Source organism: Vipera berus (genome assembly GCF_964194415.1).
Source record: "Vipera berus genome assembly, chromosome: 2".
In the NCBI taxonomy this organism is placed as follows: domain Eukaryota; kingdom Metazoa; phylum Chordata; class Lepidosauria; order Squamata; family Viperidae; genus Vipera; species Vipera berus.
The window spans coordinates 286,531,474-286,603,562 of record NC_138203.1 but is presented as its reverse complement, the minus strand read 5'-3'; the positions used below and the strand labels follow the sequence as shown (position 1 = coordinate 286,603,562).

The 72,089-nt window shown below is 43.4% G+C and overlaps 1 protein-coding gene across 1 annotated transcript; it reads right to left on the bottom strand.

The window, feature by feature from the left end:
- Nucleotides 1-23,427: 23,427 nt before the first annotated feature.
- Nucleotides 23,428-64,560, bottom strand: LOC308663061 (vomeronasal type-2 receptor 26-like; the record flags this gene model as incomplete). The annotated part of the gene is made up of 4 exons (XM_081319205.1): nucleotides 23,428-24,338; nucleotides 24,454-24,563; nucleotides 58,599-58,892; nucleotides 64,451-64,560. The coding sequence occupies 4 exons, from the start codon at nucleotides 64,558-64,560 to the stop codon at nucleotides 23,428-23,430; spliced, it is 1,425 nt and encodes a 474-aa protein (XP_081175331.1).
- Between the last annotated feature and the right edge of the window lie 7,529 nt (nucleotides 64,561-72,089).

The window sequence follows — 72,089 nt, the reverse complement described above, 5'->3', positions numbered from 1 at the left end:
CAATGTATGGCAGTGAAAGCTGGACCATAAGAAAGGCTGAGCGCTAAAGAATTGAAGCCTTTGAACTATGGTGCTGGAGAAGACTCCTGCGAGTTCCTTGGACTGCAAGGCGATCAAACCGGTCAGTCCTAGAGGAGATCAACCCTGACTGCTCTTTAGAAGGCCAGATCCTGAAGCTAAAACTCAAATACTTTGGCCACCTAATGAGAAGGAAGGACTCACTGGAGAAGAGCCTAATGCTGGGATTGAGGGCAATAGAAGAAGGGGACGACAGAGAATGAGGGGGCTGGATGGAGTCACTGAAGCAGTAGGTGTGAGCTTAAATGGACTCCAGAAGATAGTAGAGGACAGGAAGGCCTGGAGGAACATTGTCCATAGGGTCGCGATGGGTCGGACACGACTTCGCAACTAACAACAACAACCACAAGGAAAGGTAATTCAATAGAACTCTGTTTAAAAATCTGAGATTTGTTCATAATTGAGGATATCATTATTTTGGCTAAGATCATGTAAAACAAAGAGCTTTCTATCAGTGCTGCATCTTCCCATTGTACAGAAGACACTTTGATTGAACAGAGAGCCTCTCCTCACCTTCACAATTATGCCACTGAAGCCCTCAAAGCAATGAGGATGTGGTCATGAGAAGATATGCCTCTTTTGATCCTTGCTCCCCCCACTCACTGTATATCCCAATCCCTAGTCATGACATCTACAAATACTATGGTGAAAAGCAATTCTTGAATTCCATAGAGAAGAAATGGTTGGACCTATTGTTCACAAGCCAACATCCCACTTACTTTACCAACTAGAGAAATGCAAACACAAACCTGAGGGACTTTGTAGGGGCCTCCTAATGTTGACATCTGGATAGAGATGTCTTCAACAGCTCCATCAAGAAGAACCAAAAGATTGTCTTTCCTTCCACAGCCATAGTTGGGAACGTTGGCTTCTCCAGCAGAGAGCACGTCTAGCAAGGCATCTGAAGTGCCAAGTGTGTTTGAATAGTTGTCATGGATGTTGTAGCCAAGTGTGAGATTGTGCAGGAGCTGGGTTTTTTTGTTAACCGTTTCAATATTGAAAATTGTTCGTTCTATTTCATAAGGTAAAGTACTGTAAAACCATGCTCATGTTAATATCAGGATCATGAACAGCAAAAACTAAATACTTTTTCTCTATATAATCCTCTTTTTCTCCACAGGCTAACTAAGACTTAAGCCAATATTGATCCAAAACCAGAGGCAAATGATAGTCACCCATCACCTTTTAATATTTGTGAGTGTTGAGAAGGTGAAATGGAGATAGTCCCCCAAAAGGATTAAAAACCAGACATATACCATTATTTATAGAAATACCAATTTTCATCAGCCCAGTAAACAGGTCACAGAATAATACAGTCACTAAACTAGAACAATCATAACTGGAAGAAAATTTTTGATGAGTGACCCCAAAAACTCATTCTAAATACAAGCCATCCTCTTTTCCTATAAAAATCAGGCAAAGAACGTCAATGAGAGGTAATAAAAATATGGAAATGATTTAGTCAGGAGAAACTGCAACAATCACTATGTTCAACAACACTCAGTATTCAAGTCATGAATTTAGGATTGAACAGGGAAAGGAAAATAATGTGGACTTCTTTCAGGTTATAATTGCCTCGTGTTTGGATTGGAGCCTTTCCCAGAAAATAAGAAAAAAGAGAGAGTCCATGGAAATCAAAAGGATTCAAGAAATGAGTCAGGTCCTGCAATATAGGAGTAAGTAAAGTAATAAGAAAAAAAAGAAGAGTGTTGCAACTGAAAATAGAGGGAAAGAAACTCCATCATAGTGAATGACTTACAACTGAATTTGACTAGAAGGAGCTATGTTGAAAGGTAATGTTGCAGGTCTAATTGTTGATGGAGAGATCATGATACCAATGAGGAGATCCCCAGGCCTATAATAGTTCCATGGCTTTTCTTCACTCTGGTGGTCCAAATTCAATGGGCATTTCATTCTAAGCTTTCCAGAGACTGGTTGGGATACCAGCAGCATCAGAAGCAGAAGCAGAAGCGGAAGCAGGAGATCCATAATTCATGGGGCTGAATCAATCTCCTTCCCGTTTCTAAAAAAGAATTCGAAGCATTCTGACAGAGTGGAATATCCTGTGGCTTTCCTGATTCAAACAGATAAATCAAGATTCACGTGAAAGAGAAAATATATTCAAGAGCACAGTTCCTCCCTGTCCCATATCTTGTGCCTCAAAGAGTATAACCTGTACTTTTTATTCTTTTCTGATGAAATATCCCTTCCATGTTGCTTCAGTCTGATGTTTACATCAAAGGCAGTCACTGGAAAAATAGGAGAAGAGGTCTCAGAGACATGGATGGTGATAATTGCAGTGAGAAGGAACTTCTCCTCTTGGGACCCTGAACTTCTTCCATGTAAGGAGGGGTAGCTGTAGAAAACCATGTTAGTGAAAAATCACAGATACACCCCTTGTGGCACTGTTTTGTAGTTTCTTAGTCCTTTCTGTTAGGACATGTCTAGAAAGTGGTGCTGGAGCAAGATACTTCAACAGCCAGAAAAGTGAGTTCTGCTGTCCTTCAGTGGGGTCTCTTGCCTTCATAGATTGCTAGGGAAGGTCACCCAGAGCTATGGAGTTTTGGTGTCACTTTAGATTGGTGACACTTAACCATAGTGCTGCCTGTGTTTTAACTCCATGGAAGCACTCAGTATCCTTGAACCCAGCCTAATATTAAGAGTAAGACCTGTCTGGGATTTTCTTTTCAATGAGATCTCCATGCAGTAATCTTAATTTGGAGCTGATTTTATAATTTTTTTTTGTAACTGAAGTGAAATTTCATTTGCCATGTGTTCTAGAAATATCACGTTTTGCATGAGAGTTGACTTATGAGGTCCGCAAGATGCTGAAAGCACGGAATGTGGCTTTTAAATCCAGAGACATGCTGGCACTTAGAACAACCAGTGCTAATTTAAAAAGTGCCACGAAAGGTGCAAAGCAAGCCTATTGCCAGAAAATTTAGAACTTTTTTCAGGATCCAACAAACACCAATTGAACATGGGCAGGAATCCAGGCCATTACAGATTATAAGATGGCTCCATCAAGATGCAAGGATGACACAGACTTCCTAAACAAGCTGAATACACTTTTTTTTTGAAGATTTGAGGCATCAAATAGCACTCCTGCTAGGAAAGCTTTGCCCCATCCTGATGAGCAAGTGCTAAGCTTTGATGTCACCTCTGTCCAGAAGACATTGCAGAAAGTTAACATTCGGAAAGCAGCAGGCCCAGATAATACCCCTGGACCTGTCCTTAGGGAATGCGCAGATGAGTTGGCTTGTGTTCTGACAGATATTTTCAATCTCTCATTGCAGCAGGCAGTGGTCTATCATGTTATAAGATGGCCATCATTTTGTCAGTGCCAAAAAAGTCCACAATTACAGACCTCAATGAGTACCGGCTGGTTGCACTGACATCCATCGTTATGAAATGCTTTGAGAAGCTGATAAAGGACATTATTGTATCTAACCTCCCACCAGCATTTGACCCACTTCAGTTTTTTTACTGACCAAATCACTCTACATAGGATGCTATTTCTTCTGTCTCCATCTGAGCTTGAAACACTTAGAGGAAAGAAATACTCATGTGCATTTGTTGTTTGTCAACTTCAGTTTGGCATTTAACACAATCAATCCCCAGCATCTAGCAGACATACTGGGCCTTTCAGGCTTAAACACTCCTTTGTGCAACTGGATTCTTGATTTTCTTACTAACAGGCCCCAATATGTGCGAGCTGGAACAAATATTTCTAACACCATTTTCTTGAGCACAGGTTCTCCTCAGGGCTGTGTCTTAAGTCCACCCTGTTGACTCGTGACTGTAGTGCTAGGTTTACCACCAAACCATATTGTGAAATTCGTAGATACAACAGTAGTGGGCCTTATTCATGATGACAATGAAGGTGCTTACCGCAAGGAGGTGGAGGGTTTGGTGAACTGGTGTAAGGAAAAGAGCCTAGTTTTAAATACTGGAAAAACCAAAGAGATCATTTCAATTTCAGAAAAGGCAGGCACAACCACACTTCTCTGTGCATTAATGATTCACCTGTGGAGATAGTTACCAGCATCAAATTCCTGGGTGTGCAGTTAACAAATAGGCTGGCTTGGTCATTCAACAGTGAGACACTGATGAAGTGGGCACAGTAGCACCTACATTTTCTGCATCGCATGAGAAAAGCTCATCTTCCTTCCCCTATCCTTACCACTTTCTACAGAGGGACGATCAAGAACATCCTGTCATATAGCATTACATTCTGGTTTTGAAGCAGGCAGGAAGGCAGTGCAGAGAGTAGTGGGGATGGCTGAAAAGATCATTGGCAGTTCCCTCCCATCAATGACATAGCATATAAGCGTTGCTTGAGCAGGGTCGGCAAGATTGTCTGGGACAGTACACATCCTCTTCATGACCTGTTTTCCTTGTTACCTTCTGGGAGGAGGCTCCGTGGTATCCGAAGCAGAACATCCAGATTCAGTCACAGCTTTGTTCCATACAGTATTAACTTTATGAACTCTAAAGCTAAATGAGGGGATGAAGCTGGGAAAGATGGAAACTGAGTTATTTTGCTTTGGCTAGAATTGTCTTAGGGTTTTTAAAAAATTCTGTTCCCTTTTTAATTCTGTTCCCTTTGTGAAACCTTTTTTTTTCAACACCTTTAGTAAAGTTGATATTCATTTCACATCTGGGAGTTGACCCATACCCTTCTTGTACCTGCCTCAGCTTGGTTGAGCTACTGACTCACCAAACCATATCAGTATGAATTTAATCTTCAATCTTCTTCAGTCCGACTGACTTGAATATTGATATGGCAAACCTGTCAGGAAGTTACAGGCTATTGTATAAATGTATAAATGTCTGCTATTGGAAACTCCTCACCAGAAGTCAGAAAGTCTGTTCAGAAGCTGGAACTGGAGGCCAAGAACTAGGAAGAATATGAGACTTGATCTGGAGCTTAAATGAAGGGAGATTGTTGAGAAAGAGCACCTCAGGAGAAAGAGAAGGAGCACCAATACCAGTGAGAGATTTTGAAGTTTCAACACCATGTCATCTTCACTAACTCTCTTCTCCCCAGTAGAACCCAGATTTAATTTAATTTAATTTAATTTATTAATATTTCTATACCGCCCTTCTCCCGAAGGACTCAGGGCGGTGTACAGGGCAAGAATAAAACACAGAGATTTACAAAAGATAAAAGATAATTAAATACATGCCCAATTAAAAATACAGTAATACATAGTAAAAGAAACCCCCAATAAAAATAGTAAAAAACCCCACCAATCCCCCCTCAGGCCAGGCCGGCTTGCTCGAACAAGTATGTTTTCAGATCGCGGCGAAAGGAGCGAAGATCGGGCGCCGTCCGGAGCTCAACCGGTAACTGGTTCCATAGCTCCGGGGCGCCCACAGAGAAGGATCTCCCCCTGGGGGCCACCAGTCGACATTCTCTGACCGGTGGCACCCTGAGGAGGCCCTCTCTGTGGGAACGCACAGGGCGGAGGGAAGTAGACGCCGGCAGCAGGTGTTCCCTAAGGTACTCCGGACCCCTGCCATGTAGGGCTTTAAACACCATTACTAGCACCATTACTAGATCATGGGGGAATGGAAATAGCAGTTCATAAAGAACCATGGTAGAGATGAGATTGAGACTAATTAACTTTGAAGATACCTGTCAAGCTTACACCACTATAAAGCCCAGGAAATTACTCACAGATCTCTTCACTTGAACAGTTGCATAAGCCAAATATTGGTTGACGTGTGTGCTGAGGGAAAGGAGGAGAACCAACAGTTTTAAAAAATATAATTTTTATTTATTTATTTATTTACTTACTTACTTACTTACTTACTTACTTACTTACTTACTTATAATATATTTGATTATTATCTTGTATTTTAATTTGACTTCACATATTTATTTCCTTCAGTTGTAATAAACATAAGTTGTCAAACAAATTAAAGGAAGCATATAAACTCAGTAATAATGGGTAAGGATGAGGGGTGACATGATAGCAGTGTTCCAATACCTCAGGGGGTGCCACAAAGAAGAGGGAGTCAAGCTATTCTCCAAAACACCTGAAGGCAGGACAAGAAGCAATGGATGGAAACTAACCAAAGAGACAAGCAACCTAGAAATAAGGAGAAATTTCCTGACAGTTAAAACAATTAATCAGTGGAACAACCTTCCTCCAGAAGCTGTGAATGTTCCAACACTGGAGGTTTTTAAGAAGAGACTGGACAACCATTGGTCTGAAATGGTATAGGGTTTTCTGCCTGACCCTAGGGTTGTACTAAATCAGACATGTCAAACTCATGATGTCACATGATGTCGCGCAATGTATCAGGACAGTTTTGCCATTGCTGGCAATGGGATGGGCACGACTTCCAGATGATGCATCCAGCCCGCAGGCCGGCAGTTTGACACCCCTGTACTAGATGATGTCCAAGGTCCCTTCCAACTTTATTGTTGTTGTTAGTTATGAGCCTAAGAAACAATTTCACAGTCATTCCCCTGCTTTTGTCATTAGATGTTCCTTAGTGTTTAAATCTGGCCTCAGGATTATAATGTAGCACTTGGGGAAGAATATGCAGACCAGCAGACCAGCACTGGAGGCCAAGATGGAGAACACCTGAACGGCAACCATGTATTTTCCTTTAGTGCTCAAGTAGGTTGGGAGGAAGGAAACCCAGACACTGCAGAAGACCAGCATGCTGAAGGTGATCAGCTTGGCTTCATTGAAGGAGCCAGGCAGGTTTCTGGCGAAGAAAGCCACCATGAAGCAAATGGCAGCAAGGAAACCCATGTAGCCAAGGACAACATAAAACATGGTGACAGAGCCTTCATTGCATTGAAGGATGATCTCTCCAGGCTGGGAGTGCAGATCAGAGTCAGGAAATGGGGGAGAAACTCCCAGCCACATGGCACAGATGAGAACTTGGACACCAGAACAAGAAAGGATGATGGAGTTGGCCAAGCTCTTCCCCAACCATCTTCTCACTTTATTCCCTGGTTTTGAGGCTAGGAATGCCAGCACTACTGTGATTGTTTTGGCCAACACAGAAGACACGGCTACTGAGAAGACAATGCTGAACACAGTTTGTCGGAGAAGACAGGTGGCTTTCCTTGGATGTCCAATGAAGAAAAAGGAGGACAAAAAACAAAGCAGGAGGGAGACCAGAAGGATATAGGAGAGGTCCCGGTTGTTAGCTTTGACAATGGGAGTTTCTAGGTATTTAAGGAATGTGATTAAAACAAAGCCTGTGGTTAGGAACAAGAGTAGAGCAAAGGAGATGAGGATGATGCCGAGATATTCTTCATAGGATAGGAAGGTTGTTCTTTTGGGGATACACTGGAATCGGTTCTTTGTTGGATACTGATCATCTGGGCACTTGGTGCATTTTTTGGTATCTGAGAAAAGAAATTTATATTTCAGGAAAACACCAGCAAACAGGAGCACAGTGAATGAATGGCTGCATGTGGAGCCAAGGCAGCCGGCAACCGAGAACAAAAGAGCCAGCTCAGGAGCACAGCTAAGCAGCCCAACAGAAACTAGCAAACCAGCATCTGAACAGCAGACAAGAAGGGAGACCATTGGAAGCAGCAAACTGGTGGGTCACAGCATTTATTCAACAATTGCCTAGGCCCACACGCTGTTCAAGGCAGGCCAACCCAGGCCCCAGTAAAGCAGAGCCAACCCGACTCCCATATTTATTTATTATTTGTTTATTATTTTGACTTCTATACCGCCCTATTCTTGTAGGACTCAGGGCGGTTTACAGGGCAATTAAAACCATACAATACAAAAGTTAAAATAAATTTAAAACAAGTAATTAAATTTAAACCCAAAAATTAAAATTTTAAAACCCAATTAAAAACCCCTCAGTCTAGGCCAGACAGCTCAAAGAAGTAAGTTTTAAGGTCCTGGCAGAGGTCAGGGGCAGTCCTAAGTTCCATAGGAAGTTGGTTCCAAAGGGCAGGTGCACCCACAGAGAAGGCCCTCTCTCTGGGAGTCACCCACCGGCAGTCCTTCGCCGGCGGTACCCTAAGAAGGGCAGTCTTGCAGCCCAGGATGGGACACGAGGCTGGCTCCATCCAGGAGGGGCACGGGTCCAATAAACACGTGGTGGAGCTCAGCTTCCCCATGATCCTGTCCACATCTTCAGGAGTCACAGGATCAAACTCCTCCCAGATAATATCGACAAGACTGCCCTCGTCCTCATCGTCAGACTCTGCCCAGTCAGAGTCCAAACCGGTCCGAATCCGAGCGATTTTGTCCGACAGATGTTGGCTAAACTCCTCGGCACGACCCTGCAAGGGCTCCTCTCTCACCTCCCGCTTAAGGAGGGAGCGGGTCACCCTAAACAGGGCGGCCGGGCGATTATCTGCGGACGCGATGAGGGTGGCAAAGTGATTAGACCTTGCTGTCCTCATCTCCATGAGATAAGATCTCGTAAAAGACCTTAGTCGCAACCGGTCGGATTCAGATCGGCTGGATCTCCAACAGCTCTCTAGGCCCCGTCTCCGACACTTCATCTCCCGGAGCTCCATGGAAAACCATGGAGCCCATTGGGATCTGCACCGGGTCAAGGGCCGCATGGGTACAACTCGGTCGAGTGCCTCCATGGCCGCCTTTTCCCAGGCTTCCACTAGGGCATCGGCCGAGCTGTGAGCAAAGGAGGCAGGTGGGGACCCAAGCGCCGCCTGGAACCGCTCAGGGTCCATTAAGCGCCTAGGGCGGAACCATCTCGTTGGTTCAACAACCCCACGACGGGGAGTGGCAAAACGGAAGACCAACCACAGGAGGTGATGATCGGTCCATGACAGGGGCATAACAATTGGGGAACCCCCACCCAGATCATCTAACCACCGTCCAGATAGAAAAACCAAATCAAGCGTGTGACCCCCCCCCATGAGTTGGACCCTGAATAACTTGCATCAGGTCCATGGCCGTCATGGAAGCCATGAACTCCCGAATTAACTCAGATGATCCCCCCAGGGATGGTAGATTAAAGTCACCCAAAACCATAAGTTTGGGAACTCAATCACCAACCCTGAGAGGATGTCGAGAAGCTCAGGCAGGGCTGCTGCTGCGCGACTAGGCGAAAGGTACACCAGCAGCAAGCCTAACTGAGCTCCAGGGCCACATCTCAGGAGGAGGGACTCACACCCGACTATTTGGACAACGGTGGCCTCCCGCAGACATAAGGTCTCCCTCACAACTACCACCAGGATGGAGGTTCACAACATTTAAAAGAGGTAGCAACTAAAACCATCCCCCAAAACAAAGAAATGCAAGAAAGCAAAATGGCTGTCTGAGGAAGCTTTACAAATATCTGAGGAAAGGAGGGAAGCAAAAGGCAAGGGAGAAAAAGAATGATACACCCAACAGAATGCAGAATTCCAGAGAATAGCTAAAAGGGATAAGAATGCCTTCTTAAATGAACAGTGGAAAGAAAACAATAGAATAGGGAGGACCAGAGATCTCTTCAAGAAAATTGGAGAGATGAAAGGAATATTTCATGCAAAAATGGGCATGATAAAGGACCAAAATGTCAAGGAGTTAACAGAGGCAGAAGAGATTAAGAAGAGGTGGAAAAATTACACAGAAAAACTATACAAGAACGAGCTTAACATCCCTGATAATCACGATGAAGTGGTCACTGACATCAAGCTAGACATCCTAGAATGTGAAGTGAAGTGGGCCTTAGGAAATCTGAGCAACAACAAAGCTAGTGGAGGTGACAGTATTCCAGCTGAGCTATTCAAAATCTTAAGATCAGTTTACATTCCAATTCCAAAGAAAGGCAGTGCCAAAGAATGTTCAAACTATCGCACCATTGCACTCATTTCACATGCTAGTAAAGCTATGCTTAAAATCCTACAAGCTAGACTCCAGCAGTATGTGGATCGAGAACTACCAGAAGCACAGGCAGGATTTCGAAGAGGCAGAGGAACTAGAGATCAAATTGCCAACATATGCTGGATCATGGAGAAAGCTAGGGAGTTCCACAAAAACATCTACTTCTGCTTCATTGACTATGCTAAAGCATTTGATTGTGTGGATCACAACAAACTATGGCAAGTTCTTAAAGAGATGGGAGTACCAGACCATCTTATTTCTCTCTCTGGCAAATCTATATAGCACACTAAAAAAAGAGACATCACCCTGCCAACAAAAGTGCGTATAGTCAAGGCTATGAACTTCCCAGTTGCAATGTATGGCTGTGAAATTTGGACCATAAGAAAGGCTGAGTGCCAAAGAATTGAGGCCTTTGAACTATGGTGCTGGAGAAGACTCCTGCGAGTTACAAAGAATTCAGATGGTCCTAAAAAGAGATAAATATGGAACGACACATCCAAACTGGAAAATAAAAAAGAGAATTCCTACACATTTCACAACATCCTTCTTCCTACCTCATCGTTCAAGATCTTTTTTCTTATCCCTCCCATTACGGAAGAAAGTGGACACCATGAATATTAGGAACAAAACAATCAAACTTACATATGTCTTTAACATGCATATTGATCAAAGTTTCCCTATGGTGACACCCACCTTCCTGAGTGGAGATGGTCCCCTCTGGACAAGGAACACAGTCATAGCAGCAAAATGGCTCTCCTTCTCGAGCCTTCTTGACAAATCCAGGAAGACATTTTTCCACACATTTGGACTGAGGCAGAGACTAAGCAGAAAAAGAAGAAATGCCAAAGAAAATATGTTAGGACTCAGCATACATGTAAGATGGTTGTAGACACAAATATTAGCTAAGTAGTCTCTGGGCTTGACGTAGGCAAATATGAAATTTCTGACTTGTTCCAAATGGTTGCAGGAGATACAATTGCAGGCAGATGCCTCATTTAGTTCCTCCCTTTTTCTTCTGACTTATTAGATTACAAAAAAGTACCTTTCTATTTAACAAAGTCTGGAGGGATGAAATTGAGTACAGTTTTAAGTATTAAGTCACAGCCAGTGCTTTCCTGCTCATAGTGAAATTAATGTGCATACTTCTGTTCTACATACATGCTTGATTTTAAAATATAATATCCACAAATATTAAATTCAACAAAAGGTATCCAACACAAATCCTTTCTGTTGGAAGAATAGTGACACAATCTGATAGGGAAACACAGAGTCATATTTATTATTAGTTTGATTTGCAGCCTCCCAGTATGTCCTAAGGTAGCTAACAATTGAGATAAACAGTTGCATTCAAGAGATTTTCAGATGAAGTGCAGTCTTACAAGCCAATGCTGAAATTGTCCCTCATTATTTCTGAGCACCTGTTACTTGTCCCAGCTTCTGCCAACCTAGCAGTTCGAAAGCACATAAAAATGCAAGTAGAAAAATTGGGACCAGTACGGTGGGAAGGTAACAGCGTTCCGTGCGCCTTTGGCATCTGGTCATGCCGGCCACATGACCACGGAGATGTCCTCGGACAAGCGCTGGCTCTTCAGGTTTGAAACGGAGATGAGCACTGGGCACTAGAGTCAGAAATGACGAGCACGCATGTGCGGGGGAACCTTTACCTTTTACCGTTTTATTTCTGATATCAGGATTTTTTTTTGCACCAAAGTCATGCTTCAGTACCTCTGTTTTCAGGCCATTATCATAGTGAAATGGGCAGCAAATAAATTTAATCAATCTATGAATAAATAACATTACATAAGACCTGTCATTATTATTTCATGTGAACTGGAAGCCTTGGACCTCTTTCCTAAATTCCATTATCCCAGTGGGGTTAAAGAGAGGCAGGTATAGCTATGACATCCCAGATTATGAACCTGCAATTTTAGGAAACCTCTGACTCCAACCAAGACAAGAGGAAGCTTATTTCCCAATTGGACCAACAGGACCTTCATCTAGTCTTGATTCCATTTCATTGGATTCAATCCAAATCTGAACTCAGGCACTGGTCAACATAATTGCCTTCATCTTTGATATTTGAAGACAAGGAACAAGTGAAACTTAAGCCATTAATACAAAACTCCTCAGCATATGAGGCCCTCTCTCACCAGTTTTATGGTGATACTAAACTACAGTAGGGACAGTAAATGGCAATGACGTGTCCTAAATAATAATCACCCCATAGCTCATTTTGGATATAGCTGAATCAGCTTACAACAGTATTCAGCATTATAGCATCAGAACGGATACCTTGGACAATAGAACTGAAGCCTCCTTATCCATCTAAGAAAATTACAGAGGTTTTACTCCACTCAGGTAACCCACCTTTTTGACTAGGTTAAGTCCACTGGAAATGGGTACTAAAGCTTTGGGAAAAAGAGAAGAGACATCAATATTTTCCCCACCTTGTTGAGCAACTTTAGCTGTGAGAAATCATCTTGGTTGATTATCACTCTCTGCCTTTCAAAATTCGCCAATAGCTTGTCGACCGCATCCTCCTCGGGGAGAATCACCTTACTAATGATATTCAGATCTGCTGCTAAGTCTCCATTTTGATCCAGGTAGACTTTCAGCAGGGAAAGATTGTAAAGTTCCTTCTTCTTTAGAAATGGATGGAACTAGAATGGAAACATACAGGAATTTTAAAAGCATAAATCTTGGTTTCTTATCTCACATAGTCTTCTAATATTTGAATCTTTCTTCTCTGATTGTTTAACTTGCAAATATTGTGAGTTGGGAGAACAAGTGTTGCCATTATCTTCAAAATTCAAGAACAAAGGTTCAGTAATAGTTCTCAATCACATAGTATATTGACAAAAAGTATATTGAGAAGATGTAATTGACAGAAATTGTCAGTAATAGGGAACATTTTAGGAAAGATAACATCAATTGAAGAAAAACCCCATATAACTAGAATATTCATAAACTGAAAACAACAAGGTGATTACCAGAAAGCAAGGATTTGTTAAGAAGAAAGTTGCATGGCTAATCTTCATTCAAATATTGCAGACAGGAAAAATGACCAGATGAACTAATTCTATTTTATTGTTAAGACTACATTAACAGAATCTTGCAAATATGAAAGTACAAATCTTTCATCACCTCTTTTGACGGTATAAAAAATTAGGGAGGACCTTCTCTGAATTTCTTTCTTTGTCTGTTATGCAGCTGCTGGTTGAGTCCCCCACATCTTATCTCACCCTTGCCTATGCAGAATTAACAAAATGCTTCATGATGTGATGAATGGGGATCTAGTTAATTTGAGTGCTGGATGGTATGAGATAATTAAGTGGATACAACTGTCTTTAAAATTGCACTCAAATAAATTTGAATCTTACTGATAAAATTGGGGAGTTTTGAAAAACAATTAGACCCTGGTCATTGATTCTTCTATATTTTCATTAATAAAGAAAGTAGATAAATCATGATTTTGTAATGCAAAGATTAGAACAATGCTTGGACAAAGTTATTTTGATCTCCTTTAAAAATATTCCCAGCTTCCAGAAATAAAAATATGATTTTGTGATAGACAGTAAGTGGATAAGTAAAATTCAACTGGAAACTAACTAATTTTTAGCATGTAGGACTTGATACGTGATTGTATGAATGCAATGAATGGCAGCCACAATCGGTATCTTTCTTTAAGATTTCATTTGTAGTTCTTCTCAAATTATTCTATACATAAAATGGTTACTGATTAGAATAAATTAGCAGTAATATTTTAATGATCTGATAATAAACATATTATTAATTTGACAATAATGTCATTAATGATCCAGTGGAATCATTCCAGATTCTCACAGAGGAACCATACTTGGAGAAGACATTGCACAAAAAAATTCATCAGCTTTAGGCAAGAACAAAGAAGGGGAAGAAGAGATCAAAGGAGCTGCTCTTAGCCTTGAGGAAAGACAACAAGGAGAAGAGCCATGTTGGTTTTCAGGAGCTTAAAATCAGAAGGAATCTGGGAACATTTTTCCCCCCGAATATACAGGATATCTTGGTTGTAGCAGTGGGGATGCAGTGCTCTTCCAATAAGAATGAGATGATATACAGGAGCTTAAGATCTTGAACAACCAAGCTCAGAGATTACCAAAGACCCTGAAAGGAATTTATAGTTTGATGGATCCTTGTTTGATGGATCTCCATACCTTCCACGGCTGCAACCTCGGAGCCCCTAATCTCTCTTCTCCCTTCTTCCTTCTCCTCTGGGATTTGAATGCAGCATTTAAGGCATGGGCCAGAATCTTAATGACACTGTAGGTATAGCTTGAATTTGGGATCCGCATATTTTTTTTCTCTTGGGTCTCCAGTGAGGCTTTCTGGGTGCATCTTCTCTGGTCTTTGACAGAAAAGGTGTGTTTTAAAACAGAACAGTGAAAATACTCAGCTTGAAATTCACGTTCCACAAAGAAATAATATTTATATGCATCATCTTTCTCCCAACTTTTTTTCCACTGAGGAGGAAAGCTCCAAATACTATGGATGTACTTGAGAAGCCTGTGCTTTTTCATTGGATATATTCCAAACATTGTCATGATCCAGACTTTCCCTTCAATGGGTCCTGGCAAATCTTCAAGTGTTGAATGAAAGGAAAGAATTCTGTCAAAAAGGAGAGCAAATTCTATGAAGTGAACAAAGACATTGACTTGTTTCCACTTAGAGAGGGCATTCTTGAGGGGTGCTGGGTGTCCAATCACTGAGAATTGTTGTGATATAACAACACAAATTCTATTCCTGACAAGCATAGGTGTAAAAGTTCTCATGAAATGCTCTCCCTTCTCTGTATCTGGAGCAAAGAGACCAATCAAGGTCCATGAAAAATGGAGCAGCAGTTGGACAATTGCTGGGTACTGGATCCCTTCTTTGGGGAACATCGGATGGAAAAAAGGGAACTGATTTTTATCAGTCAGAGCCTCTGAAGCAATTCTATCACTGGTCTGAAAAAAGCAGTGAAGAGTGCTGTGTTATATTTGGGGTCCTACCAAATCTAAATTTTTACCTTTTAATAAATCCAACTTTTTTATGCTTATATTAGGACAGCTTCTTGTTGATTAGTTATTAGGACTTATCAAAATACAGAATATAAAACACAGAACATTAACAAGACTGCATGTAAAAGAACTTTAAAAAGGTAAAACAGAATAAGCCTAAAGAATAAAAAATAGTGTTTCTTTGTCACTCCCAGAATTTACTGCAATAAGACTACAGTACATATGAAAATCTCAATTGAACTAATTTCCTCTAAAAGAGAGCCATATCATATATGAATTTTTGAATTTTGAGCACACAGGAAATACATTTTAAAAAATATTAGGATCCCAATAGATGATTTCTCTAATGTGCAGTCCAAGATATTGATCTGCCTCTTTCTTATAGAATTGGCATTCAAAATAATAGATACAGCATGCAACCCAAATGTCACATCAACTGCACCCTTGTCTTTCCTCTGCTAAGTATCTGTCCTACTTCTCATGGTTCCATTCAGCCCAAAACACTCTCTCAAAGAATGAACAAAGAATATGGAATAATTGGGATGGAAGGCTAATTGGAGGTCTTCTAGTCCAACCCCCTGCTCATTGCAGGAGATCCTATACAATTCCAGACAAAATAAATGTCCAGTCCTCCAGTAATGGAGAACCCACATCTTCATGAGGCAACCCCGTTCTATTGATTAATTGTTCTCACTGACAGTGCTTGTAGAAAGGGCTTTGAGCATGATTGTTTTAAGGGCAATCAGTTTCTTCCATAATATTTCTTTTTTTTTCTTTTTACTATGTCAAATGCCATAAAGGCAGTGCACCATTATTTCCTCTGACTATTATTTCCTCCGGGTGAGATTTAAGGTGCTGGTACTTACCTTTAAAGCCCTACATGGCTTAGGCCTGGGATACTTGCAGGACCATCTGCTGCCGGGAACAAATTCCCATCGCCCAGTACGCTCACACAGAGAAGGCCTCCTCAGGGTACCGTCAGCTAAGCAATGTCGGCTGGCGACCCCCAGGGGGAGGGCCTTCTCTGTGGGAGCGCCAGCCCTATGGAATCAGCTCCCCCCTGAGCTACGGATGACCCAAAATCTCCAATCCTTTCGCCGCGGCCTCAAAACAGTCCTATTCCACCAGGCTGACCTGGACTGACAGGCATTTTAATTAATTATATTTACAATCTTTAATTTATTCTTAGTTTTTAATTTTAATTTATTGCACAGATGATTTTAATTTTATTTTTATCTTAATTTCTGTACTTATTATATGTTTTGTTGTTAGCCGCCCTGAGTCCTTCGGGAGATAGGGCGGGATATAAATCCCATCAATCAATAAATAAATAAATAAAATGGTTCCAGGCATCATAATTGTCAATAGTGAATTGACTCTGCCTAAAGACTGCTGGTTCGTCTACATGGAATGGACTTTTCATCTACCACTCTCAACTCTATTCAAGGGGAAGCTGGCATATATTTTATTCACAGCGAAATTGGCATGGAATTGGCTAGGGTCCTTTTTATTCCCTTTTTTATATATATAGGAAATACAATTGCCATCTTGCAGAATTACATATAGGTAGTTCCTTTATAAAATGGTTAGTTCATGTTTGGGAATGTTGTTATTTTGCTAATATCACGAAAAGAAAGTGAGCTCTCCATCAGTGCTGCACCTTCCTATTGTGCAGGAGACCCTTTGAGTGAACACAGAGCCTCTTCTCACCTTCACAATTATGCAACAGAAGCCCTACTTGCCCCCTGCCCAGTGTTATCCCAATCCCTAGTCATGACATCTACAAATACTATGGTGAAAGGTGGCTCTTGAATTCCATAAAGAAGAAATGATTGGACCTATTGTTCACAAAACAACATCCCACTTAGTTTACCAACTAGAGAAATGCAAACACAAACCTGGGCAACTTTGTAGGGGCCTCCTAATGTTGACATCTGGATAGAGATGTCTTCAACAGCTCCATCAAGAAGAGCCAAAAGACTGTCCTTCCTTCCACAGCCATAGTTGGGAACGTTGGCTTCTCCAGTAGACAGCACATCTAGCAAGGCATCTGAAGTGCCAAAGTTGCTCATATAGTTGTCACGGATGCTGTAGCCAAGTGTGCGATTGTGCAGGAGTTGTTGATTTTTATTAACCACTTCAATATTGAAAATCATGTGCAGTATTCTTTTCTTGTCATAAGGTAAACTAGTGTAAAACCATGCTCATGTTAATATTAGGATGATGAATAGCAAAATCTAAATACTTTTTCTCTATTTAATCCTCTTTTTCTCCACAAGTTAACTGAGACTTGCCAATATAGATCCAAAACCAGAGATAAATGATACTCCTTTAATACTGTAAATGTTGAAAAGATAGGATGGAGATAGTCCTCCAAAAGGATTAAAAATCAGAAACACACCATTAGTTGTAGCATTACTAATTTACATCAGTCCAGTAAATAGGTTGCAGAATAATTCAGTCATTTATTTATTATTATTTATTTATTAATTTAATTTATATACCACCCTTCTCCCGGAGGACTCAGGGCGGTGAACAGGGCAATACATAAAAACTAGATACAAAAATTAAAAATTATTAAAACATGATTAAACAATGCCCATAATAAATTAATACAGATTAAAAATAGAAGTTCATTTATAAAAATTAAAGTAGAATAATCATAAAAGGAAGAAGATATTTGATAAGTGACCCAGAAAAGCTATTCTATAAACAAGTCATTCTCTATTACTATAAAAATCAGGCATAGAATATCAATCAGTAGTTATAAAAATATGGAAATGACCTGGGTGGGGGAAACTACAATAAGCACTACTTTCAACAAAACTCAGAATTCAAGTCATGAATTTAGGATCAAACAGGTTTTAATTGCCTCATGTTCAGATTGAAGCCTCTCCAAGAAAATAAGACAAAAGAGAGATGCTGTGGAAATCAAAAGGATTCAAGAAATTAGTCAGGTCCCGCAATATAGGAGAAAGTAAAAAAATAAGAAGAGTGTTAGAATTGTAAATGGCGGGAAAGAAACTCCATCACAGTGAATGACTTACAACCGAATGTGATTGGAAGGAGCCATGTTGAAAGGTAATGTTGCAGGTGCCATTGCTGATGCAGAGATGACTATGCTAATGAGAAGATCTCCTGGCCTATAATAGCTCCATGGCTTTTCTCCATCCTGGTGGTCCAGATTCAGTGGGCACTTCATTCTCAGCTTCCCAGAGACTGGATGGGACATCAGCAGCACCAGAAGCAGAAGCCGGTGGTCCATAATTGATGGGGGTGAATCAATCCCCTTCCTGTTTCTAGAGAAGTAGAAGAATTCAAAGGACTCTAACAGGCTTTCCAGAGATAAACCAAGATTCACCTGGAAGAGAGAGAAAGTACCTTCAAGATCACAGCTCCTGCCTGTCCTGTAACATGAACCACAAAAAGGCATATCCCGTGGTTTTTATCCTTTCCTGATGCAAGATCCCTTCCATTTTGCTTCAGTCTGTTGTTTACATCAAAGGCAGCCACTGGAGAAGAGGTCTCGGAGACAGGGATGGGGATAATTGCAATGAGAACAAATGTGGAAGAAGTTCAGTATCCCAAGAGGTGATGTTTATCACCTCTTCGGACACTGAACTTCTTCCACGTAAGGAGGGGTAGCTGGAGAAAAGCACCTTAGAGAAAAATCACTGACCCCTTGGGTCAGTGTTCTTTCTGGTAGGACATGTTCAGAAAGTCATGCTGGATGAAAATACTTCAACATCCAGAAAAGTGACTCTGCTGCCCTTCAATGGGATGTCTTGCCTCCAGAGACTACTAAGGAAGGTCAGCCAGAGTTATGGAGTTTGTGCCAGGTTGGTGACATTAAACTCTAGTGCTACCTGTGCTCTAATGGAACAGAACAGAACAGAACAGAATAGAGATGGAAGGGACCTTAGAGGTCTTCTAGTCCATCCCCCTGCTCAAGCAGGAGAACCTATGCCATCTCAGACAAGTGACTGTCCAGTCTCTTCTTAAAAACCTCCAGTGATGGAGCACCCACGATTTCTGGGTTATTTAATTAATTCCAGGTTGCTTCTCTCTTAGATCAGTTTCCATCCATTGTTTCCTGTCCTACCCTCTGGTGCTTTGCCTCTGTTTATACAACCCAGGATTGTATTAGCTTTTTTTACTGCTGCTGCACATTGCTGGCTCATAGTCAACTGATAGTCCAGTAGGACAACAAGGTCCCTCTTACAGTTACTGTTTTTAAGCCAAGTCTTGCCCAATCTGTACTTGTACCTTTAATTTTTCCTGCCTAAATGTAAAACTTTACTGTTCTCCACATCGAAGCTCATTTTGTTGGATATGACCCATTGTTCAAGTTTGTCAAGATCTTTTTCGACCCTGAGCTTGTCTTCTGGGGTGTTGATTATTCCTGCCAGTTTAGTGTCATCTGCAAATTTGTTGAGTTCCTGTTCTATTCCCTCATCTAAGTCATTAATGAAGATATTGAAGAATACTGGGCCTAAGATGGATGTCAATGCTGCAAACATTGACATGTTTTTGCACTGACAATATAAAAGACAGCCTGTTACTTTAATTGCTTCATTTTGGGGGGGGGGGAGGACATCTACCCAGATGTTGTGAGAAGATTGGAAAAGCCCGTGTACAGAATGGGAAGTGAAACCTCATATGTAAAACTAATTGGATGATGTGATTTATGATGTGTAGATAAGGGTGGGGATTGTGTGTGTGTTATGATGGGTTTGGAGGCATAGGATTTCAGATTCTGGCATCCCTCCATGAGTGCCAATGTTTCATTTCATTACAAAGACTTTAAGATAAATAATATGCCTGCAACTTGTTTGAATTTTCTCATTCATCGGAACCATGACATCATGCCAGAATCTCTTTTCCTTCAAAGTGGGGTCCTGAACCCTTGCCGCTGTCTCCAGTAAGAGAGATAAGCTGACAAAGATTCAGGGAAGAATCCTCAGGATGGAAAGGGAAAGCCTGGCTGCTGGAGGAACTTCTGAAGAGAAAATAATAGTTTTCTGTTGGAAGATAAATTTGGGCCAATCTCCAAACCTCAACAGATAATTGAGCTTATCTCGTCGTCAAGTTGGAACCACTCCAGTGCAGAATACGGAGGCCAGACTGTGCTGCAAGAGGCCCCAGAAGCAGAATGGTGGAGAGATTCCAGATCATCAGCCACTGAGAATCTGGGTGAGTGGAAAATCCTGCCTGCAGATCAGACTGCCTGCCAGACCCAGGAGTCCTCTGCCAAGCCCTCCAGACCCATAGAGGACCCCAGCCTGGGGCCTCTGCAGCAATGGGAGGTTGGGAAACCCCCACAAGTGAAAGGCCAACAACCTCTGAGCTTGCCCCAGCTAATAGAAGACTTGCAACAGCTGGGGGTGGTGCAGAAGCCTGGAGACCAGGAGCTGGTGGGAGGACAACAGCAAAGGTGGCAGCAGCAGGACCCAAACGTGCAACCCCTGAACATACAGCAGGACCAGTGGGGCCAGCAGCAGTGGGGCCCTGGTAGCCATTAAATCAGCAACCAATGGAGCTGCAGAATCCGCTAACAAAATGGTGAGCAATACCTCAGATGCTATGTTTCCTACCAGCAGACAAACTGGACTGACCTCCTCCCCTTCGCCGAGGTGGCCTACAATAATTCTGTTCACAGCAACACTGGCTATATGCCTTTCAGAGTAGCCACAGGAAAAGAGTTCAGCCCGATGCCTGACTATCCTCAGGTGCCCTCTGCTTCCCAGACACTTGATCAATGGGTAAGGGGGTGGGAAGAGGTTTGGAGAAACATGAAAACAGCGTTTAAAAAAGACTTCTGAGACTTATAAAAAAACAAGCTGATAAAAAGAGGGCTCCCCAAAGAACATTCCAAGTGGGGGGAAAGGTTTATCTGTCAACTAATTATTTACATCTCAAATTACCTAGCAAGAAATTGGGACCAAAATTCTTGGGGCCTTTCCCCATTGTGAAAATCATCAACCCAGTCACAGTAAAATTGAAACTCCCCAGACTTTTGGGGAAAAATTCACCTGGTGTTCCAATGTAGCTTAATGAAAACTTTTTGAGCCTCCACTTTAAGACTTCCCCCTAAAAGAGCACCTGGACCCCTCATAGTAGCGGGTCAGACCCATTATGAAGTGAAACGTATTCTTGACTCTAGAATCTTTAAGGAAAAATTGCAGAACCTAGTACAATGGAAGGGATACCCATTGTCTGAAGCCATTTGGGTGAAATCTAGCAATGTGACAGACTTATCAAAGGTTTTATGAGAAACACCCCAACCAACCAAAAGCCAGCTCCTAATTTGTGTTTGTTGACATTACAGGATCTGTACTTTTGTAAGGGGGGCCAGATGTCAATGCTGCAAACAACTTACATGTTTTTGCACTGACAATATAAGAGACAGCCTGTTACTTTAATTGCTTCATTTGGCGGGGGAGGACATCTACCCGGATCTTGTGAGAAGATCGGAAAAGTCTGTGTACAGAATGGGAAGTGAAACCTCATATGTAAAACTAATTGGATAACGTGATTTATGATGTGTAGATAAGGGTGGGGATTGTGTGTGTGTTATGATGGGTTTGAGGGGAGGAGATTTCAGATTTTGGCATCCCTCCATGAGGGCCGATGTTTCATTTCATTATTAAGACTTTTAAGATAAATAATATGCCTGCAATTTGTTTGAATTGTGTCATTTATCGGAACCATGACAACAGAACTTTGTGGTACCCCACTGCTTACTTCTCTCCATGTGGAAGGAGTGCCAATGAGGACTACTCATTGAGTATGGTTTGTCAATCACCAACAAATCCAACTTGTGGTGATGTCCATTCCACCTATTTGTAGTTTACCAAGCAGTAGATTTTGGTCTATTTTGTCAAATGTCTTACTGAAATCTAAGTATATTATGTCCAGAGCATTTTGCTGGTCTACTAATTTAGTCACTTTATCAAAGAATGAAATAAGATTGCCTTGGCATGATCTGTTTTTGACAAACCCCTGCTGGCTACCAGTTATAACTTTGTTTGCTTGTAGTTGTTCACTGATCTGTTTTTTGATTATCTTTTCCAGGATCTTCCCAGGTATTGATGTTAGACTGATTGGTCTGTAGTTTCCTGGGTCTCTTTTTTTTTCCTTTCTTGAAGCCTGTGCCCTGCTTCGTTTTGTACTCCAAGGCCAAACTTGCCTGTTATTCTGGTTATCTTTTGGCTTCCTACTTTAGCATTCCAATCCCCCATGATGATAAGGGCATCATTTTTGGGTGTTAGTTCTATAAGGTGCTGTAGGGCTTCATAAAACCGGTCAATTTCATCCTCTTCAGGACCGGTGGTTGGGACATAGACTTGGACTACTGTGATATTGGATGGTTTGCCTTGGATTCGAACTGAGATCATTCTGTCATTTTGAGGATTGTATCCCAGTATTGCTTTTCCTACTCTTTTATTGACTATGAAGGCTACTCCATTTCTTCTGAGGGATTCTTGCCCCCAGTAGTATACCTGATGGTCATCTGAATTAAATTCACCCATTCCTGTCCATTTTAGTTCGCTGATACCTAAGATGTCGATGTTCAGTCTTGTCATCTCTTGTTTGACCACGTCCAGCTTTCCTTGATTCGTGGATCTTACATTCCAGGTTCCTATGGAGAAAAAATCTTTACAGCATTGGACTTTCCTTTCACCACCAGACACATCCACAGCTGAGCGTCCTTTCGACTTTGGCCCAGTCGCTTCATTCTTTCTGGTGCTACTAGTACTAGCCCTCTGCTCTTCCCCAGTAGCATATCAGACGCCTTCCGACCTGAGGGGCTCATCTTCCAGCGTCATATCGTTATGCCTTTTGGTACTGTCCATAGGGTTTTCACAGCAAAGATACTGGAATGGGTTGCCATTTCCTTCTCCAGTGGATCACGTTTTGTCAGAACTCTCTGCTATGACCTTTCCGTCTTGGGTGGCCCTGCACGGCATAGCTCATAGCTTCATTGAATTACACAAGCCCCTTCGCCATGACAAGGCAGTAATCCATGAAGGGGTTCGTTAAACTACACATACCCAATTCCAGCAACCGTTCCCTATATGTTTTGGCCTCCAGCCCCCTAATCATCTTTGTTGCTCTTCTCTGTACCCTTTCTAGAGTCTCGACATCTTTTCTACATCGTGGTGACCAAAACTCGATGCAGTATTCCAGGTGTGGCCTTACCAAAGCATTGTAAAGTGGTATTAGTACTTCACTTGATCTTGATTCTATCCCTTTAAATGATTCTATCCCTTCTTTAAATGATTTTCAAAGAATTCTTTTTAGCAAGTTTTATTGTGATGAAAGGAAATAGAGTAAAAAGATTCCAGCCATTCAACCATTTCCAATTTAGAAACATAAAATTCTGATCTTTTTGACTCCAGCATACTATCTAAGTGGAAATAATTAATATTTGCATTCAAAAACAAGGAGCTTTTACAATTCTTTACAATATCATAATAGTGTTATGTTTTTGCGTTTATTCTGGCTGTAATCTGCTCCTTTGTGTTCAGATCTGGCCTCAGTATGATAATGTAGCACTTAGGGATGAATATGCAACCCAACAGACCAGCACTGGATGCCAAGATGGAGAAGACCTGCACAGCCACCATGTATTTCCCCTTGGTGCTCAAGTAGGTGGGCACAAAAGTCACCCAGACACTGCAGAAGACCAGCATGCTGAAGGTGATCAGCTTGGCTTCGTTAAAGGCCCCAGGGAGATTCCTGGCCAGGAAAGCCACTGTGAAACAGATGACAGCCAAAATGCCCATGTAACTGAGGGTGGTGTAGAACATGACAACAGACCCTTCATTGCATTGCAGGATGATGACTCCAGGTTGAGAGTGGAGGTCATATTCAGGGAATGGGAGAGAAAGTCCAAGCCAGATGGAGCAGATTATAATTTGGACAGCAGAACAAGAAAGGATGATGGAGTTGGCCAAGGTCTTCCCCAACCATCTCTTCATTCGGTTTCCTGGTTTTGCGGCCAGGAATGCCAGCACCACTGTGATTGTCTTAGCCAAGAGCGAAGAAATGGCAACTGAAAAGATGATGCTGAAAACTGTTTGTCGGAGAAGGCAGGTGGCTTTCCTTGGTTGACCAATGAAGAGAAAAGAAGACAAGAAGCAAAGCAGGAGGGAGACCACAAGGATGTAAGAGAGGTCCCGGTTGTTAGCTTTCACAATTGGAGTTTCTTTATATTTAATAAATATGATTAAAACAAAGCCTGTAGTTAGAAACAAGAATAGGGCAAAGGAAATCAGGATGATTCCCAGATGTTCTTCATAAGACAGGAAGGTTATAACTTTGGAGATACATTGGATTCTCTTCTCATTTGCATATTTATCATCTGGACACTTGATGCATTTTTCTGTATCTGAGAAAACCAAAAGGATTATTTTTTAAAACAATCTGTCCTTTCATATTTATAAATTAGCTTCTTGGGACAACAACTGATACCAGGAATCTGCCTTTCTTCTGGTGTCACCCACCTTCCTGAGTGGAGATGGTCCCCTCTGGACAAGGAACACAGTCATAGCAACAATCTGGCTCTCCTTCTCGCTTCTGCTTGACAAATCCAGGACGACAATTTTCCACACACCTAGACAGAGGCAGAGACTAAGCAGAAAAAGATTGGCAAAGAAAATGCATTAGGACATTTTCCTAACACATCATTATCTCTACCCAGTAAAAAGTATCCAAGGGCTTCACAGGGGTGACTATAACCTAACCAATTCCCTGCATTCTTAATATTTTTTGTAGTATTTTATTAATTTTCTAATTTTACATTTAAGTATTTAAAAAGCAATGTGGTGGCTGGGTTAATTGATAATTCAATAGCATACAAAAATCTTTAGTACAAATCTCAAGGTACCACATCAAATACTTCCTCTCTTTTTTCCCTTAATATCTACTGTCTCATATTTGAACTAATACAGTTCTTATTATATCAATTGAGTAAAAATAGCATTATTACATTTATCAATAAATTTTTAGCTTATACATATGAAACTCTTCAAAAGAACTTTGAGGCATTGTTTACCTTAAAAAATCTTTTATTCAAGAAGCATAATATTGGGACTACATAGTTGAAGCCAAAAACTGAATTCCCCTCCCCTTGGACCAAAGTAGAAAAGCACAATTCCCTCCTCCATCTAAAAGTCATAAATCACATTCCCCAATTGGCTTGAAATACGGGCTCTCTCTACAGCTCTCCAGCCTGCCAAATTGTTATCAACTCTAGGCTCAGTAACCTTGAATTCCCACGGCTTAGTTTTTTGTTGTTATGACTAACTGGACTCTCATCCACATCCCCCCTCCCAGCATCAATCAACTCTAAAACTGAAAGAGAAAAATGAATGCATTTCCATTAACTTTTAATATTTATACTTCCAAGTTTTAAGTGACCAAAGTTTTCTTTCTCTCAATTCACAACAAAATCTAGTATTTAAAATACACATCTTGTCTATTTGAGTATATTCTATTTTAATTGATAATATAAAATCCTCTCTAATAAATCAAAACCCCAATTTTCTTCAGCCTTATTCTAGCTTTCTTCCTTTGCCAGTTCGCCTTCCATCTCAGTGCTTTTAAGTCATTAAATAGATGTTGTTATATATATTTGAAATAAGAGAGACTATCCAGTTGCCATTTTTGAAGGGTTAAAAATAATCTCTCTATTATTCCAAATCCCCATAGTTGTCCTGATATGTTTGTCTTCCCTTCAATCTGTTCTTCTTGCTCCTCAAATTTCTTCTGATTTATATAGAAAGTCTTTTCCATTTTCAGTGTTGTCAGTCCCTTTTTTGCATTTTTCATTGACTGTATTTGTCGGTCAGTTGAATCTTCTATCATAGTATTTAATTGTTCCACTTCTGTTATCTTCTGCATAGTTGATTCTTTAATTGTGGTCAAAATTTGGGTTCGTATATCTAGGCTGATATATTGTTCTTTTCTGTAGCATCTTATTTCATCACAAGCTGAAAGAATGGTTTCATATATTGCTTTCAACATAAAAAGAATCTGTTCTTGGTCTTCACCCATATTCTCTTGATGGTATGTTAAGTTGAGGGCTTTAAAGTAAGAGAAGGAAAATAATTTTATAACTGGGTATAGGACACAGCTGAGCTTCTCACAGCTGGTATTTCTCAAGGTTGAAAAAGTCTTATCTATAGTCTGGGCTTCAAGCCAAGTCTCCTTTAGACAATAAAAGTTGTAATATCAAACTTGGCCACAAGATGTCACCAATGCCATTTAAGGTTTTTTAAGTCCAAAATTTTTATAATCCTTTTTCCAATTTTCTTTTTTGTAAATAAAAACCAAAGTCTTCTGTAACGATAAGAAATCTTTTGATTCCCAAATTTTAGAAGCATATAAATCCACTTAGATTAAGGTTATTCTTTCAATGTTTTAACTCCCCTGGATAGTCAGTTGCTGCTATTCTTACAGGGTGGGATAGAAGTTCCCTTCCCTCTCACGGGGGGGAAGATGCTTTGGGCAGCTTTTACAGGAAAATAAAATACTTGGGATTGAAGAGAGGTTCAGATCTCAGCCAGTCTCATCTACGCTGCTTTAGAAGTGCCTTGTGGTAAGTTTGACTTTGGCTGTCTGCAGCCTAGTGACGAGCCATATTTCTATGGCTGGTCTTTCGTCTGTCAGTTTGGAGGACTGCCCTGGATCAAGTGGAAAGGCTACCCCGCGATCAAGTGGGGGTCCCCTCCTTGCTTGTCGCCCCTACAGGGCGACTCTCAACCCTTTCCAGGGTCCCCCAGCAGAGAGAAACTGAACACGGAAGACGGAGCTTGCCTTCCAGCATCCGTGGCAACCACGATGGCAAACCGGAAGTCCCCTGCATTCTTAATATAGCCTTGAAGTCAAAGTATCTGTTGCTATTAAATGAAATTGAAATGTCTACATTTTAAATTTTTGTACTACAAGGATCTGTGATCAAGTTAGTATCTTCTGACTGAGACAATCTTCAAAAGTACATTGTAGATTACATAAAATGCCCTCTTCTTTTGAAATAATATAGAATAAAACTGGAAGGTACCTTGGAGGTCTTCTAGTCCAGCCCCCTGCTCAAGCAGGAGAACCTATACTATCACAGATAAGTGACTCTCTAGCCTCTTCTTAAAAGTCTCCAGTGATGGAGCACCCACAATTTCTGAAGGTGAGCTGTTCCACTGGTTCCTCCGATACCCTCCAGTTAAGATGCAAAAAAATTCCATACAAGTTCGGACTACAAAAGGAGATATTATTTTATTTTATTTTTCCAATTTATATGACTGCCACTTTAGTAAAATAATTAAGAGTAAACGTGACTGCATTCCGTTGTGCAGCAGGAACTGGGAGATGAATATGATCCCTAAAGTCAGAAAGGGATATTTCTACAGAAAAGGTCCTTTCTCTTCAATAATTACAATTAGGTGATGCCAACTGATATGAAAAGAGAATCCCACATCTATTACTAGTTAAATTTATAGCATCCTTTTGCCCAGAGAAGATTTAAGGAAGCTAACAGTATAGAGAAAATCTAAAACTATAATCAAATTAGGCCAATGGAATCCTTTGGAGGGATGCTTTCATTCAAGTGGGCTTCAAATGAAGTTTCTGTTAGAAACCAAAGATCAAGTCAAACTATTTTTCCTTTCAAATTGTTTGACATTATATGATCCTTGGTATACTCTGAGTTTGGTTGCTGTTGTTGTTTACAGATGTTTCATTATACAACTGGGTAATATCATCAATGCCAGAAAAGAATGGGGTTTGCTCACTCTTTCTGTACAAGTGGCTTGGCTGTTTATGTATAAGTGCCGTGTCTGACATTACTATAGATCAATCAATCCATCAGAATAGAGCTGGAAGGGACCTTGGAGATCTTCTAGTCCAGCCCCCTATTCAAGCAGGAGATCCTATATCATTTCAGACAAGTGACTGTCTAGTCTCTTCTTAAAAACCTCCAGTGATGGAGCGCCCACAACTTCTGAAGGCAACTTCTCTTCCACTGGTTAATTGTTCTCACTGTCAGGACGTTTCTCCTTAATTCCAGGTTGCTTCTCTCTTTGATCAGTTTCTAACCATTGTTTCTTGTCTTGCCTTCTGGTGCTTTGGAAAATAAGTTGACCCCCCCTTCTTTGTGGTGGTCCTTCAAATACTGGAATATTGCTATCATGTCACTCAAGTCCTTCTTTTCTTTAGACTAGCCATAACAAATTCCTGCCAGGAGTGATTTTCATTTGGGTCAAACTCATGAAACTTTGTGTGTTAAACTAATTGGTGAATGTGATTCATGACATGTAATTAAGGGAGGGAATTTCTGCAGGATTCTAGCACTCATCCATGAATGCCGATGCTTCATTCATTATTATAGACTTTTTTAGAATAAACAATCATGCAATGTTCTTTGATCTGTCTCATTAATTGGAACCATGACATCATGCCAGAATCTTCTTTCTTTCAAACATCCTAGGGGGTCCTGAGCCCCCGCCGCTATCTCTAGTAAGGGAGAGAAGCTGGCAAAGATTCAGGGAAGAATCTTCATCATGGGAAGAGGAACCTTGCTTGGAGACAATAACCTGGCTGCTGATGAAACCTCAGAGGAGGGAGTAATAGATGGCTTGCTGTAGAAAGATGAGTTTGGGCAAATCTCCAAACCAAGCAGTTAAGTGAGCCTATCTGGTTGTCAGGCTGGAACCACTCCAGCAGAGACTACAGATGCCTTGAGACTGCACTGCCAGAGTCTTAAAAAGCAGAATGGTGGAAAGCTACCAAACCATCTGCCACTGAGAATTTGGGTGAGTGGAAAATCCTGTCTGCAGACCAGACAGCCTGCCAGCCCCAGGAGTCCCCTGCCAGGCCCTCCAGACCCACAGAGACAGAAAACCCCAACCTAGGGCCTCTGCAGCAATGGGAGGTTGGGGAACCCCCTCGAGTGAAAGGCCAACAACCTCTGAGCTTGCCACAGCTAATAGAGACCTTGCAACAGCTGGGGGTGGTACAGAAGCCTGGAGATCAGAAGCTGGTGGAAGGACAACAACAGCAAGGGTGGCAGCAGCAGGGCCCGAATGTGCAACCCCTGAACATACAGCAAGACCAGTGGGGCCAGCAGCAGTGGGGGGGGCAGCAATCAATGATGGCCACACCCTTTAGAGCAACCTTTGATGGGGACCCAGAGAAACTGATTTTTTTTTCCTAAACCAAGTACCCTCTCATTTGAATCGCTGGGCCTATCTCTACCTGGACCCAGGTGCTATGGTCAATGGAACTGTGTCCAGCCTAGAGGGAGAAGCATCAGGATGGTTAAACAATTTATATAATGAGCAAACCCCTGAATTGGAGGACCCCCACCTCTTCCTCCTAGGGCTGAGAGAGAGATTTGAGGACCCATCCATTGCCTTCAAAGCAGAAGAACAAATCCACAAGATAAAAAAAAGCTGGCCGGCCTGCCCTGGAGTATGTGTGGCAGTTTTGCATACTAGCCAGTCAGATAGGGAGATGGCCTGAGCAATCCATAATTCATCATTTCAGGAAAGGGTTGGACGGCCACCTTTCTCAGGCCTGAATATACCGAGCTGTACCTGACCAGTTGCAAGAATGGTACTGGGCAGTGGTAAGATTAGATGTTCAGCTCGCCTGCTATAAGAAGCCTCTCCCACCTGAAGCTGAGCCAAAGTCAGAACAACCCGAATGGCAATCACCCCCACAAAATTTTCCAGCTACTGTGACCGCTGAAAGACCCAGGCCACCTGTAGGTCCAGCAATTAAGTGTTTCTGGTATGGACAGCAGGGACATCGAGCAGCAAAATGCCCAGTCCCCTACCCCCAACTGCAGAACAGACCAGAACCAGAAGTGAGAAAGAAACCTGCACAGCCACTAATGGGAGAGAAATCCAACCTGATGACGCAGGAACCTGTTGCCCAGATCACATCCCCCACATGGGAAGATGCCGGAACTCAGGCTGGATCCACCCCCGGTTTACCCTCTTTCAACAGCAACGACGAAGGAGAGAATGACCCGATGGTGAGCTGACATGTCCCACCTTTTTTATTACCTGCCAAGATCATAATCCCTAAGTCGGGTACGCAGGTAGATTTAAAGGTGCTAGTTGATTCTGGATGCTCCCGATGCATCATTAGCTTGCCATTTGCCATGAAACTGGGGATACGAGCAAAACTGGTCTCTAAACCTGTGATGTTCGAGCAAGCTGATGGCTCCTTAATGGGAGGGACTTTACTCACGCAATTAATGGAACCCCTACGTTTAGAAATAGGTGAGCACTGGGAATTTATTCACTTCCTGGTGGCCCCAAAAATGACTGGGACTGTGATCTTAGGATTAGCCTGGTTGGACAAATGGAAGCTATTTATTTGGTGAGAGAAAGGAATGAAAACTGGGAGACTACCTATAGGGCCCGATCCCCACACTGATTCAACAGATGTTACAGGGAATTTTAGCCCACCCAATGAGAGAACACACATGGCTGCCTCATGGCCACCAGGCAAGCCGCTCATCCCCAGCGAGTACCAGGACCTAGTGGAGGCATTTAGTGAGAAAGAATGCGATACCTTGCCTCCTCACTGCCCAATTATTGTTCCATTGAACTGTTGCTGGAGGCCAAACTTCCACAACTAAGAATGTACGCTATGTCCCCCCTTAAAATGGAGGAGATGCAGTGATATGTGGATACAAACCTAGCGAGGGGATTCATTGAATGGGCCAAGTCTACTGTGGGAGCCCCTGTGTTGTTCAAAGAAAAAAAAAGATGGGTCTCTTCGTCTCTGCGTAGACTATAAGGGCCTTAATGCTGTGAGTATGGAAAATAAATACCCTCTCCCCCTCCTGAAAGACTTACTAACTCACCTGGCAAAGGGGAGTGTCTTCACTAAGTTAAACCTGAGAGAAGCATATTACCAGGTGAGAATAAAGGAGGGGGATGAGTGGAAAATGGCCTTCAACTGCCCCTTGGGAAGCTACCAATTCAAAGTCATGCCATTTGGATTGCAGGGGGGCCCAGCCGTATTTATGTAGTTGATTAATGAGATCCTACAGGATCATTTATACAAAGGGGTTCTGGTGTATCTTGATGACATTCTGATATACAGTACGAATATGACTGACCACATAAGACTGGTCAGAGAAGTGTTAAAGAAACTACTGAATGCCAAACTTTATGTCAAATTTTTGAAATGTGAATTTCACCAACCTAATTAGATTATCTTGGCTATAGAATTTCCAATGAGGGCATCAAAATGGATGCAGCCAAAGTGAAAGCTATAATTGAATGGCAGCCCCCAAAGATTTGCAAACAGCTCTAGAGCTTCCTAGGGTTTGCCAACTTCTACCGTCAATTCATTCCCTCTTTTGCCGAGATTGCTCTACCCCTTACAGAACTACTCAAAACAGGCAAGGGAGGGGGAAAACCATGACCTGGCCAACTCATAGCATGGGCTATGAGTTGTCAGAAAGCTTTTGAGAATTTAAAAAGACTATTTTTGGCTGAACCGGTTCTAAAGCACCCCTGTCCAGGGCAGCCCTTCGTAATTCAAGTGGCTGGGGCTAAAATGAGATGTAGAAAACTATGTCAGGAGTTGTACTATATGTGCCACCATGAAAAGAACCATGGTATTTTTCTTTAGACTAGCCAAACTCAAGTCCTGCAGCCATTCTTCATATGTTTTAGTCTTCAGACCTTGGATTATTTTAGTTGCTCTTCTCTAAATTTTTTCCAAAGTCTCAACATCTTTTTTGTAGTATAATGATCTAGTCTAGTTTATTTTATTTTATTTTATTATATTATATTTATATACCGCCCTTTCCCGAAGGACTCAGGGCGGTTTACAGGGTGATTAAAACAAAAAATACAGAAGTTAAAAACAGTTTAAAAAATTATATCAGTCCCTGAACAAATAAAACCCCAGTTAAAATTAAAATTAAAATTAAAATTCTAGCCTGGGCCAGAGAGCTCGAAGAGCCAGGTCTTCAGGTCCCGGCAGAATGAACAGAGGTTGGGGGCAGTCCTAAGCTCCACTGGCAGCTGGTTCCAAAGGGCAGGCACACCCACTGAGAAGGCCCTATCCCTGGGTGTTGTCCGCCGGCAATCTCTTACCGGCGGTACCCTGAGAAGACCCTCCCTGTGGGAGCGCACTGGACGAAGGGAGCTTGATGCCAGCAGCAGGTGTTCCCTCAGATAACCCGGACGCAAGCCATTTAGGGCTTTATAGGTCATCACCAGCACCTTGAATCTCACCCGGAGGGCAACCGGGAGCCAATGCAGCTCGCGGAGTAGAGGTGTTACACGGGAGTATCGGGAAACCCCCATCACAACTCGCGCGGCCGCATTCTGCACCAGCTGAAGCCTCCGAGTGGTCCTCAAGGGCAGCCCCATGTAGAGAGCGTTGCAGTAGTCTAAACGGGAGGTCACGAGCGCATGAGTGACTGTGCGTAGGGCATCTCGGTCCAGATAGGGTCGCAACTGGCACACCAGGCGAACCTGGGCAAAAGCCCCCCTAGTCACGGCTCCTATATGGTCTTCAAAATTGAGTCGTGAATCCAGGAGGACGCCCAAGTTGCGAGCCCTATCAACGGGGGGTAACACCTCACCCCCCATCGTTAGAGGTGGAATAGCCTGGTTAGCCCGAGATGCCGATATGCACAGCCACTCAGTCTTGGCGGGATTGAGACGAAGCCTGTTTCTCCCCATCCAGACCTGGACCGCCTCCAGGCAATGGTCTTTAAGATTTTGCAAAACAAAGAATATACGCCATACCTTGTTCAGTAACTTCAGATGTGATACAATAGTTTTGTTGATAGTAAGTTTCTGCCTTTCAAAACTGCCCATTTGTTCTCTAACAAAGGACATATCGGGCATAACTACCAAAATTCTGATGTTTAGGTCAGCTGTTATATCTCCATTTGAGTCCCAGTACAGTTTGTTCCTTGTAATATTGAAAAACACATTCTTGTCCAGAAAGCGATGAAGCTAGAATGAAAAAAAAATCAGGAATCCCAAAGGAGTAAACTAGGTTTCTTACTTTTTTTTTAGTTTACAAAAAACTTTATTTTTTTTTTGACATATGACATTTCTACAGTTGCCTAACTTGCAAATACTCATAAGCGGGAGAGGAAATGTCACCCCTATCTTCAAAAGTGAAAAAGGAAAGAGTCAGAAAATTACAGACCTCTCAGACTGACATCAATTAATGTAAATATTCTAGAGCAAAACTTAGATCATTCATAAAAAGTGAATGGTGATGAAGTAATTTTCAAAAGCAAAAGCCAAAAGATTTGTCAAGATGAAAGATTACCAAGCTAATTTCCTATTTTTTATCATTTAATTTTCTTAATAGATTTTGGAATGCTGCTGATAGTATATACCTTGAATTTTGCAAAGCTGGGAGTCAGGTTATTGAGATGAAATTGAAGAGACGGCTGACAGCTGGGTTAATGCCACAATGAGCTTTACAAAGGACAAAGGACAAGGAGCACACTGTGAGATTGTCTGTCTATGCTCCGTGAGATAAGATTGACAAAATCTGAAGGGATCTTGTCAGCTGCTCCTGAGTAGATCACTGGGAGCTTTGGAGCACAACTAGCTCCAAACCTCAGATAAAGACTGTTTATGGACACTAAATCTACTTTGTAAAGCACATTTCTTTTGGGGGGGGAAATTACAGCAAATAGAGACCTTCAACACACATAGAAAAATTAGTACCAATCTGACGAACGAGCCCTCACCCAGGGAAAGAAATAAAACTAAGAGAGAAAAGAAAATAAGACTGAAATTAGAAGAAAAAAACCTGTATAAAAATTTCAACTAAGAAAAAAAAAATGGGATATCAGTTGAATTTGGATTTTTTTTTACTTCTACTTCTGTTTTTAAGTAGATAGATAAATAAGTAGATGAGAGAGACAAACAGACAGATAGCGAGAGAGATAATAAGATGATGATGAAGAGATAGATAGATAGATAGATAGATAGATAGATAGAAAATATCTTTATCGACCTCAGCAAAGGAAGCATTTTATGGAAAAGAAACAGCAAATAGTAAGAAATAGCTAACACAGCAAGAATTATTAATGCAGGAAGATGGAGAGCTTAAGACGAAATGAACAATGCGAGCAACTGCAATAGAATATAGTCTTCAGTGGTTTTCATATGCACAATTAAAAGGAAGGTTTGATGTAGATAAACCCTCTCTACATGGGGCTGCCCTTGAAGTCCACTCGGAGACTCCAACTGGTGCAGAATGCAGCCGCGCGAGTTGTGCTGGGAGCTTCCCGATACTCCCATGCTACACCTTTGCTCCGCGAGCTGCATTGGCTGCCGGTTGCTCTCCGGGTGAGGTTCAAGGTGTTAGTGATGACTTACAAAGCCCTACATGGCATGGGTCCGGATTACCTACGGCAACACCTGCGGCCGGCGTCAACTTCCCTCCGTCCAGTGCGCTCCCACAGAGAGGGCCTCCTCAGGGTGCCTTCGATCAAGGAATGTCGATTGGTGGCCCCCAGGGGGAGGGCGTTCTCTGTGGGCACGCCAGACCTTTGGAACCGCTTGCCGGTTGAGCTTATTATGTATTGCCCTGTTCACCGCCCTGAGTCCTTCGGGAGAAGGGCAGTATACAAATTAAATTATTATTATTATTATTATTATTATTATTATTATTATTATTATTATTATTATTATTATTATTATTATTATTATTATTATTATTATAACTGGAATTTTTTAAAAAAATTATGTTTTATGTTTAAAAAAAAACATAAAACAGAATCTGAAATTGAACTATGTACAAAAGATGAGCATGTAATACCGTGTTTCCCCCCAAATAAGCCCTAGCTTGATTTTTGGGGTGGCCCCCAAAATAAGCCCTACTTAAGACCCTGCCCACTCTTGTCCCACCATCTGTTTTTGGCAGGCAGGATTGCATACCTCTCCCTCCCACCTTCTGCCTCCGCCTCCTGCCGTTCCAACACTGTGATGTGCCTAATATACAAGATGTATCTTGTGCCAATTGAAAAACATGAAGGGACATTTTATCATGCATGGTGGAGAAGGAAGAAGGAGGAGGAGGAGGAGGAGGAGGAGGAGGAGGAGGAGGAGGAGGAGGAGGACAAATACACATGAAGATACAAAGAAGTTTGAAGATTAATATTGTAAAGAAACTACACTGGGACTTACAAACAATGAACTAGAAAAGAGCTATAGAAAATTGATTCATCTAGGATAACAAGGAAAAAGCAAATGAAATGATGATTTATTGATTTAATGATTTAAGAAGTGGTTTGAATAAGGGCTTGAAAGGGCCCAGGCTGAGGAGAAATTTTTAATTGGGGTTTTAAGTATACAGGGTCAATTTAATATTTTTTAATTTGGTTTTTTTTTAACTTTTGTATGGTGGATTTTTTTAATTTCCTGTAAACCGCCCTGAGTCCTCAGGGAATAGGGCGGTATATAAATGTAACTAAATAAATAAATAAAATAAATAAAATTTATGCAACAATTAAGAGATTTAACGTTAATTAATTAATTAAGATTTAACAATAATATTAAGAGATTTAACATTTAAGAAAGGCCATACTAAGGCTTTGTAAAGTGATATTAATAGTGCACATGATCTTGATTCTATCCGTCTATTAATAAATAAACTTAATTACAAGAAAGCTGATTCTGTGCTAAACAATAGGAAAAACATATCAGAAGGAAGAGCAGCGCGATGGTGAACCAGACCAGATCAACCATGCTTGGCGTCCAGTGGGAAGGCAGAGGCCCATCTCTCAGCACATGGATTGGCCATCAAGACAGATGCCTCTAGAATTTGTTGAGTTAACCCACATAGTTAGTTGTCCCATATGGCAGAGGCAGCTAGGGAGGCATGGCCAGGGAGGAGTGGCCAGAGAGGGACACCTGCGGAGGGGCAGCTGCTGTGGGTTGGAGGGGATGGGAGAGTGAGGTGAAGCAACCAGGGCAAGGTGGCTGCCAGCAATTGTCCTAGACCCTGCCTACTAGACACAAACAACCTGCAGTTGTAAAAAACAGTGGCACAATGTGAAAATAATCAGCAAAAACAAAAGAGATGTTTAACGTGCTACTTCCCATCCCTAGAACTGGGAGCAGAAGGTGGTGGAAGAACAAGAGGTTGAGGTGGTTCCCTCCTTCTTTCCATTCTTTCTTGGAAGGAATTAGTTTAATGGATCCTTGCAGGACCCCATACCTGCCATGGCTGCACCCTTAGAGCCCCCAACTTTTCTTTGCCCTCATTCTTTCTCCCCTTGGATCTGGAGGTATATGCAACATTCAATGCATGTATCACCATCTTAACAACACTGTAGAAACGGTGGTCATTTGAAATCAGGATTCCCTTCCTTTGCTGTAGCATATCCAATGGTGCTTTCTCGATGCATCTTCTCCGGCCTTTGAAAGAAAAGACATGCTTGGAATAAGAACAGTTAAAAGCCTTTTCTTTGAAATCTCTGTTAAAATGGTAAAAGTCTGCAAAGGAATCATATATTTGCTCCTTTTTGTCAATGATAAGAAAGGAGAAAATACTGTGGATGTATCGTAAATAACTCCAAGTAGGATGCAATAAATGATAATATACATATAAGGCTGTGGTGATCCAGACTTTTCCTTCAATGGGTTCCAACAAGTCTTCAAGTGTCTCGTATACAGAGAACATTCCGTGCGGGAGACAAACAAGTTCCATAAAGTAAACAAAGGCATTCACTTGTCTCCAGCTAATAAGAGCAGCAGTATTGAATGTTGTAAGTCTAATCATTGAAAATCTTTGTGAAACAACCACACAAATGCCATTCCTGATTAGCATGGGAGTCAAACTCTTGACAAAATTCTCTGCATTGTCTGTGTCTGATGCAACAATGCCAACCATGGTCCATCTGAAATGGAGGAGAAGTTTGACTATTGCTGGGCACAGGATTCCTTCTTTGGGGACCATTTGGTGGAGAAAAGGGAAATGAGTTTTGTCACTCAGAGTGTCTGAAACACTTTTATAAGCAATCTAAAAAAGAAAGAATTTTTTTGTTTTATCTGGAACTGGATCAACATCAACTTCTGGAGGCAAGTTGGTGCACTGATTAATTGTTCTAACTGTCAAGAAATTTCTTCTTAGTTCTAGGTTGCTTCTCTCCTCGATTGTCCTGTCCTCAGGTGCTTTGGGGAATAGCTTGACTCCCACCTCTTTGTGGCAGCCCCTGAGATATTGGAATACTGCTATCATGTCACCCTAGTCCTTCTCTTCATTAAACTAGACATACCCAATTCCAGCAACTGTTCTGTGTTTTAGCCTACAGTCCCCTAATCATCTCTGTTGCTCTTGTCTGCACATTTAGTCTGTCATAGTTGTGTCCCTCCTAATGCTTTTTATCTCTTGCATATTCACGAGGATGCAGCAGAAGCCCTAGAAATTATGGGGATGCTGTCATGGGGAGCTATGGCTACTTTGTTCCTTGCCCTTTCCCCACTGTGGATCTCCAGTCCCTAGCCATGACACCTCCAATGACCTCAATGAAATACAGTTCTGGTTTTCATGGCGAAGATGAATCTGGAGCTATCACCCACCCACAACCCATTACATGTATATACTGTCAGATGGGTACATTTACAATGGATACAGTCTCACACCAACCTGTGGGATTTTGTAGAACCCTGTCACAGTGGATATCTGCACAGAGATGTCATCATCACTTGCATCAATAAGAGCCAAGAGGTTGTCCTTTTTCCCACAGCTATAGTTGGGAACATTGGCTTCTCCAGTAGAGAGGATGTCCAGCAAGGCATCTGAAGTCATAATGGTGTTCATATAGTTGTCATGGATGTTGTAACCCAGTGTCAGGTTGTGCAGGAGATGGCTTTTCTTGTTGACCTCTTTAAAGGCCAAAATGAAGGATAGAACATCTGAATTCTGAGTTTCTGATTCACTGTAAACAAATGTGCACAACATCATCATCACCACTGACCCCCAATAATGTATGTTGAGTTTATTCCCATTTGATTTTATAAACCTTTTTAGCCTTAAACCAGGTTTGATCCAGATTCAAAGGCAAATTGCTAATTAATTTTGCAAGTCGAAAGACTTATTTTTTTAGAAATTGGATATGATTTAGCATTTAACATGAGGGGAAGCCCCAGGAAAGAGAAAACCTCCAATACTTGGTCGAATTCCAAGTGCCGCATAACAGAGTGAGCGCCTGTTACTCGTCCCAGCTTCTGCCAACCTAGCAGTTCGAAAGCACGTACAAAATGCAAGTAGAAAAATAGGGACCACTACGGTGGGAAGGTAACAGCGTTCCGTGCGCCTTTGGCGTCTAGTCATGCCGGCCACATGACCACGGAGACATCCTCGGACAAGCGCTGGCTCTTTGGCTTTGAAACGGAGATGAGCACCGGCCCCTAGAGTTGGAAACGACTAGCACGCATGTGTGGGGGAAACTTTACCTTTAACTTTACCTACAAATGTTAGCACTGAAGTCAGGCACTGCAGGGGTTTCGTCTCTGCCCAGACTGAGGTATCCTACAAACTAAACAGCTGAGCAGGTGACAAACTTCTCTTGAAGTTTATATCACTGTTTAATGCTTCTTTCCTTCTAGGTTAACCTTGCTACATTCAGCTTTTTCCAGCAGAATTTATTCACACAGACATGTGTTTCAGACACTCTGAGTGACAAAAACTCATTTCCCCTTTCTCCACCAAATGGTCCCCCAAAGAATTGAACTAGCGTAAAGAAAAGAAAAAAAACAGGGGCGACATGATAGCAGTATTCCACTATTTGAGAGGCTGTCACAAAGAAGAGGGGGGTCAAATTATTCTCCAATGCACTACAGGGCAGAATAAGAAACAATGGTTGGAAACTGATCAAAGAGAGAAGCAACCTGGAATTAAGGAGAAACTTCCTAACAGTGAGGACAATTAACCAGTGGAACAGCCTGCCTTCAGAAATCATGGGCATTAGATCGCTGGAGGTTTTTAAGAAGAGACTGGACAGTCACTTGTCTGAGATGGTATAGGCTCTCCTGCTTGAGCGAGGGGCTGGACTAGAAGACCTCCAAGGTCTCTTCCAGCTCTGTTCTATTCTAAGGAACATGTCACAGGCTGAATTACTCACACACTAGATTGAACAAAAGGCATCTCACTGAAATGGAATGGCTTGTACAGAGCATGTGTTGCAGTGAGAATCATACTAATCAGATGGTCTCCTTGATTGTAGTGATTCCATGGCTTCACCCCTCTCTGCTGCTCCAAAGTCAGGGAACATTTGGTTCTCGGCTTCTCGGTGTTTGCCTGGGGCAGCAGAAGCAGCAGGAGGAGCAGAAGCAGGAGATCCATTTCTCCCCAAGCTGAATCAGTCATCTCCCTGTCTCCAAAGGTCAAGAAGGCAGACAAATTCAAAGGATTCTCTCAACGTGGAAAAGCAGTGTTTTTCCTGATGCAGACAGAGCACAACAAACCTTCACCGTGAATTGGGGTGGGTGGGAAATAGGTTCAACAACATAGTCCCTGCTTGCCTTAAAACATATGCCAAACCTTCAGCCGGAACAAAGGCATTTTATCTTTTTCTGATGCCGGATCCCTTCCACATTGCTTCAATCTGTTTACATCAAAGGCAATCACTGGAGAAGCAGAAGAAGAGCCCTCAAAACAAAAATGATAATAATTACAGCGAGAAGCAACATGTCCTCTTGGAGGTCCTGAGCCTCTATGGGGATTCCATAATCAAAGATATATTTATGTTTGTTAAAATGCCAGAAACAACAGCCGTGGGGGCAGAGTTCTGCCCCAGTTGTGGTCTTCTCTCTTGGGTCATGTCCAGAAAGTGATTTGACTTCTGATGTCCTTCAGGAATGGTTAACTTGTCTCCTATACTTTTCAGCATCCACAGAGACATCTGGGGAGGGTTATCCAGGTCCATTTGAGTTTGATGCTCCTCAATGCTGATATGACCTATTTCTATTTCTCTCTACCTACTAAGTCCCATAAGCATCAGTACGGTTGAACTCTGCCTACTATTGAAATTGTGGCTTTTTAAATGTTTCATCATTTTCTTTTATTCATCCTACAATTTAGCTTATTTTAGCATTTCATGTAACTGAATTGAAATTAATATCTCCTTTTTTCATCTGTTCTACAAATACCAATTTCTCTGTAAGAGTTCACCAAGGGACAGGACTGTATCAGTTGGCAAGTAAGGGAAAGATATAGAATAGGTTGGAGTTGAGATTTTTTTTTCCCCTTTTTCATTTTGTGTATTTTACTTCAGTACTCATGTAAGCTACTCAGAACCCTTTCTTTCTTTCTTTCTTTCTTTCTTTCTTTCTTTCTTTCTTTCTTTTTCTTTTTTTCTTCTCTTTCTTTCTGCCTTCCTTCCTTTCTTTCTGCCTTCTGTCTCTCTCTCTTTCTACCTTCCTTCCTTCCTTTCATTTTCTTTCTTTTCTTCTTTCTTTGTCTTCCTTCTTCTTTCTTTCTCTCTCTCTCTCTTTCTGCCTTCCTTCCTTTTTTCTGCTTTCTTTCTTTCTTTTTTGTCTCTCTCTCTCTTTTTTTTCTTTCTCTTTTCTTAATATAAATGCTATTAGTTTTTATAGGGTTAGGAATAAGGTGGGGTCAGGGTTGGGGTTGGTATTTGGGTTAGGGTTAGGATTAGGGTTGGGGTTTTCCCAAATAACATTCTCAATATTTAGCAAACAGCGTAATGTCTGGGTTCATGTGTTTAACAAACAATAATAGATAATAGTTAATTATCATAAACAATATTTTAATTAAGACGCAGCATGGCCTTCTCCAATTCGCAGAGACACTTGTGTGGCAGGCTGAGGCAAAGAGGCAGTCCCGGAACCAAGGAAATCTGGGGGCTGGACAGGGGACAGATTGTATCTGCCCTCAGTGTGGAAGGGACTGCCACTCTCTAATTGGCCTCTTTAGCCACACCAGATGCCGCTTTAGGACCTCTCTCCAGAGCAAGATACCATAGTCTCTCAAGACTGAAGGATGGCAATGATGATTTAGCAAACAGCATAATGTCTGGGTTCATGTGTTTAACAAACAATAATAGATGATAGTTAATTAACAATACGTTAATTAATCACTCAATAGTTTTCTTCTTGCTAGTATGTATTCAAAGTTACTCATCACATTCCTTTCTCTCTGACTCATTTTTTCTAGCCATTGATAGAAATTATCCCATGTTCTAAAATATACTGAGTCTTCTTTCTCTTTTATCTTTAAAGTCAATCTATCCATTTCTGCACACTCTAAAGTCTGCTTAATTAGTACTTCTTCAGTTGGTAAATTTTCATTTTTCCAAAGTTAGGCAAATACAATTCTTGCTGCCATCAGTACACGTAGTATTAAATATATGCAATCTTTCTCATAGTTTCCTCCTATTATTCCTAACAAAAATAATTCTGGCTTAAAGTCTGTTTGTTTTTTAGTCATTTTCTCCAACCATAAATGCATGTTAACCCAAAATCTTGTTGCATTAGGGCATGTCCACCAGATATGATAATAAGTACCTGGTCTTTGTTTGCATTTCCAACAGTTGTTTGAAGTATTTTTTAAAAAAATTGCTAATCTCCCTGGTGTCATATGCCATCTGTAAAACATTTTATATACGTTTTCTTTATGTGCCACTGCTTTAATTTAATATTTCTTTCCCATAACTTTTGCCAGTCTTCTAATTCTATATTATAGCCAAAGTTCTTTGCCCATGTTATCACTGTTTTTTTTAACTTGTTCTTCCTCCATCTTTAAGTTTTACAGAAATCTATAGTTTCTTAATCAACTTTTCATCTGTTTTTAACAGTATCTGATCAAATTCTGTCTGTTCTTTATAAAATCCCATTGTTTTAACATCTTTTTCATATCTCGTTTGAATTTGCAGATATGGTCACCATGCTGGATCAATACCTTGTTCTTGTAAATCTTGTCTGTCTTTCAGCATTTCTCACCCAAGATGACATTTTATGGTGCTGCTTTTTTTCCTGGAGACTGATGTTTATGTTCAGAATTCTTTTCGGAGACCATCCCTAGAAATGTGACATGAGGGAGTCAGCAAATAGCTGGTTTTTCTTGATGTGAAGGATAAAGAACATCACTCTGAACTCTGTAAGACCCCATCTGGCTTTGGAAGTTCCAGACAGGGTTTCAAAGTTTAATTGAATGAGATAGGAGAGAGTGGCCAATCCAATAGGATCACAGAGTAGATTAATCAGAAGGAATCTTGCAGGGCATACACTCGGCCTGTTCAGGCCTCATTGGAAAACCTCCCCTTCCTAGTGATGGCAAACCTTTTAGAGACAGAGTGCCCAATATGCAACCCAAAACCCACTTATTTATCGCCCGGTGCCAGGTGGGACATGGCCCACTGGGTAGGCATGGCTGTGGTGGTCATGGCAGACTGGGTGGGTGTGGCCAAAGTGGGCATGGTCACCTCAATGTTGCTCCTGGGAAGGGATGCCTGTGGGGGCTGTCTTGACTGTGTGCTTAGAACTGTTGTCATGTTGGAAAGTGAACCTTCAACCCAGTCTGAGATGTTGAACACTGTGGAACAGGTTTTCACTGAGGATATCCCTGTATCTTGCTCCATTCAGCTTTCCTCAACCCTGACCAGTCTCCCAGTCCCTGCTGCTAAAAAACACCCCCACAGCATGATGCTGCCACCTCCATGCTTCACTTTTGGGATGATATTGGTGATGAACAGTGCCTGGTTTCCTCCAGACATAACATTTAGAATTGAGGCTAAATTGGTTTCATCAGACCAGAGAATCTTGTTCCTAACAGTCTGAGATGCCTTTAGGTGCTTTTTTGCAAACTCCAAGTGGACTTTCATGTGTTTTGCACTGAGGAGAGGCTTCCATTTAGCTACTCTGCCATAAAGCCCAGATCGGTGGAGGGCTGCAGTCATGGTTGTCCTTCTGGAACTCTGTCCCATCTTCACACTGGATCTCTGGAGCTCAGTCAGAGTGACCCTGAGATATTGGAACACTGCTATCATGTCACCCCTCACCCTTCTCTTCATTAAACTACACATACCCAATTCCAGCAACTGTTCCCTATATGTTTTAGCCTCCAGTCCCCCAGTCATCTTTGTTGCTCTTCTCTGTACTCTTTCTAGAGTCTCAACATCTTTTTTACATCGTGGTGACCAAAACTGGATGCAGTATTCCAGGTGTGGCCTTACCAAGGCATTGTAAAGCGGTACTAGTACTTCACGCGATCTTGATTCTATCCCTCTGTTAATGCAGCCTAGCACTGTGTTGGCTTTTTTTGGCAGCTGCAGCACACTGCTGGCTCATATTGAAGTCATTGTCTACTAAGACTCCGAGATCCCTCTCACAGTTACTACTATTGAGCAAGGTACCACCTATACTATACCTGTGCATTTGATTTTTCCTGCCTAAATGTAGAACCTTACATTTTTCACAACTGAATTTCATTTTGTTAGATAGTGCCCAGTGTTCGAGACTCTCCATATCCTCCTGTATCTTAAGCCTATCTTCTGGAGTATTGGCTATTCCTGCCAGCTTGGTGTCGTCTGCAAATTTGATGAGTTCCCCATCTATCCCCTCATCCAAATTGTTGATGAAAATGTTGAAGAGCACTGGGCCCAGAACAGAGCCCTGGGGCACCCCACTACACACTTCCTTCCATGTAGATGCAGTTCCATTGAGGACCACACGCTGAGTATGGCCTGTCAGCCAGCTACGAATCCATCTGGTGGTGATGCTATCTACCCCCATATTTTTCTATCTTATCAAGTAGTAGGTTGTGATCTACTTTATCAAATGCCTTACTGAAGTCCAAGTAAATTATATCTACAGCATTCCTCTGGTCCACTAGTTTTGTCACTTGGTCAAAGAATGCAATAAGATTTGTCTGGCATGATCTGTTTTTGACAAACCCATGTTGGCTTTTAGTGATAACTTTGTTCGCATCAAGGTGTTCGCTGATTTGTTGTTTGATTATCTTTTCCAGAATCTTCCCAGGTATTGAGGTCCGGCTGATAGGTTTATTGTTTCCTTTATCTATTTTTTTCCCTTTTTTGAAGATGGGAACTACATCAGCTCTCTTCCAGTCCTCTGGTAGTTCCCCAGTGCTCCAGGATCTTTGAAAAATATAGTTCAGTGGTTCTGAGATCACGTCTGCCAGTTCCTTGAGAACCTTGGGGTGTAATCCGTCTGGTCCTGGTGATTTGAACTCATCTAGGCTGGACAGGTGCTCACTTACCATTTTGTTGCCTATCTTAACTTGCGTTTCTATTCTGGCTGGCAGGGTTGAGGGAGATCCAGGAGGTCTCTGGCAGGTGGGGCAGTGGGCAGAAGACTCGTCCTGCAGAGTGAAGCGAGGCGAGCCAGGGTGGGGATGTCATTGCTGTGGGGCAAGGCGAGGCAGCGGCTGGGGCACCATTGGCCCCTGTACACAGAGGCCAGCAAGCGCATGGGAGCCAATGGTGTCCATCAGCAGCCACAGCCTGCTAGCTCCTCGACTGGCACACTCTGGGTCTCCACAGCCTGCTGCCAGCAGTTCAGAGAAGCCGCCTCTGAGCTGGACAGCTGGCTGACAGCTGAGGAGGCAATGCAGTGGGTCATGCCCGGAAAAAGGAGAACATGCGAGGCCAGGAGGGATGGGACAGGAGGGAGGAAACCAGCCATGCCGGGATGCATCCAGCCATGTGGGACCTTGGGCAGCTGGTTGAAGAGGGACGGTTGCCATCTCCAGGACATGGCACGCGTGCCCACAAAGAGGGCTCTGAGTGCCACAAAGAGGACTCTGAGTGCCGCCTCTGGCACATGTGCTGCCACCACTGTCCTAGGCAGAGACTTCCACAGTTAATAAATCTTTCAGTCAGGAAATACCTTCTAATATTCAGCATGAATCTCCTTGATTTTAATTTTACCCTCTTGCTCCTTGTTTTCCTCCAAGAGCCCCCAATGTTTCCCTCTTTTTTTAGTGTGAACATGAGAAAAAAATATTTGTATTGTTTGAGAGATTGTTCTACAACCCAGTTCTGTGGGTTGTAGCCCACAGCTATGAGGAGTGGCTCCATTTCCCATGAAAGGATCCTTATGGAAGAGAAAGCAGATCAACGTGTGGAGTGTGGGGAGAACTTCAGTAGAAGCCTTCCCTAAAAAGGTCCATCCAGAGAAGAACCATTGTTGGCTGATAAGAGAACTTTCCTTACTTCCTTTTAAAGGATCCATTCAGGAACAAATGTCTAATGATAATAACATTTACAATTACAATAATAAAACTAATAATAATTAATTTGCATCCGTGGCTTCTTGTCCTGCCTTAGGTGCTTTGGACAATGGTTAGACTTCCTATTCTTTGTGGCAACTCCTGAGATATTGGAACACTGCTATCATGTCACCCTTAGTCCTTCTTTTCATTAAACGAGACATACCCAAGTTACAGAGGGGTCTGCAAACAGATCAGTAGAAAACCTACCAATTGTAAATGTTATCTTATTTATTTTTTTACTTTTGATTCAGCTAATCAGGGGCAAATCTCATCCCCTTATATTTTCATCCAGTGTCTGACACAAGTGTGCCCCTTCTGGCTTTTCTAGCATGGTGCTCTGACAATAGTCAGATCCACAACTTCTGTGTCTCCCCATAAGAATGGAGGAAAACGATTTCAGTGAAGAGATACTTATGAGATAGCCCTGTGTTGCCTTAATATTGTCCAGCTTTAAGGCACAAGAGAAAGAGGGACAGAAAGAATTCTAAAGCATATCTAGTACATTTATTAAGGATTAATAAATTTGGTAGCTTCTGGATACCTGAAAACCTCTTAATACTTTAAATCAAAAGGTGACTTGCATAATTCATTCGTTCTGCCCATTTCTCCTTTGCTCTTTCAATCTTACTTATTAAATCACTGAAAGCCAAAATATGATTCCTCAATAAATTGTGATATGATTTAAAAAGTCAAATAGTGCAATAAAATACTTTCTCTGCAAACAAATTTGTACAGACATTGAAACTCTAGAAAGAGTGCAGAGAAGAGCAACAAAGATGATTAGAGGTCTGGAGGTTCAAACATACGAGGAACGGTTGCTGGAATTGGGTATGTCTAGTTTAATGAAGAGAAGGATGAGGGGGGACATGATAGCAGTGTTCCAATATCTCAGGAGTTCCCACAAGGAAGAGGGAGTCAAACTATTCTCCAAAGCGCCTGAAGGCAGGACAAGAAGCAACAGATGGAAACTAATCAAGGAGAGAAGCAACCTAGAACTAAGGAGAAACTTCCTGAAAGTTAGAACAATTAATCAGTAGAACAACCTGCCGCTAGAAGCTGTGAATGCTCCAACACTGGAAGTTTTTAAGAAGAGACTGGACAGCCATTTGTCTGAAATGATATAGGGCAGGGGTAGGCAACCTTGGCTCTTTTATGACTCATGGACTTCAACACCCAGAATTCCTGAGCCAGCATGGCTCAGCATGGAAACCTCTCCATTTCTCCTCAGCATGGCTGGCTCAGGAATTCTGGGAGTTTATTTATTTATTTATTTATATTTAAATTTAAATATAAACTTCTCTGAGTTGAAGTCCATGAATCATAAAAGAGCCAAGGTTGCCTACCCCTTGTATAGGGTTTCCTGCCCAAGCAAGGGGTTGGACTAGATGACCTCCAAGGTCTCTTCCAACTTTATTATTGTTGTTGTTGTTGTTGTTGTTCTTATTCTTGTTCTTGTTGTTGTCATTGTCATTATTATTATCATTATTATTATTACATTACATTCACCAATATTTGGAAGATCAAGGAAATTTTCTTCTTAAATTACATTGCTAAAAAATGAATCCAGAAAAGTTAGGAGTTCTATTTTACTTTTATTATTAGATGTTCCTTGGTGTTCAGATCTGGTCTTAGTAAAATGATGTAGCATTTGGGGATGAAGATGCAAACCAGCAGCCCAGCACTGGAGGCCAAGATGGAGAAGACCTGCATGGCCACCATGTATTTCCCTTTGGTGCTCAGATAGGTGGGCACAAAGGAGATCCAGACACTGCAGAAGACCAGCATGCTGAAGGTGATCAGCTTGGCTTCATTGAAAGCCCCAGGCAGATTTCTGGCCAGGAAAGCCACTGTGAAGCAGATGGTGGCCAGAAAGCCCATATAGCCCAGGGCTCCATAAAACATGGCAATAGAACCTTCGTTGCATTGCAGAACAATCTCTCCAGGCTGGGAATACATGTCAGAATCAGGAAAAGGGGGAGAGATTCCCAACCAAACTACAGAAATGGCAATCTGGACACTAGAGCCAGAAATAATAATGGAGTTGGTCAAAGTTTTTCCCAGCCATCTCCTCATCGAGTGTCCTGGCTTTGTGGCTAGGAAGGCCAATACCACTGTGATGGTTTTGGCCAAGACAGAAGAGACAGCAAGTGAGAAAACAATGCTGAAGATTGTTTGACGGAGAAGGCAGGTGGACTTTCTTGGCTGACCGATGAAGAGAAAGGAAGTCAGAAAGGAAAGCAGGAGGGAGACCAGGATGATGTAGGAGAGGTCCCGATTGTTGGCTTTGACAATTGGAGTTTCTCGATGTCTAATGAAGATTCCTAACACCAGGGCAGTAGTGATAGAAAAACATAAGATAAAAGAGGCTTGGATGATCCCCAAAGGTTCTAGGTAAGACATGAAAGTTATTGTTTTGGGAATACATTGGACTTTGGCCATGTTCGGATACTGATCTTCTGGACATGTCAGGCACATTTTTGCATCTGAAAAGAGAAAGTATAATGTCTCTGGTAAAGGTTATTCTTTTTCCATTTGGTCAAATACTCTGTTTTGGGCGAAAGCTCCTTCACACATGTTTGAGGTGGAGATTTTATAAAAAATGATGAAGCATGTGAACGTTTTAGGGGAAAGTCCCCCTCCTACGTCACCAGCAGTTTTCAAGAGAATGTGGGAATCTCTACCCTAACAAACTTAAAGGCAACTGGGTAGCTAAATTAAATATATCTAGGGGCCATCTATTTCTGTAACTTAAACTTCTTTTGTATGAATGATAGGCCAAAATGAAAAGGTATGAATGAATGAAATAAATTAGTGTATGGCTGATTCAGTGCACATGTCTCACAAGGGGTGGGTTAGTGAGGTTTGTTTTTTTTTCTATGAAAACCAGTATCCTATTCTGCTTTTGGTGTCTGCTGTGAGAATGGCCCTGGTTCTGATGTTCATAGGATCAGGCTGTCATGGCCCCATCGGAGTCTGAGTTTGAGGAGGAGGAGGAGGAGGAGGAGGAGGAGGAGGAGGAGATGATGGAACTGGGGGATGGTGCAGTCTCTATGGCTCAGGAGGAACTGTTGTGTAGCTGGTTCTTTGCAGGCATTAAGCGAGACAGAAGGTTCAAAATAACAACATGCTTTATTGAAGGTCAGAACAGAACCAGTCCCCTATAGAAATGCATTTAAGGGACTCTTTGGTTGTGCGAACCATCTGTTCTGCTTGCCCATTTGATGATGGGTGAAAAGGAGCCAATGTGGCATGCCTAATGATATTGGCTCTGAGGAAGGCCAGAAATTCTGATGCGGTGAACTGGGCTCCATTGTCAGAGACTAAGATGTCCAGCAGCCCATGCATTGCAAACAGTGACTGCAACACCTGGATGGTCCTTGGAGTAGTCATATTGGGATTTGGAACCACCTCCAACCATTTAGAGTGGCTATCGACCACTATTAAAAACAACTATCCCTGAAAGGGGCCGGCAAAATCAACATGGATCCTTGACCACGGTGTATGTGTTTCCTCCCATTGGTGGACAGGGGCCTGCAGCATTTCTGGTCTGGACTGTTAACACATATAACACCCATGTACTTGGCCTCGATAGCTTTATCTAGCTCTGGCCAGTGCCTTCATCTGGACAATGTCCTGATGGCCTTCATGCAGAGACTGGAGAACTCTGGGCCTGAGTGAACCGGGGACTATGACCCTGCTACCCCAAAGGATGCACCCCTTGTGAGCTGAAAGCTCATTTTTCCAACTGAAAAATCTCTTGAACTCGGGGCCCCCGCTATTTTCAAGCCATCCTGTATGAATCCAAGCCAATACTTGACTTAGGACACACGGCCTCCTTGCAATGACGCCAGAATATGGCTGACAACTGGGATGGGGTACGCATGCTGCTGTAGTGCCCGGTTAATGGTACACTTGTAGGCAGCACATATTCATACCTCTCCGTTGGCCTTGAGTGGCATTAAAATGGGGGTCTCCCACTCCCCACTGTCTACAGGCTCTAAAACCCCCTGACTAACAAGCTTGTCCAGCTCTAAATCAATTTTATGCTTTAACAAAAACAGCACACATCGGGGCTTAACCCGAATTGGTGCAACCTGGGGATTAAGTTTAAAAGCTATCAGAGGGCCCTTGTACTCTCCCAAACTTGGGCTGAAAACATCTGCAAATTCCTTGAAGACAGAAGACAAATCTGTTGTTTGAGTCCGGTGAATGCCAGTGACCTGGGATGCCCAATGCATCAAACCAATCTAGCCCTATGAGCCTCGTTCATTGGCCATCTACCACAATAACATCTAGTGGGCCTGAAAACCCCTTGAACTTCACCGCAAGTGTGGCCTTGCCCTTGACCGCCACCCTGGAATTCTGGAAGTCGGTAAGTAGGATATTAGATGGTCGTAGCTTGACCCATCTGTTACTACATGCCAAAAAGTTCCGATGGAGATGATGGACACAGCGGAGCCTGTGTCCAGTTCCATTTTACATGGAACACCTTGAAGCTCGACCTGCAGTCGCAACTTCTGTTTAAGAGGTAGGCGGGCACCAGTGCGAAAAATGCTCCGGCGGCTGGAGCAGAACCCTACTCGGTGTTGCCCCAGGGCCCCAGTACCTCTCCTGAAAGTCTCATCTGGCTGGCCATCCCTCTGGCAACCTCAACAGACGGTGGCAATGTGGCCTGGTTTTCCACACACTTGGCACGTGGCTGTCCTGAAACAGCAATCTGCACATTGATGGTGGCCTCTGCAGCCCAAGCACCACGGGAACAGAACTGCCTTGTCAGCTAGCCTTGTTCCTCTTTCATGGTGCCATTGAATTTTGTCAACTTCGTGGTCGGAGTCGGTATCTTCCCCACATTCGACGTCCTCATGGTGGATGGTTTCTGAAGATGGCACACTTTTGGAGGCCGCAATGCCTCCTGAAGTGAGACAGTCACCTTCGCAAAGAGTTTTTGTTGGAGCTCTCTGTTCCTGAGTCCACAGACTAAGCGGTCTCTTAGTCGCTGCTCTAGGTTGGAGAAATTGCAGAGTCACGAAGCTTGACAAAGCACTGCAATGAATTCTGGCACCAACTCACCGGGTTGTTGTTTGTGTTGTTCGAAGGCATGTCTCCACGCTATCACTGAAAGCTTTGGTTCAAAATGGTCATACAGCTTCTTCTTTAGGTCTACATACATGATGGTTTCCAATGGCGCTGGGGCAACCAAGTTCTCTGCAATATTGAAGGTGGCTGGGCCGCACACACAGAGGAAGGTTGTGGCCTTCAGCCCATCTTCGCTGACTTGATTTGCACGCAGGTTGTTTTCTATGTGGGAAATGTAGGATGACCATCTGTCTGGGTGCATCACATCGAATTCTCCGAGCTTTCCGACCTTCGCCATGGTGAGAAGTCTTCATGGCTCGTGTCTCACACTGCCTCATCCTGCTGGCTTCTGCGTAGCCCAGGGACTGATCCTCAGGGTGGGGTGGTCACCAGTGTGGCTTGCTAGGCAGACCAGGGTGGGGGGAATGCTGTTCCCTACCAGACTCTGTGCTGGTCTCACCCCCTAATGACTTCAGGCTGTTACGAAGAATTAGCACATCCCACCTTCATCGCCAGTGTTGTATAGCTGGTTCTTTGCAGGCATTGAGCGAGACAGAAGGTTCAAAACAACAACATGCTTTATTGAAGGTCAGAACAGAACAAAAGCAACAAGGGAGCTGCTGTGCAGCTATTTATATGGTTGGCCGATAGGCGGTGACCAATAGGTTTGAAGCATAGGTTTCCCACCCAAAGACCTACTTAGCCAGCTGGAGACAACCAGTCTGAGCTGGCTAGCAACCGTTACAAGCATACATGTGAACTAGCACTTAGCAATTGAATGCAAGCAATTAGCAAGCAGTGCAACCTGAGCAAACACTTACAACATATACAAAAGGCCAATACATGACAGGAACAACCTGAGAATGAGGACAAGGCAGTCCTAGGCTTATTGAGCCTCGTAAGAGTAGCCAGGGAGGGAAAGAGGGTTCAGGCTGATCAAGGAAGAGCAGAAGAGCTCCAGAGCTCTAGAGATCATCAAATGCCTCTCCCCACACAGTCCCCAAGTATGAAGAATTGGGAGAAGGCAGAGTCAGCACAGGGCAATTCAACTACTCAGGAGGAGGGTACCCTGCCCCTCCTTACAAGGTTCACCTGGAAAGTAACATTTAAGGAGATGCTGTAGGAGGGGCTTTTGCCAGGAACAAGTGTTTGTTTTTCAGATTACACTCCCTCGACTTTTCCTGCTTTCACTTTGTTTTAAGAACTGGTGTCATGTGCAATGACCAGGAGACGGCAGTCAGAGTATATGTCTTTATTGGTTACAAGATGGAACTGAGAACTTTCCCCCCAGGTGCCCCCTTATATTAATTCCCACATCCCCGCAGTCAGCCAACCCACTGGCTCTATTCTCCCACCAAACAGGTGACAGACACCCAACCCGGTGTCCTATATTTTCCGCCGGACAGGTTGACCAATCAGATCGCCTGACTGATGCCGCCTGGTGTTAAGGTGGCATACACAACAGCTTTTTGCTTTGCTTCAAGAACTGCTTTTGCTCCATGAATCAAAGACTGTTTTTGCCTTGCTGCGAGGACTGTCCTTGGCTTGCCCTATCCCTGAAGATTCTCTCCCTTCAGATCTGCCTTGCCTTGGACCCTGTCTTGTTTTGAAAAATGCTCTTGGCTTTTTGGTTTGAACTGTGCCCTTGTTTGTGAACTGCGTTTGCCTTTTCTTTCACCATGCCCTTTGGAAAACTGCTCCTTTTCTTGGACCTTTGCCTTGTTTTGAGAACTGCCCTGACTTTCTGTCCAGACTTTTGCCTTGTGGAATTGCCAAGTCATTAAGGGCTGTTTTGGGAGGGACTGGGGGTGGAGCCTGACTAGTCAGTGGAGGGTCATTTGCTAACCCTTTCCAACAGCAACAAAGAACTCTCTGGAGGCCAGCCTAGTCTTCCCTATCCGGGTCATAACACAGACTGATGAAAGTTGAGGTCAATGTTTTGATGCAAGTCTCAGCCCTTTTCTAAGTGCACCAAGACCTGGCCCAGAGGGACAAAGCTTATGGCTTGGTGTTACAGCACCACTTTTGTTATTGTGGTGAAAACTGTGAACATGTAGGTGCTGCTAGCCTCCCCAAAGTGCCAGTACACACACACACACACACACACACACACACACACACACACACACACACACAAACACACACCTCCTCTGGAACCTGCTTTTTTTCTCCAGCATCACCCACCTTCCCAAATGGAGATGGTCCCTTCTCCACAAGAAAGGCAGTCATAACAGCAAGGGGGTTCCCCTTCCCGAGGAACCTTGACAAAACCTGGATGGCAGCTTTCCACACACTTGGAAAAAGGCAGGAGCTGAGCAAAAAAGAAGATGAAATTAAAGAAATGTGATAGGCCACATTTACTTATGAGTATGAGGGTTCCAGAGAATAAAGTCATTCTTAAGTAGTGTGTTGAATTTGGTGCTTCAAAACCAGTATACTGTTATATTTATTTATTTATTTTATTTATTATGGGACTTATATGCCGCCCTATCTCCCGAAGGACTCAGGGCGGCTAACAGCAATAAAAAACAGCAATACAAAAGTTAAAAAAAATTAAATAACAGCCCCAGATATTAATTAATTTAATTTAATTTAATTTAATTTAATAGTTACATTTATATACCGCCCTATTCCCTGAGGACTCAGGGCGGTTTACAGGAAATTAAAAAATCCACCATACAAAAGTTAAAAAAACCAAATTAAAAAATATTAAATTGACCCTGTATACTTAAAACCCCAATGAAAAATTTCTCCTCAGCCTGGGCCCGAGAGCTCAAAGAGCCAGGTCTTCAGGCCCCGGCGGAATGATCGGAGGTCATTACACAGTTAAAAATTTAAACTTTTAAAAACCCATCATCAATCCAGGTCAGCCTGATGGAAAAGGAAGGTTTTGAGGTCGCGGCGAAAGGACCGGAGGTCCGGGGCCATCCGAAGCTCAAGGGGGAGTTGATTCCAAAGGGCTGGCGCTCCCACAGAGAAGGCCCTCCCCCTGGGGGTCGCCAGCCGACATTGTCTGGCCGACGGCACCCTGAGGAGGCCTTCTCTGTGTGAGCGCACTGGGCGATGGGAAGTCGTCCCCGGCAGCAGACGGTCCTGCAGATATCCCAGGCCTAAGCCATGTAGGGCTTTAAAGGTAAGTACCAGCACAACAACAATAACAACAACAACAATAATAAAGTTGGAAGGGACCTTGGAGGTCATCTAGTCCAACCCCTGCTCAGGCAGGAAACCCTATACCATTTGAGACAAATGGCTGTCTAGTCTCTTCTTAAAAACTTCCAGTATTGGAGCATCCACAGCTTCTGGAGGCAGGTTGTTCCACTGATTAATTGTTCTAATGACTAATGCAACTATTTATTGCTTCTTTGGTTAGACCTCATTCTGTTTGCTCCTTCCTGCTTCATCAAGGTTTCCAATGAAGTTATTCTTTTAATGGGCTGAGCTCCAGATGATTTGATGGCATTTTTCTAAATGCCAGTATATATTAATGCTAAGGAGCTTTCTTCATTCTCCTTGCCCTGACTAAAACATGCCTTGATGGCTTTGTTTTTCTGTTGCCTCCCTAAGACAGTATCTCCATTGTCCACATTGTCCAAATAAGGTTGATTTAAGCTTTCCTTGACAACTTCCACAAGCCCCATAATTCACAAAATGGGTGAGGGGAAAGCTCCATGTTTTGTTTTGTCATGCTGACCCCTGTTGTGGGAACTCTGTAGACTTCATTGCATTCTCATCCCAAGCTAACAGTAATGATAACAGACTTTGTGTGATATCAAGAATAGCCTCACGATGTTTACAAAGATATGATAAATCACCAGTACAGGAATAATATCAGTAGTGGAGAGAAGCCAGGCAAAGAAACCTTCCTAACTGAAGGATCTATTCCTTTTGCAGAGCTGGTGCCTGAAAGAAGATGAGGTCTCTTGGTTTTTGCAGTTAGAAGAAATTGGCAGGTATTCAAGGCAGTGAAGTGACCAAAGTTGGAGAAATTAAAGCCTTTTCTCTCTCACCTTGTTCAGTAAGTTGAGGAAGGCAGTACCCTCTTGATCAGTGAAAAGCTTGAGGTCTGGCGATCCTTCTCTTCTCAGATTCCCAAATTTCCTTCTCTTTATGGACTTATTAGGGAATATCACAGAGCTCATGATGTTTAAATCAGCTGTCATCTTGCCATTCACATCTAAATACACTCCACCCATGGAAGAGTTGTGACAATGGGAGCTTTGGAGGAAGGAGTGCAACTGGAACAGGTGAAGGAGAACACAGGGGAGGAAAAATAGAAATAACAGATGGAGAAGAAGGGGAAGAAGACGAAAGACGAAAAGGAAAGGAGGATCAATTTTTCAGCCTTGAAATGCAAAACTCATTCAAACTCAGGTGGCTATGCATTTTTAAATATCTGGATATGTCTTATTTTGATCTTGAATGTCTATTATGAGATCTAGTCCTTTGGGAAAGAAAGCATTATCCTTATGCATTACTAAGATTCTTAAATCTGAGCTGAGTTTCTACTCAGGAAAAAAAAATATGAAACTGGCAAAGTTTAGGATATTTTAGCACAAAAATAAAATAATCAAGGAAATATCAAATGACTCAGTGTCTCTCTCTTAGGTACATGGCATAACTGTGAATTTAGACTTATCTTGGTATTTTTCTGTATTGCCATATTATAATTTGTGAACCGCCCATCTCCTTCATTGTTGAACTCTGTACAATAGAATAGCTAAATGTCTATGAAGATTTTCAATCATCCAAGTCATAGTTATCCCAAAGGTGCTTTTTCACGAGGCAACTGGACTTTCTTGTTCTTCTTTTAAGACGTTTCGCTTCTCATCCAAGAAGCTTCTTCAGCTCTGACTGGATGGTGGGGAATAGAAGGATTTATACTTTCTGCAGGCAGCTGGTCATTTGCATTCTTTTATACTTTTTGCAGGCAGCTGGTCATTTGCATTCTTTCAGAGAGTCATTGAGGCCACCTGGAGGCTTCTCTGTGTCCTCAGGGTCACCTGAGTAGTGCATCCTTCTGAGTAGCAAATCCTTCCATTCCCCCACCATCCAGCCAGAGCTGAAGAAGCTTCTTTGGATGAGAAGCGAAATGCCTTCATATTTTAAGAAGACCGGGGGAGAGAGGGAAGAATAATTCATCTCTGGGAGAAGAATATTCCATAGGGATGGGGAAAATGGCAGAGAAGGCTGCCTTCCTAGACCCCACTGGTCAGAGTCTTTTAACTGATGGGATCTGTTAAATGCCTTTCCTCCCTGGCTGGTTGGGATGGGCTGATGTAATGGGATGAAGATAGTATTGCAGTAGTTAAGTAATCATTTTTCTTTTAGAACTTTTAAATAAGCACATGAACCACTATTGTTTTGTGCCTAGGGGAGGTTAACTGTTGCATTTATAGAGGGATAGAATCAAGATCATGTCAAGTGTTGATGCCACTTTCTAATGTCTTGATAAGGCCACCCTTGGAATACTGCATCCAGTTTTGATCACCACAACATAAAAAAGACACTGAAAATCTAGAAAAAGTGTAGAGAAGAGCAACAAAGATGATCAGGGGACTGGAGGCTAAAACATATAAGGAACGGTTGCAGGAATTGGGCATTCCTAGTTTAATGAAGAGAAGGACTAGGGGGTGTCATGATAGCAGTGTTCCAATATCTCAGGGGCTGCCACAAAGAAGAGGGAGCCAAGCTATTCTCCAAAGCACCTGAAAGCAGGACAAGAAGCAACGGATGGAAACTAATTAAGGAAAGAAGCAACCTAGAACTAAGGAGGAATTTCCTGACAGCTAGAACAATTATTCAGTGGAACAACTTGCTTCCAGAAGTCATGAATCCTCCAACACTGGAAGATTTTCAGAACAGATTGGACAACCATTTGTCTGAGTGGTATAGGGTTTCCTGCCTGAGCAGGGGTTGGACTAGAAGACCTCCAAGGTCCATTCCAAATCTGTTATTCTATTCTATTCTGTTCTGTTCTATTCTATTCTATTCTATTCTATTCTATTCTATTCTATTCTATTCTATTCTATTCTATTCTATTCTATTCTATTCTATTCCATTCCATTCCATTCCATTCCATTCCATTCCATTCCACTTCTGTTCTGTTCTGTTCTGTTCTGTTCTGTTCTGTTCCGTTCCGTTCCGTTCCGTTCCGTTCCATTCCATTCCATTCCATTCTATTCTATTCTATTCTATTCTATTCTATTCTATTCTATTCTATTCTATTCCATTCCATTCCTATCCTACTCTACTCTACTCTACTCTACTCTACTCCACTGTACTCTACTCTATTCTACTCTATTCTATTCTATTCTCTCAAATCTCAGCATGGTGCATTGTTTCCACCTATACAAATTATGCAGTTATAGTACTGAGCCTCAAGTAGAGGATAGAGACCTATAATGGAAAAGATAAATACCTGCCATGGTTGCAGTTTTTGAACTTCCATCCTGTCTCTATCCTTCCTCCTCATCTTCTCACTTCTGGAAGGATATGCAATATTTAATGCCTGTGCTGCAGCCCAGACAGAGTGGTAAATGTTGTAGTTGTCTAGAGAGAAGCTTCTTTCTTTCTCCTCCTGGGTCAGTTGGATCTTCAGCTTCTCTTTCTCAGTGCACCTTGTCCTACCTTTCTTGGCCAAGGGATGCTTTGAATATGAACAACGAAATGTTATCTCTACAAATCTCCTAATTGATCGATAAAATAAGTGGAAATCATCCTGGTTTGCCCACTTTCTTTGGTGGGTGAAGAAGGAAAAATAAACAGAAGTGTAGAGTATATTTCGTGGACTATATCTCAAATCCAGCATAAAATCCCAGCTAGCTGTAGTGATCCAGGCTTTGCCAGGAGTGGATGATTTCACAAGGTTAAACACGTTCTGCATAATAAATATTCCATGTATGAAGGAACCTGGTTCTCCAAAATAAACAAAGACATTGACTTGTGTCCATTTGTAGAATTGTTTTAGATGAATACGTACATTGATGGCCACCACAGGGACAGTTTGTGACAAAACCACACAAATTTCATTCCTTGTGAGCAGGGGTGTTAAAGTTCTCATGAAGGTTTCTCCATCATCATTATCTGGAGCAAGGAGCCCTATTAAAGTCCATCTGAAATGGTGGAGGAGTCTCACGATCCCAGAGTACTGGGTTTCTTCTGAAGGGACAGTCTGATAGAAAAAGGGGAACTGAGTTTTATCGCTTAGCACATGTGAAGCAAAAGTATAACTGATCTGAAAATAAAAGGAAGGTATTAAGGTTCATTGTTTAGTCAGATCAACACCAAAACATTAATTATCCAAAGTGAGGATTAAAATATTGTTTTTCTTCTTGGAGAAAGGCTAAACCACCTTTTACCAAAAAAAAATTTTTATATGGAAGCTGCTTCCCTTGTCACTTTGCCAATCTACAAGCCCTTAAGCGGGAACCTCACTTTAGAGGTCATTTCTCCACCAGTGATTGAGACGTCTGAAATCATCCAGCCAACACTGAATCAAAGTAATCATTAAGGGGGGGGGGGGGGTTCAGGCTTTCTATCTGTTCAAGAATGGCTGGGTCATGCTTTGAAGATGCTATTATTAAGGGGGAAATTATCAGAATTGGATCTGAGGGTGAAGGTTCATTATCCAATCTTGTCGATTGGTTTCCGAATGTTTCATTACCAGGCTAGGTAACATCTTCAGCAGAGTTTAGGGGATGTCTTTCTCAGTGTTCTTCTGTTTATAAGGGCTTCAAGTGGAGATGGGTCAAGTGGGGGTCTTGAGATGGGTCAGGTGTGAGTCATCAATGAGAGGTTTGTGATGGGGAGGTTACATCAAGTCAGGGTCATTGAGAGGTGAACTGCTGGTGAGGGGGGCTTGCATGGGTTGATTGAGGATCAGTGCTGCCTCCAGTTGGCTGTGAGGTTGATTTGGATTCTGACAGGTTCATAGATAGGTTGTGGGTCAATGTGTCTGTTGATGGAATTGCTTGTGGAGTGACAGTCTTCAATAAATTCACAAATGTGGTGGGTGGTAGTGTGGCTGATGACCCAAGACCCTCTCTTGACAAGTGCACACGTGAAGCCCTTATAAACAGACATCTCCTAAACTCTGCTGAAGGTGTTACTTAGCTTGGTAACAAAATGTTTAGAAACCAACCCACCAGCTTGGAGAACAAACCCTCCCCCCACACACCCTATACACGAGCTATAGTTATTCGCCACTATTGCAGACAATTAGATTTCATGAGTCGACAATCAGCATTGGGATATTAGGCTGCTGGCTTTTTGCTCCTGTTACAAATCTAGATATAGTTCCATGCATACAAACACCTGTGGGATTTTGTAGGTTTCCAGCAAGGTTGAAATCTGGATAGAGATGTCCATCGCAGCTCCTTCAATAAGTGCCAGAATGCTTTTCTGCCTTCCACAGCTATAGTTGGGCACGTTGGCCTCTCCCATTGAAAGCAGGTCCAGCAGAGCATCTGAAGTCATTTTCACATCAAAATAGCTGTCCTGAATTGTGTAGCCCAAAGTGATATTGCGTAAGAATTTTGGATCCTGGTTGATCTCTCGGACAGCAAAGAGGAAGGACAGGATTTTCCAGTAAGATGAAGATCCTTTCCTGGAAATATGATTGCAATTTATCAACATTAATCACAGCAAGAAGCCAGTGTATTTCATTGTTCTTTTTTTAACATAAACCTTTTCAATGTATCAGTAACTATTGACTATGTCAACATCCATCCTCAATTCTAGCTAAGCTATTTTCTATCTGCTGCCTTTGGGAGGTGGGAGTTGGATGTTATTTTAGACATATTTTGATGTATTTTGAAGCAGATTCTTATTTCCAAACTGCCCATTTCTGGATATAATTCATTGATTGGCACAGGAAAAGTGATCAAGATACTTTATTCAGGTTTACAAAGATGCAAGACCTAGTGAATGTATGAACTAGAGATTGAGAGATGGCCAAGATTCACTTCCTAACCGGTATTGCTGATGCTTAGGTTTTGTTGGTTACTTCACAAACCATTCAACTCATACCCTTATTTAAGAGAGACAGAGAGAGAACCAGAAATCAAATTGCTCATTCCTTTTTAAAGCACCTTTTTCCCATTTGCACCATGTAAAAATTCATTCCCCTTCTCTTCACTAACCAGTTTGTGCTCTGGGCTGGTGGCTTTGCATTGATGTATCCACAGACTTTCTCATCAACCAGTTCTAGTCATGTTTGCTGAAAATATGCAGAAGAAAAGCAGAGTAGCTCTTTGTTCTGCACATTAAACTGATGGCAGAAAGACTTCCCATTCCTCTAGCTTGTCAACCAGCATTATAGCTTACAGCCACATTATTTGCAGCCCATGAAATACAACTCAGACGTGCCTCTAAAGAAAAAAATGGACAGCAATTGGCCAATAAAGAAAAGAGAGGCCTGGGAATTTGGAAGGAGCAGAATGTTACCAACATGGCAGAAATCAAATAATGTGGAACAGCCCTGTAGTCTTACTCGGAAACCATAGCAGAGGGAGTCCTGTGGAAATTATTTTGTTGGAAAAGAGTCTTTATTCCACAGATCATGCCACTAATGTAAAGGTCTCCTGGCTTGCCATAAATCAATGGCTGTTCCCCATCCCGACCCAGAGTCAAAGGGCAGGAGGTCTTCCACATCTTGGAGGCTGGGCAAGGCAGGAACAGGATCAGCAGAAATAACAGGAGAAAGAGGATCATCTTTTCTATGCCTGCACTGTTTCCTGCCATGTAACTGTCTTCATTACACTGTTAGCAGAATATCGTCCAAGCTCGAACTTGCAGTAGCTTCTGTAGTGTAGACCGAGCTCAATAGAAGGCTAACATCTGAGGGGATAAGACAGTGTTCATCTGCACAGCATCTGCCTCACCCAAGGTATTTATGCAGCCTGGATGTTGGATTACCTCATCTTGCTCTTCAACTGTTTGAAGGAAATTCCCAAGTGATGTGGCATCAAGATGAAACAAGGGATAGTGGTGATTTTGAAAATTATGAGGAGAAGATACATCACTCTTGTAACTTCCTCAAGAGTGTACTTTCCAAAGTGCTCCATTGAGAATGGAAGCTTAAAAAAACACTACCAAGACCAATTCAAAAGAAATTTCCTCAGCCCTCTGAGGAAATAGCCAAAATCCCAAATAAAAACTGTATCAGCTGCTGAAGGAAAAAGATGAGGCAGAGTTACTCAGTCTTTGGCAAGATTGCAGGGAAGCTAGGATAGGAATGGAAGAGAGAGGAAATACAAAGAATCAAATCATAGTAATGGAATTAGTTGGTCACTTATCTCATAAATGAGGGGTCCCCAACCTCTGGACCATGGCCCACTATCAGGCTGTGGCTGTTGGCCACTGGGCCGTGTGAGTGACTGGGCAGTGCAAGTGTGTGTACATGCTCACACAGCCCCACTCGCACAGTGTCATGGCATTGCACAGGTGCTAGCGATGCTGTGAGTGTCATGCGGGCACTAGCGTCACCACAAGTGCACCCCATGGAGTCATGCCAACACTAGTGATGCCACGAGCATTGTGTGGGAGCTCATGTCACTGCGAGGGCACACTCCTAACCCTAGCATTGTGACATCATGCAGGTGCTATCATTGCCACGAGCGCACACATCCCCACTCGCACTAGCATTGTGGCATCATGCAGGTGCTAGCATCGCCAAGCGTTGCGCAGGTGCTTATAGCCTCGTTTGTATCATGTGTGCCATTGTGGCCCCGTTCGTGCATCCATGCATAAAGGTGCCTCCACCCCCTCCTGCCCCAGGCTGCCAACCCAGAAAGGTTGGGGACCCCTGCTGTATAGTGTTTAATGTCATTCTTGGAAACTCCTTGCTCCCTTACAAGAGAGGAAACGTGGTTTGTGTTCTGGGTATTGTGAAAGAAAAAAAATCTTATTACCGGTAATTCTTTCTGTATAAATCAAACGTATTTCTTTGATAGTCAAATAAACTAAAGGTGGTGTCTGCTGAGAAATACTTAGTAAAAGAAAGAACTGTGACCTCTGCAAGAGATGGTGAAAGATTGTGATCGGCACACATTTCCTCATGTAAGCAGAACAAGGAACAAGAAAGTATGAGAATTAAGGAACTGAACCTTGTTCACGGGTACCATGATTCTTTGAGGAAACAAGCATGGGTCCGCAGTACCTCGGGGATCACCTGCTGCCGGCGTCAACTTCCCTCCGCCCTGTGCGTTCCCACAGAGAGGGCCTCCTCAGGGTGCCACCGGTCAGAAAATGTCGGCTGGTGGCCCCCAGGGGGAGGGCCTTCTCTGTGGGCGCTCCGGCTTTATGGAACCAGCTGCCGGTCGAGCTCCGGATGGCACCGGACCTTCGCTCCTTCTGACGCGGCCTGAAGACCCATTTATTTGAACAAGCTGGCCTGGCCTGATGGGGGATGTTAGGGTTTTTAATGGGGTTTTTATACTGTTATTGTTCTTATCTGGGCGATTATTTAATTCTTTTTAATTTTTGTATTCTCTATTTATATGTGCCCTGTTCACCGCCCTGAGTCCCTCGGGAGAAGGGCGGTATACAAATACAATAAATAATAATAATAATAATAATAATAATAATAATAATAATAATAATAATAATGATAATAATAATAATAATAATCATCATCATCATCTTTGAAGATGTTTTACTTCTCATCCAAGAAGCTTCTTCAGCTCTGATTGGATGGTGAGGAGTGGATGGATTTATATTCCTTGCAGATAACTAGTCATTTGCATTCTTTTAGAGTGCATTGAGGACATTTGGAGGTTTATCTGTGTCCTCAGGGTCACCTGAGAAATGCAAAAGTGTGTGTAGCTTTTTTGGCTGTAGGATGTTTTCTGCCCTGGGTCCTTTCACTGTTGAAGACAGGTGCAGGCTGCTGGGGGTGAGCCTGTGTTGTCTTCATCTCAAACAAAAGCACAAATGGTTCCTGTATGTTATGTATTGGGCTCAAATGTAATACCACGTGGGTAGCTGGAGCAGGTAATGGCTCTTCAGCAACCCAGACTACAAGTCTCCAGTGCTGCTATTGGCTGTCCCTAGGTGGCAATGGTTACTTCAAACCTATTGGCTGCCGCCTAGGGGCTAGACTATAAATTGTGGCTAGTTACAGCCCAGTTCTCAGTTCACAGTCTGCAAGCAATAAACCATGAGTTTGCCTGAACTCATTTGTCTCGCCTTCTTTCCTGCGCCAAAGAACCTGCTACACAACACTGGTGACGAAGGTGGGATCCTGTTTTCCTGAAAAGAGCTGAAGTCTATGAGGGGAAGGCAGCGCACGCCGGAGGGAAAAGGCATTCCTCTCCCTCCCTCAAGGTTGGCTAGCAAGCTACACTAGCGACCTCGTGCTCAGCGAACTCATTCCCTGAGCTCCAGAAAGCAGGATCGGAAGAAACTGCAAGAACCAGCAAAGACAGAATGCCGAAGGTTGGGAGACTTCGAGAATTTGACGTGAAGCACCCAGAGGGATGGCTATCTTATCTGGCCCAGGTAGAAAACTACCTCTGGGCAAACCAAATTGTGGAAGAAGGACTGAAGGCTGCAATGCTACTCTGCCTGTACGGCCCAGCAACCTTTGATTTGGCCGAGAACCTCTTCGCTCCGACGCAGATAGAATCGGTCTCCTTCACAGACCTCAAGAAGAAGCTAACTGATCATTTTCAGCCCAAGATGTCAGAAATAGCCTGACATTTCATGTTTGACCAGCGAGTGCAGCAACCCGGCGAATCAGCTTCAGAATTCATCACAGCCCTGAGGCAGGCTGCACGCCTGTGCAAATTTTCAAATTTAGAAGAGAGACTATGAGACCGGCTCGTCTGTGGCCTACAGAACCTAATGCTTCAACAAAGACTCTTTGCCAGACTGAATTTAACGTTTTCAGAAGCACAAGATGAAGTAATGGCCAACGAAGCCACCGGGGGTGCAGTTCAAACAGTCCAGCCCGCCAAAACGACAAAGCATGAAGAAACGGTCCACCACGAGGACGCCAAATGCCCCGAGAAGTCTTCCGAGGAAGAAGACCCTGAAATCAACAGACTACAAAAGCAGCCCAACGCACAACACCGCAACAGCCAACAGCAAGAGAACACTTAGAAGGCAGTTCTCTTACCTAGATGTAAAGGGTGTGGCGGCAACCATTTTTGCGCCAATTGCAGATTCTGGACAGCCACGTGCAGGGCCTGCAGAAGGGCAGGCCACATCACAGTGGTTTGCAGAGCCTGCCAGAGGAACCGGCCACCCAAACAACAGTCAGAAGATCTGACTAGGAGAGGTACTGGGGCCCAGGGTCCAGTTAGTGTGGGGGTTTTCAGAAGCAGTAGAAGCGTGTGCTGCACTGAGGCCCAACGCCCCCTCAAATCTAAACTCAGGCTCCTGGTAGAACTACAAGGAGTTCCATGTAAAATGGAATTGGACTCTGCAATCTCCATTATTTCTCAAGACACTTTTAATTTCATGTGTAGGCACAGTAACAATTGGGCCAAACTAAGGCCCTCAGACATCATTCTAGCTGACTTTCAAAATGCTCATTAAAGTTAAGGGAGAAGCCACCTTGACTGTAAAATTTAAGGGGTTTTTTGGGCACTTGGATGTCATAGTAGTAGGGGGCCAGAGAACAAGTCTCATTGGACTCGATTGGTTTGATGCCTTAGGTATTCAGATTACTGGTATCAACTGGACACAAACTGCAAACCTTTCGTCAGTATGCAAGGAATATGTGGACATTTTTGATTCAGCCCTAGGAACATACACAGGCCCGCCTATCTCATTTAAGCTAGTTCCCAACATAGTTCCAATTAGGGTTAAACCTTGAAGGGTCCCCTTTGCCTTAAAACATAAAATTGATTCCGAAATTGATAAGCTTGTAGAACAGGGCATTTTGCAGCCAGTTGATAGGGGGAAGTGGGAAACTCCTATAGTCACCCCACTTAAAGCCATCACATCTGAGCATGCCCAAGATGGCGGACGTGCATGGCTGAGCTCCGTTAGGAGCTTCGGCAATTTTAGCAAGGTGGCAACCCTGGGGAGCTTCACAGTGATATTTGGGTCCTGTGAAGATTTCGGGTGAGGAGGAGGACGTGGACGAGGGAGCTGAGCTTTGGTGCCTGCCTTTAGAACGCCTACATGGTTTGCCTGGCTCTGGGAGCCTGGACTCACCGAGGGCTCCGAGGACTCCGAGGACTCTCTGAGGACTTTCTGAGGACTATCAGCTGAGCCTGGAGGAGCCCGGAGGAGTTTCGGGAGTTTCTGGACGGCTTGGTGGACATGGAGGAGCTGAACAGAGCCCCGTGTTGTATGGCGCCGATCAGCTGTTTATCGGTGCCGCAGGGACCCGGCGAACTCCGATGGAGGCTGTTGGGCGCGGAGGAGCTGGGCGGAGCCCCAATGGAGACTGCTGAGGCTGCTGAGGCGCCTGGAAAGACCTTGATTTTTTGCTGAAGCTCTGCTCAGCGTGGCTCCGACCGGCTGACCGTTTGTGCAACGGAGGTCCCGAGACCCCTTCTACGGAGCCTGGTGGTGTTCCTGAGATCTGTGACGCCCGGATTAATTGTTTACAGCTCGGCGATGCTCCGGAACGCCTTCCTGCTGCTTGGGGAGCCGCGTGTTGCTGGACTGACTATGAATCGCGGCTTGGAGCGGCGGGGGGGTGAAAATGCTGGAGTGGTGGAGACGTCGTTTGGCTGGTCTCCGAGATGGCTGACGGTGAAGGGAGTGGGCCTCTCTGATATGGTGACCTGGCCTGGTGGTGGAACGCGGACGCTGTTGCCTCGGACATTTGTGAGGCAAAATTTAATCTCTGCGCCGCCAGAAAATCATTGGACCATGTTGTGGCTTCCCTTCTTGACTGACTATCATCTAGTCTTTTTTGCAACATGGCAGTGACTTATATAACCAGAATCTCTCCTACCATTTTGTGACCATGCCGGCTTATTAATCCTGATGTATTTCATAGATTCTTTGCTCTAACTCCCTCCCCTTCTCCCCCCTCCCCTATAATAGAAGGCCCGGGTTGTAACCACTGTGGGAGAGTGGTTAAGTTTTTACATCTGCTGCCTCCCAGAGGTGAGAGCTCTGGGGGGTATTGCTCCCCCGGTTTGTATGTACCAGGTTGCCCCCTGGCTTTGACCGCCGTGAGAGGGCGGGATTCGATCTGTTCCGGGATTTCCCAGCTCTAGTGGCAGTGGAGCTGGGCTGGCTCTCTGGTCATTTGCCTTCGATTTATTTATTTTGAGATCCTCCCATGTTGATCTGGTCTGCCTTGCTGTTTTTTTGTCGGACTTGTTAAGATCATGCGTCTGACTTATTCTAGCACGACCTTATATGCTCTCAGGGCCCCCCCCCCATCCTGGGAGCGACCCGCCTTACTTTTTACACCTCCTCTTGATGAAGGGCCCGAGTGTTGGGACCCTGAGAGATGGCTGGGCATGTGTAGGGGCCTCCGATATAAGCCAAATAGGAGGCCCCTGGTTAGTTTTTTGGTTAAATTTTTTAGGAGGTTAGGGAGGGGGGTGGGAACTTCTTTTGGTTGTTCGGATATGGGGGGCAGTCCAGCAACCATTGTTCAGGCCAGGGCCGGGATTGATCGCGGAGGGGAGGAGCGGGGGTCGGTCGCCCCTGGGGCTCCAGGGCAAGTCGTGGGAATGTCTATTCCCACGACGTTAGGGAATGGCAGCAGGTGCAGGAACAGAGGGCCGTATCGATCTCAGGGAAGGCCTCTCCGCTACTTGCAAGCGGTGAGGCGTTCCGACCCTCTTGTTCTACCCCGAGGTCCCGGGAGTGAGGATGTGCAGCCTCCTGAGCTCCGGCTGGTGTACCTGAATGCCAGGTCTGTCGTTAATAAAGCTCCTCTCGTCCGTGACTTGGTCGAGGGTGAGCAGGCGGACCTGGCTTGCATCACGGAGACTTGGTTGGGCCCAGAGGGCGGTATTCCTCTGGCTGATCTTTGCCCACCAGGTTTCCGGGTGCTACACCGGCCTCGGGCTCAGGGTAGGGGTGGGGGAGTGGCTGTTGTTATGAGGGAGACCTTAGCTCCGCGGGAGGCCACCGTTCCGCAGATAGTCGGGTGTGAGTCTCTCTTCTTGAGATGCGGCCCTGGTGCGCAGTTGGGCTTGCTGCTGGTGTACCTTTCGCCTAGTCACGCAGCAGCAGCCCTGCCTGAGCTTCTCGATGTCCTCTCTGGGTTGGTGGTTGAGTTCCCGAAACTTATAGTTTTGGGGGACTTCAAGCTCCGGGAGATGAAGCGCCGGAGACAGGGCCTAGAGAGCGGTTGGAGGTCCAGCCGATCCGAATCCGACCGATTGCGACTAAGAACCCATATTAGGTCTTATCTCGCTGCGATAAGGGTGGCGAGGTCCAATCACTTCGCTACCCTTATCGCGTCCGCAGATAATCGCCCGGCCGCTCTGTTTAGGGTGACTTGCTCCCTCCTTAATCAGGAGGTGAGGGAGGAACCCTTGCAGGGTCGTGCCGAGGAGTTTAACAATTATCTGTCGGACAAAATCACTCGGATTCGGACCGGTCTGGACTCTGACTGGGCAGAGTCTGGCGATCAGGACGCAGGTGGTCTTGTCGATATCACTTGGGAGGAGTTTGATTCTGTGACTCCGGAGGAAGTGGACAGGATTATGGGGAGACTGAGCTCCACCACATGTTTATTGGACCCGTGCCCTTCCTGGCTGGTTTATGCAGCCCGGGAGAGGACACGCAGCTGGTTCCAGGCAGTTATATCAGCTTCTTTGAGTGAGGGTAGCTTCCCTGCCGTCTTGAAAGAGGCGGTGGTGAGGCCCCTCCTCAAGAAGCCTGCCTTGGACCCAGCTGTATTGAACAACTTTCGTCCGGTCTCCAACCTTCGCTTTCTTGCGAAGGTTGTTGAGAGTGTGGTGGCGCATCAGCTCCCTTTGGTCCTGGATGAAGCGGATTATCTAGACCCGTACCAATCGGGTTTCAGGCCCGGGCACAGCACGGAGACGGCATTGGTCGCGCTGGTGAATGATCTCTGGAGGGCTCGGGACAGGGGTCATTCCTCTGTTCTAGTCCTATTAGACCTCTCAGCGGCTTTCGATACCATCGACCATGGTATCCTGCTGCGGCGTCTCAGGGGATTGGGAGTGGGAGGCACGGTTTTACAGTGGTTCTCCTCCTATCTCCAGGGACGCTCGCAGTCGGTGTTGACAGGAGGGCAGAGGTCGACCGCGAGGTCTCTCGTTTGTGGAGTTCCTCAGGGGTCGGTCCTCTCGCCTCTCCTGTTCAACATCTATATGAAACCGCTGGGTGAGATCATTCGTGGCTTTGGAGTTGGGTATCATCAGTACGCTGATGATACCCAGCTTTTTCTTTCTACCCCAAACCACCCCAGTGATGCCCTCAACGTGATGTCCCGTTGCCTGGAGGCGGTTCGGGTCTGGATGGGGAGGAACAGACTTCAACTCAACCCCGACAAGACCGAGTGGCTTTGCATACCTTCATCCCGGGTCTATCTGGATATTCCATCTCTTTCTATGGGGGGTGAATTATTACCCCCCGTAGATAGGGCTCGCAACTTGGGAGTCCTCCTAGATTCGCGGCTTACCTTGGAAGATCACATGGTGGCTGTGACTAGGGGGGCTTTCGCCCAGGTTCGCCTGGTGCGCCAGTTGCGGCCCTATCTAAGCCGGGATGATTTATGCACGGTCACTCACGCGCTCGTGACCTCTCATCTAGACTACTGCAACGCTCTCTACATGGGGCTTCCCTTGAGGACCACCCGGAGGCTCCAACTGGTACAGAATGCAGCCGCGAGAGTTGTGTTGGGAGTCTCCCGATACTCCCATGTGACACCTCTGCTCCGTGAGCTGCATTGGTTGCCAGTTGTCTTCCGGGTGAGATTCAAGGTGCTAGTAATGGTGTTCAAAGCCCTCCATGGCATGGGGCCGGAGTACCTCAGGGAACATCTGCTGCCGGCATCAAGCTCCCTGCGCCCTGTGCGTTCCCACAGAGAGGGCCTCCTCAGGGTGCCACCGGTCAGAGAATGCCGACTGGTGGCCCCCAGGGGGAGATCCTTCTCTGTGGGCGCCCCGGAGCTATGGAACCAGTTACCGGTTGAGCTCCGGACGGCGCCCGATCTGCGCTCCTTTCGCCGCGATCTGAAAACATACTTGTTCGAGCAAGCCGGCCTGGCCTGAGGGGGGATTGGTGGGGGTTTTTTATCATTTTTATTGGGGTTTTTACTGTGTATCAATTGTATTTTAATCGGGCATGCATTTAATTATCTTTTAGTTTTTGTAAATTTCTGTGTTTTATTCTTGCCCTGTACACCGCCCTGAGTCCTCCGGGAGAAGGGCGGTATAGAAATATTAATAAATTAAATTAAATTAAATTAAAGCCAACGGGGAAATTCACATTTGTGCGGACTATAAATGCACCCTCAATAAAGCCCTCAAGCAACACACTTACCCGGTTCCAGTGGTCAACCATATTTTAGCCTCCTTGCAAGGGGGTACTATTTTTGCTAAACTAGATTTACCACAGGCCTATCAGCAATTGCCGGTTGATGAGGCCACAGCTGCGGCTCAGATGATCGTGACTCACAGGGGGGCTCTCAAGGTAAAATGTTTACAGTTTGGAGTCAGTGTTGCCTCAGGTATTTTCCAGGGAATCATAGAATGCACTGTAGTCTGTAATGTTTTGAATTGTAGCTGTTTCCAGTGGCATGGTTCTTTCAAGGCCAGGGGTCCCCAACTTTCTGGTCTGCAGACTGGTACCTGGCTGCGGCATGCCAGAAACTGAATCATGCAAACAAGCAAAAGCCCCATCCACAGGCAGCATATGAAACCACACCCTCTCAAGTCTGCAGAAAAAACCTCTCTCCACTGGTCCTTCATGGTGGGGCACTGTTCTAGGCCACATTTTTAAAATAATGATTAACTTGTTATCTATGACACCGAGTGCTGGATGAAAACAGCAGGTATCTAGACGAGAAAAGGATGTGTTGCGGGTGTGTCTGCTTCTGATAAAAGATACATGCCTCCCACTGGATTTTGATAAACATCAATTTGCCTATAGGGGGAATAGGTCGACAGACGATGCCATAGCTACTGCTTTACACTCTGTAGCAAGTCATCTCAAGAAACCTAGAAGTTATGCCAGGATGCTTTTTGTTGATTATAGCTCGGCTTTCAACACCATTTTGCCAAGCATTCTCATCGAGAAGCTGACTGACTTGAAATTCTCCCCCGCCATCTGCGATTGGATTCAAGACTTTCTTAGGGACTGGTTACAAACAGTGAGGGTCGGGTCTGCTTTGTCCACCCCCCTGAAGCTTTGTACCGGCTCGCCACAGGGCTGCGTGCTTAGCCCCTACCTGTACTCTTTATACACATATGACTGTGTATAATCTGACCCATCCACTGCGATAATTAAGTTCGCAGATGATACGACTGTGGTGGGTCTTATTACAGGTGGGGATGAGACAGCATACAGGGCGGAGGTACAAAAACTATCCATATGGTGTAGTAACAACAACTTGCACCTGAACATCGGCAAGACGAAAGAGATGGTGCTAGAATTCCAGAGAAAAAAGGAGGAACCTGCCCCACTTTACATCGGGGAGGACTGTGTGGAGAGAGTTTCCTCCTTTAAATTTCTGTGAGTCTACCTCTGTGAAGATTTGACCTGGAAAGTTAATACAACCCTGAGAAAGGCCCAACAGAGGCTTCACTTTCTCAGGGTCTTGCGGAAGAACAGGGTAGAACAATGGCTAATGACCCTCTTTTACCGGTCTACTATAGAGAGCGTCCTCTCATATGGTATTGTGGTTTGGTATGCTGGTCTGACAGCCGCGGATAGGAAAGTATTACAGAGGGTGGTGAGTACAGCACAAGACATTGTGGGGTGTCCCCTGACACCGCTGGATGACATCGCCAGGGCTCATTGCCTTGGAAGAGTGAGGAAAATTCTCAGGGATGACTCACACCCTGGACGGTATCTCTTTACTCTCCTACCATCGGGTAGGAGATATAGGAGTATAGCCAGCTGCACCAACAGGTTGAAAAACAGCTTTTATCCATGGGCTGTTAGGCTTTTGAACGGGAAATAATTTTTATTAACTTTATGCAGAATTGACTTGCGAGGCCGGTTTGTGGTGCAATTAGTTTACATGGTGTAATAAGATGGAGGTTTGTTGTCACTGTGAGTTGGGGGGTGGGAGCATGAAGGGAGGCTCAGCTAATCTCAATGTATACATGGTTGTACTTTGACAATAAAGGTTCATTCATTCAAGATACTCGGGGAAAGTTCAGATGGGACAAAGGGACAGGGAGGAAGTTGAAAGTGTTTTTAAGGGAGCTCTTGGTTTAATTTTTTTTTCCACATTTCTTTTTTGGCTCCTAAATATCAGGAATATCTTTCTCTGGGAATGGGGACTCCATATGTTGATTCAGTATTATGGGCTGACAACTCCTCAGCTTATACAAAGTACAGAGCGTGCTCCATTTTCTTGTTGGACCAAGCTGTATGCTGGATATAAAGGAAAAGCTCAGATTGACCAGGATACAGTTATTTACCTTGGATTTCAACTTTGTCCAGCGGAAAGAACATTGCTACCCAAATACCCAATTGACTCGTTTATCTGAGTCAATTGGGGATTTTGTCACTTATCTGGAAGGGGGGCACATTAATATGGACACCTTGGTCTAGAAGGGAGAATTGGGGTAAACTTGGAAAAAGGTAGGTCCATCTTTACAGTAAGGAAAAGAGAATAGCCCATTCTTGCAGATATCAGGTCCACTATTTGAATGTTGTCCCACTGTATGTTCCTTGGTTTCTACTTTCAGTGCCTGGCTCCCAGATCCTCGGTGGCTCTGGGTTCCAGCTATTGTTTTTAAATGCCCAGTTGATGCATACTGATGCAGCTCTCATCTATAATGTTATCAGCCATGTCTCACCTAAGCCCAGTGGATTCCAGAGAGGTGGAATCAGAAATGTAGCCACATGGGTTTGTGATTTTGCCCCAGGCAAGAGGCTGGGGGGGGTGGAGAGAGAAGAGAAGTGGCTATTGTCATTCATAGTGTGTTACAGTCTCTCAGGAGGCAGTACCTAGATCTGCTTTTTGTCTCAGGGTGGTTGAGATGTATCTGGCAGTGGAGATCATAAATATCAATCCATTGTCATGGACAGCTTGCTTCCAGTTTGCCTTTCGGTACACTGGTATCAGACTTCCAAGCAGGAAGACGGTGTCTATTTCATTGAATTATTTTCATGGAGTTTTCTTTAGCAAGATTTATTGATATGAAAGGGAAGAAATCAACATATTTCCCACTTAAAAATATGTACACCTGATTTTTTGTATTTATTCTTGCATACAATACACGTGAACATAATATCTTCTTTCAAACAAAAGAATTTTTACAATTCTTCCAATATCATAGTGGTGTTACATTTTTACTTTTATTCTGCTGTAAGCAGGTTGGCCATTCATGTCAGACTCAGGGGATGGGAAATTCTTTCCCATTCTGAATTTTCAGAACAAGAAAATAATAATAATAATAATAATAATAATAATAATAATAATAATAATAATAATAATAATAATAATAATAATAATAATAAGAAGAAGAAGAAGAAGAAGAAGAAGAAGAAGAAGAAGAAGAAGAAGTAGTAGTAGTAGTAGTAGTAGTTGGAAGGGACCTTGGAGGTCATCTAGACCAACCCCCTGCTTAGGCAGGAAACCCTATACCATTTCAGACAAATGGCTGTCCAGTCTCTTCTTAAAAACTTCCAGTGTTGGAGCATTCACCACTTCTGGAGTGGTGGCAAGGCT